The following is a 72089-nucleotide window of genomic DNA, read 5'->3' on the forward strand; positions in this document are numbered from 1 at the left end:
AAAAATTTCCATTGCACGTTTGAATTAAGCTGCACTAGCCATAGGAGGAGCTTACTTGACCGAGGCTCCTGGTTCTCCCTGCTTTTCACCTGTTGAACAGAACGCCCATCCGTCCTGCTTCCAATGCTGTGCAGAAAGCAGCTTTCTTTGCCTCTTCCCCTGAGGCTGGGCAGAACACCTCTTCACAGTATTCTCGTATCTGGGAGTATAAGTATATGCAAGAAGCTCTACTTTTCACAGCAGTGTTTGGCTGCCTTTCTGAATATGGCTGAGTAACAAATCACATGGTCTGAGACACTCCCAGAGCCTTCTCTGCAGGACAAGAGCTCTGAGGTCTGGGGCCTCATCACAACCACGCTTTGGAGAAGCTTTCACACACCTGTTGCTTACATGATGCTTGGGGACTGAAAAATGGGCACTCAGGTTTCAAAGCTCAGACTGTGGAATGGGAGACCGGCTTCCATACCACCCAGACTACCTGGGCCTCTCTGAAGCATCCAGGAAGAAGCAGAAAAACACAACTTTTGAGAATTACAAGGTAAATTCTTTGTATGCGGGATTTTTTCTGATAGCCAGCCTTCCTCAGCAAGACTTCACTAAAATGGCAAAACAAGCGAGCTCCCGTCGCCGCTCAGCAAAAGCGAGCACTACACAGGATTAATCGCCCAGTCGCTAAGAGTGCAGACACACAAGACAGACTCTGAAAGCACACTGCAAGAAAAATTCGTTGTACGCGGGAATTTTTCTCACAGAAAGTCTTCCACAGCAAGGCTGAATATGACTGGCCCCACCAGCGAGCATCTGCTGCTCAGCCTAAGACTGCTCCACCCAGCAGACTTCACTCAGGTGCTTAGAGTGCACGCACACAGGAAAGACACGGAAAGCACATTGAAAGCTGTTTCAGCATCTAGTGCAATGATGTCAATGATTCCTTGAATGGGGCGTTCTGCACTGCTTCCTTTCACCCACATAAGCTGAATCCAAAGCTGACTTGCCTCCACTGCGATTATTTGAAAGCATCTTCTCTAACTTCCCATGTGGCTAGTGGAAATGCCTATTCCGGGCCCACTTACGTCTTTGAGATAGAGGCCGTATAGAGAATACAGCCTTCCACTACAACGTTTACTGGTTTCCATACCACATAGGAGCAAATTGCATGCAAGGCGAAAGCAACCTTGTGTTCTCTCAGGGAGGGTCTCCTCAGTGCACGGTGTACTGTTTCCTATTTCAAAGTCTGGCATAAGGCTCTCCTGCAGTAGTTTCGGACACTTTACAGCTAAGGCGTCATCATGGCATTGCTAGTAAGTGATGAGGTGGCCTTTTGCATCCTCTTCTAGCACCTACAGGAAACCAGGACCACCCGCATGATTCCAAGTGTTTGGACGAAAGATCCAAGCATGAAAGGCCTTCTTCAGTGTGCTTGAATGCAGAGGTCTTAGGGCTGCCCTTAAGCATTTAGCTTTAGAGAGACAGCAAAGGATGGTTTCTCCATGTAGATCACGAGAGTGCTGTGCTGCACGTGGTCAGTTCAGGCTGATAGAGTTGTGGCCCAGAGAAATGCTTTGTTCTGATGAAAGGATGATCAGATGAAGGACTCCAACTGCCTCTTCCCTAAAACTTGTTGCAAGTCCTACTCTCAGCACACGTATGTTTCGGACTTAAGCTGGATTCAGAGAGGACACAATGCACACGTACGTTTGGGCATTCCACGGTGTATGAATTTGGAGAAAGCAACTGAAAGTGTTAGATAGTGAAGATTGATCTCAGTGACCCCAGAAAAATTTCCATTGCACGTTTGAATTAAGCTGCACTAGCCATAGGAGGAGCTTACTTGACCGAGGCTCTTGGTCCTCCCTGCTTTTCACCTGCTGAACAGAACGCCCATCCGTCCTGCTTAAAATGCTGTGCAGGAAGCAGCTTTCTTTGCCTCTTCCCCTGAGGCTGGGCAGAAGACCTCTTCACAGTATTCTCGTATCTGGGAGTGTAAGTATATGAAAGAAGCTCTAGTTTTCACAGCAGTGTTTGGCTGCCTTTCTGAATATGGCTGAGTAGCAAATCACATGGTCTGAGACAGTCCCGTACCTTCTCTGCAGGACAAGAGCTCTGAGGTCTGGGGCCTCATCACAACCACGCTTTGGAGAATCTTTCACACACCTGTTGCTTACATGATGCTTGGGGACTGAAAAATGTTCACTCAGGTTTCACAGCTCAGACTGTGGAATGGGAGACCGGCTTCCATACCACCCAGACTACCTGGGCCTCTCTGAAGCATCCAGGAAGAAGCAGAAAAACACAACTTTTGAGAATTACAAGGTAAATTCTTTGTATGCGGGATTTTTTCTGATAGCCAGCCTTCCTCAGCAAGACTTCACTAAAATGGCAAAACAAGCGAGCTCCCGTCGCCGCTCAGCAAAAGCGAGCACTACACAGGATTAATCGCCCAGTCGCTAAGAGTGCAGGCACACAAGACAGACTCTGAAAGCACACTGCAAGAAAAGTTCGTTGTACGCGGGAATTTTTCTCACAGAAAGTCTTCCACAGCAAGGCTGAATATGACTGGCCCCACCAGCGAGCATCTGCTGCTCAGCCTAAGACTGCTCCACCCAGCAGACTTCACTCAGGTGCTTAGAGTGCACGCACACAGGAAAGACACGGAAAGCACATTGAAAGCTGTTTCAGCATCTAGTGCAATGATGTCAATGATTCCTTGAATGGGGCGTTCTACACTGCTTCCTTTCACCCACATAAGCTGAATCCAAAGCTGACTTGCCTCCACTGCGATTATTTGAAAGCATCTTCTCTAACTTCCCATGTGGCTAGTGGAAATGCCTATTCCGGGCCCACTTACGTCTTTGAGATAGAGGCCGTATAGAGAATACAGCCTTCCACTACAACGTTTACTGGTTTCCATACCACATAGGAGCAAATTGCATGCAAGGCGAAAGCAACCTTGTGTTCTCTCAGGGAGGGTCTCCTCAGTGCACGGTGTACTGTTTCCTATTTCAAAGTCTGGCATAAGGCTCTCCTGCAGTAGTTTCGGACACTTTACAGCTAAGGCGTCATCATGGCATTGCTAGTAAGTGATGAGGTGGCCTTTTGCATCCTCTTCTAGCACCTACAGGTAACCAGGACCACCCGCATGATTCCAAGTGTTTGGACGAAAGATCCAAGCATGAAAGGCCTTATTCAGTGTGCTTGAAAGCAGAGGTCTTAGGGCTGCCCTTAAGCATTTAGCTTTAGAGAGACAGCAAAGGATGGTTTCTCCATGTAGATCACGAGAGTGCTGTGCTGCACGTGGTCAGTTCAGGCTGATAGAGTTGTGGCCCAGAGAAATGCTTTGTTCTGATGAAAGGATGATCAGATGAAGGACTCCAACTGCCTCTTCCCTAAAACTTGTTGCAAGTCCTACTCTCAGCACACGTATGTTTCGGACTTAAGCTGGATTCAGAGAGGACACAATGCACACGTACGTTTGGGCATTCCACGGGTGTATGAATTTGGAGAAAGCAACTGAAAGTGTTAGATAGTGAAGATTGATCTCAGTGACCCCAGAAAAATTTCCATTGCACGTTTGAATTAAGCTGCACTAGCCATAGGAGGAGCTTACTTGACCGAGGCTCTTGGTCCTCCCTGCTTTTCACCTGCTGAACAGAACGCCCATCCGTCCTGCTTAAAATGCTGTGCAGGAAGCAGCTTTCTTTGCCTCTTCCCCTGAGGCTGGGCAGAAGACCTCTTCACAGTATTCTCGTATCTGGGAGTGTAAGTATATGAAAGAAGCTCTAGTTTTCACAGCAGTGTTTGGCTGCCTTTCTGAATATGGCTGAGTAGCAAATCACATGGTCTGAGACAGTCCCGTACCTTCTCTGCAGGACAAGAGCTCTGAGGTCTGGGGCCTCATCACAACCACGCTTTGGAGAATCTTTCACACACCTGTTGCTTACATGATGCTTGGGGACTGAAAAATGTTCACTCAGGTTTCACAGCTCAGACTGTGGAATGGGAGACCGGCTTCCATACCACCCAGACTACCTGGGCCTCTCTGAAGCATCCAGGAAGTAGCAGAAAAACGCAACTTTTGAGAATTACAAGGTAAATTCGTTGTATGCGGGAATTTTTCTGACAGCCAGCCTTCCTCAGCAAGACTTCACTAAAATGGCAAAGCAAGCGAGCACCCCGTTGATACTCAGCAAAAGCGAGCACTACACAGGATTAATAGCCAGAACTCATAGTGCAGGCACACAAGATAGACACTGAAATCACAATGCAAGAAAAATTCGTTGTACGCGGGAATATTTATCACAGAAAGTCTTGCAAAGCATGGCCGCATATGACTGGCCCTACAAGCGAGCATCTGTTGCTCAGCCGAAAACAGCTCCACACAGCAGACTTCACTCAGGTGCTTAGAGTGCACGCACACAGGACAGACATGGAAAGCACATTGAAAGCTGTTCTAGCATCTAGTGCAATGATGTCAATGAGTCCTTGAATGGGGCATTCTGCACTGCTTCCTTTCACCCACACAAGCTGAATCCAAAGCTGACTTGCCTCCACTGGGGTTATTTCAAAGCATCTTCTGTAACTTCCCATGTGGCTAGTGGGAATGCCTATTCCAGGCCCAATTACGTCTTGAGATAGAGGCCTTATAGGGAATACAGCCTTCCACTACAACGTTTACTGGATTCCAAACCACATAGGAGCAAATTGCATGCAAGGCGAAAGCAACCTTGTGTTCTCAGGGAGGGTTTCCTCAGTGCACGGTGGACTATTTCCTATTTCAAAGTCTTGCATAAGGCACTCCTGATGGAGTTTCGGGCAATTTACAGCTAAGGCATCATCATGGCATTTCTAGTAACGGGATGAGTTGGCCTTTTGCATCCTCTTCTAGCACGTACAGGAAACCAGGACCTCCCGCATGATTCCAAGTCTTTGGACGAAAAATCCAAGCATGAAAGGCCTTCTCCAGTGTGCTTGAATGCAGAGGTCTTAGGGCTGCCCTTAAGCATTTAGCTTTAGAAACACAGCAAAGGATGGTTTCTCCATGTAGATCACGAGAGTGCTGTGCTGCATGTGGTCAGTTCAGGCTGATAGAGTTGTAGCCAGAGAAAAGCGTCGTTCTGATGAAAGGATGATCAGATGAAGGACTCCAACAGCCTCTTCCCTAAAACTTGTTGCAAGTCCTACTTCAGCACATGCATGTTTCAGACATAATATGAATTCACAGAGGACGTCATGCACACGTACGTTAGGGCATTCCACAGTGTATGAATTTGGAGAAAGCAACTGAAAGTGTTAGATAGTGTAGATTGATCTCAGTGACCCCAGAAAAATTTCCATTGCACGTTTGAATTAAGCTGCACTAGCCATAGGAGGAGCTTACTTGACCGAGGCTCCTGGTTCTCCCTGCTTTTCACCTGTTGAACAGAACGCCCATCCGTCCTGCTTCCAATGCTGTGCAGAAAGCAGCTTTCTTTGCCTCTTCCCCTGAGGCTGGGCAGAACACCTCTTCACAGTATTCTCGTATCTGGGAGTATAAGTATATTCAAGAAGCTCTACTTTTCACAGCAGTGTTTGGCTGCCTTTCTGAATATGGCTGAGTAGCAAATCACATGGTCTGAGACACTCCCAGAGCCTTCTCTGCAGGACAAGAGCTCTGAGGTCTGGGGCCTCATCACAACCACGCTTTGGAGAAGCTTTCACACACCTGTTGCTTACATGATGCTTGGGGACTGAAAAATGGGCACTCAGGTTTCAAAGCTCAGACTGTGGAATGGGAGACCGGCTTCCATACCACCCAGACTACCTGGGCCTCTCTGAAGCATCCAGGAAGAAGCAGAAAAACACAACTTTTGAGAATTACAAGGTAAATTCTTTGTATGCGGGATTTTTTCTGATAGCCAGCCTTCCTCAGCAAGACTTCACTAAAATGGCAAAACAAGCGAGCTCCCGTCGCCGCTCAGCAAAAGCGAGCACTACACAGGATTAATCGCCCAGTCGCTAAGAGTGCAGGTACACAAGACAGACTCTGAAAGCACACTGCAAGAAAAGTTCGTTGTACGCGGGAATTTTTCTCACAGAAAGTCTTCCACAGCAAGGCTGAATATGACTGGCCCCACCAGCGAGCATCTGCTGCTCAGCCTAAGACTGCTCCACCCAGCAGACTTCACTCAGGTGCTTAGAGTGCACGCACACAGGAAAGACACGGAAAGCACATTGAAAGCTGTTTCAGCATCTAGTGCAATGATGTCAATGATTCCTTGAATGGGGCGTTCTACACTGCTTCCTTTCACCCACATAAGCTGAATCCAAAGCTGACTTGCCTCCACTGCGATTATTTGAAAGCATCTTCTCTAACTTCCCATGTGGCTAGTGGAAATGCCTATTCCAGGCCCACTTACGTCTTTGAGATAGAGGCCGTATAGAGAATACAGCCTTCCACTACAACGTTTACTGGTTTCCATACCACATAGGAGCAAATTGCATGCAAGGCGAAAGCAACCTTGTGTTCTCTCAGGGAGGGTCTCCTCAGTGCACGGTGTACTGTTTCCTATTTCAAAGTCTGGCATAAGGCTCTCCTGCAGTAGTTTCGGACACTTTACAGCTAAGGCGTCATCATGGCATTGCTAGTAAGTGATGAGGTGGCCTTTTGCATCCTCTTCTAGCACCTACAGGTAACCAGGACCACCCGCATGATTCCAAGTGTTTGGACGAAAGATCCAAGCATGAAAGGCCTTCTTCAGTGTGCTTGAAAGCAGAGGTCTTAGGGCTGCCCTTAAGCATTTAGCTTTAGAGAGACAGCAAAGGATGGTTTCTCCATGTAGATCACGAGAGTGCTGTGCTGCACGTGGTCAGTTCAGGCTGATAGAGTTGTGGCCCAGAGAAATGCTTTGTTCTGATGAAAGGATGATCAGATGAAGGACTCCAACTGCCTCTTCCCTAAAACTTGTTGCAAGTCCTACTCTCAGCACACGTATGTTTCGGACTTAAGCTGGATTCAGAGAGGACACAATGCACACGTACGTTTGGGCATTCCACGGGTGTATGAATTTGGAGAAAGCAACTGAAAGTGTTAGATAGTGAAGATTGATCTCAGTGACCCCAGAAAAATTTCCATTGCACGTTTGAATTAAGCTGCACTAGCCATAGGAGGAGCTTACTTGACCGAGGCTCTTGGTCCTCCCTGCTTTTCACCTGCTGAACAGAACGCCCATCCGTCCTGCTTAAAATGCTGTGCAGGAAGCAGCTTTCTTTGCCTCTTCCCCTGAGGCTGGGCAGAAGACCTCTTCACAGTATTCTCGTATCTGGGAGTGTAAGTATATGAAAGAAGCTCTAGTTTTCACAGCAGTGTTTGGCTGCCTTTCTGAATATGGCTGAGTAGCAAATCACATGGTCTGAGACAGTCCCGTACCTTCTCTGCAGGACAAGAGCTCTGAGGTCTGGGGCCTCATCACAACCACGCTTTGGAGAATCTTTCACACACCTGTTGCTTACATGATGCTTGGGGACTGAAAAATGTTCACTCAGGTTTCACAGCTCAGACTGTGGAATGGGAGACCGGCTTCCATACCACCCAGACTACCTGGGCCTCTCTGAAGCATCCAGGAAGTAGCAGAAAAACGCAACTTTTGAGAATTACAAGGTAAATTCGTTGTATGCGGGAATTTTTCTGACAGCCAGCCTTCCTCAGCAAGACTTCACTAAAATGGCAAAGCAAGCGAGCACCCCGTTGATACTCAGCAAAAGCGAGCACTACACAGGATTAATAGCCAGAACTCATAGTGCAGGCACACAAGATAGACACTGAAATCACAATGCAAGAAAAATTCGTTGTACGCGGGAATATTTATCACAGAAAGTCTTGCAAAGCATGGCCGCATATGACTGGCCCTACAAGCGAGCATCTGTTGCTCAGCCGAAAACAGCTCCACACAGCGGACTTCACTCAGGTGCTTAGAGTGCACACACACAGGACAGACATGGAAAGCACATTGAAAGCTGTTCCAGCATCTAGTGCAATGATGTCAATGAGTCCTTGAATGGGGCATTCTGCACTGCTTCCTTTCACCCACACAAGCTGAATCCAAAGCTGACTTGCCTCCACTGGGGTTATTTCAAAGCATCTTCTGTAACTTCCCATGTGGCTAGTGGGAATGCCTATTCCAGGCCCAATTACGTCTTGAGATAGAGGCCTTATAGGGAATACAGCCTTCCACTACAACGTTTACTGGATTCCAAACCACATAGGAGCAAATTGCATGCAAGGCGAAAGCAACCTTGTGTTCTCAGGGAGGGTTTCCTCAGTGCACGGTGGACTATTTCCTATTTCAAAGTCTTGCATAAGGCACTCCTGATGGAGTTTCGGGCAATTTACAGCTAAGGCATCATCATGGCATTTCTAGTAACGGGATGAGTTGGCCTTTTGCATCCTCTTCTAGCACGTACAGGAAACCAGGACCTCCCGCATGATTCCAAGTCTTTGGACGAAAAATCCAAGCATGAAAGGCCTTCTCCAGTGTGCTTGAATGCAGAGGTCTTAGGGCTGCCCTTAAGCATTTAGCTTTAGAAACACAGCAAAGGATGGTTTCTCCATGTAGATCACGAGAGTGCTGTGCTGCATGTGGTCAGTTCAGGCTGATAGAGTTGTAGCCAGAGAAAAGCGTCGTTCTGATGAAAGGATGATCAGATGAAGGACTCCAACAGCCTCTTCCCTAAAACTTGTTGCAAGTCCTACTTCAGCACATGCATGTTTCAGACATAATATGAATTCACAGAGGACGTCATGCACACGTACGTTAGGGCATTCCACAGTGTATGAATTTGGAGAAAGCAACTGAAAGTGTTAGATAGTGTAGATTGATCTCAGTGACCCCAGAAAAATTTCCATTGCACGTTTGAATTAAGCTGCACTAGCCATAGGAGGAGCTTACTTGACCGAGGCTCCTGGTTCTCCCTGCTTTTCACCTGTTGAACAGAACGCCCATCCGTCCTGCTTCCAATGCTGTGCAGAAAGCAGCTTTCTTTGCCTCTTCCCCTGAGGCTGGGCAGAAGACCTCTTCACAGTATTCTCGTATCTGGGAGTATAAGTATATTCAAGAAGCTCTACTTTTCACAGCAGTGTTTGGCTGCCTTTCTGAATATGGCTGAGTAGCAAATCACATGGTCTGAGACACTCCCAGAGCCTTCTCTGCAGGACAAGAGCTCTGAGGTCTGGGGCCTCATCACAACCACGCTTTGGAGAAGCTTTCACACACCTGTTGCTTACATGATGCTTGGGGACTGAAAAATGGGCACTCAGGTTTCAAAGCTCAGACTGTGGAATGGGAGACCGGCTTCCATACCACCCAGACTACCTGGGCCTCTCTGAAGCATCCAGGAAGAAGCAGAAAAACACAACTTTTGAGAATTACAAGGTAAATTCTTTGTATGCGGGATTTTTTCTGATAGCCAGCCTTCCTCAGCAAGACTTCACTAAAATGGCAAAACAAGCGAGCTCCCGTCGCCGCTCAGCAAAAGCGAGCACTACACAGGATTAATCGCCCAGTCGCTAAGAGTGCAGGCACACAAGACAGACTCTGAAAGCACACTGCAAGAAAAGTTCGTTGTACGCGGGAATTTTTCTCACAGAAAGTCTTCCACAGCAAGGCTGAATATGACTGGCCCCACCAGCGAGCATCTGCTGCTCAGCCTAAGACTGCTCCACCCAGCAGACTTCACTCAGGTGCTTAGAGTGCACGCACACAGGAAAGACACGGAAAGCACATTGAAAGCTGTTTCAGCATCTAGTGCAATGATGTCAATGATTCCTTGAATGGGGCGTTCTACACTGCTTCCTTTCACCCACATAAGCTGAATCCAAAGCTGACTTGCCTCCACTGCGATTATTTGAAAGCATCTTCTCTAACTTCCCATGTGGCTAGTGGAAATGCCTATTCCGGGCCCACTTACGTCTTTGAGATAGAGGCCGTATAGAGAATACAGCCTTCCACTACAACGTTTACTGGTTTCCATACCACATAGGAGCAAATTGCATGCAAGGCGAAAGCAACCTTGTGTTCTCTCAGGGAGGGTCTCCTCAGTGCACGGTGTACTGTTTCCTATTTCAAAGTCTGGCATAAGGCTCTCCTGCAGTAGTTTCGGACACTTTACAGCTAAGGCGTCATCATGGCATTGCTAGTAAGTGATGAGGTGGCCTTTTGCATCCTCTTCTAGCACCTACAGGAAACCAGGACCACCCGCATGATTCCAAGTGTTTGGACGAAAGATCCAAGCATGGAAGGCCTTCTTCAGTGTGCTTGAAAGCAGAGGTCTTAGGGCTGCCCTTAAGCATTTAGCTTTAGAGAGACAGCAAAGGATGGTTTCTCCATGTAGATCACGAGAGTGCTGTGCTGCACGTGGTCAGTTCAGGCTGATAGAGTTGTGGCCCAGAGAAATGCTTTGTTCTGATGAAAGGATGATCAGATGAAGGACTCCAACTGCCTCTTCCCTAAAACTTGTTGCAAGTCCTACTCTCAGCACACGTATGTTTCGGACTTAAGCTGGATTCAGAGAGGACACAATGCACACGTACGTTTGGGCATTCCACGGTGTATGAATTTGGAGAAAGCAACTGAAAGTGTTAGATAGTGAAGATTGATCTCAGTGACCCCAGAAAAATTTCCATTGCACGTTTGAATTAAGCTGCACTAGCCATAGGAGGAGCTTACTTGACCGAGGCTCTTGGTCCTCCCTGCTTTTCACCTGCTGAACAGAACGCCCATCCGTCCTGCTTAAAATGCTGTGCAGGAAGCAGCTTTCTTTGCCTCTTCCCCTGAGGCTGGGCAGAAGACCTCTTCACAGTATTCTCGTATCTGGGAGTGTAAGTATATGAAAGAAGCTCTAGTTTTCACAGCAGTGTTTGGCTGCCTTTCTGAATATGGCTGAGTAGCAAATCACATGGTCTGAGACAGTCCCGTACCTTCTCTGCAGGACAAGAGCTCTGAGGTCTGGGGCCTCATCACAACCACGCTTTGGAGGATCTTTCACACACCTGTTGCTTACATGATGCTTGGGGACTGAAAAATGTTCACTCAGGTTTCACAGCTCAGACTGTGGAATGGGAGACCGGCTTCCATACCACCCAGACTACCTGGGCCTCTCTGAAGCATCCAGGAAGTAGCAGAAAAACGCAACTTTTGAGAATTACAAGGTAAATTCGTTGTATGCGGGAATTTTTCTGACAGCCAGCCTTCCTCAGCAAGACTTCACTAAAATGGCAAAGCAAGCGAGCACCCCGTTGCCGCTCAGCAAAAGCGAGCACTACACAGGATTAATAGCCAGAAGCTCATAGTGCAGGCACACAAGATAGACACTGAAATCACAATGCAAGAAAAATTCGTTGTACGCGGGAATATTTATCACAGAAAGTCTTGCAAAGCATGGCCGCATATGACTGGCCCTACAAGCGAGCATCTGTTGCTCAGCCGAAAACAGCTCCACACAGCAGACTTCACTCAGGTGCTTAGAGTGCACGCACACAGGACAGACATGGAAAGCACATTGAAAGCTGTTCCAGCATCTAGTGCAATGATGTCAATGAGTCCTTGAATGGGGCATTCTGCACTGCTTCCTTTCACCCACATAAGCTGAATCCAAAGCTGACTTGCCTCCACTGGGGTTATTTCAAAGCATCTTCTGTAACTTCCCATGTGGCTAGTGGGAATGCCTATTCCAGGCCCAATTACGTCTTGAGATAGAGGCCTTATAGGGAATACAGCCTTCCACTACAACGTTTACTGGATTCCAAACCACATAGGAGCAAATTGCATGCAAGGCGAAAGCAACCTTGTGTTCTCAGGGAGGGTTTCCTCAGTGCACGGTGGACTATTTCCTATTTCAAAGTCTTGCATAAGGCACTCCTGATGGAGTTTCGGGCAATTTACAGCTAAGGCATCATCATGGCATTTCTAGTAACGGGATGAGTTGGCCTTTTGCATCCTCTTCTAGCACGTACAGGAAACCAGGACCTCCCGCATGATTCCAAGTCTTTGGACGAAAAATCCAAGCATGAAAGGCCTTCTTCAGTGTGCTTGAATGCAGAGGTCTTAGGGCTGCCCTTAAGCATTTAGCTTTAGAAACACAGCAAAGGATGGTTTCTCCATGTAGATCACGAGAGTGCTGTGCTGCATGTGGTCAGTTCAGGCTGATAGAGTTGTAGCCAGAGAAAAGCGTCGTTCTGATGAAAGGATGATCAGATGAAGGACTCCAACAGCCTCTTCCCTAAAACTTGTTGCAAGTCCTACTTCAGCACATGCATGTTTCAGACATAATATGAATTCACAGAGGACGTCATGCACACGTACGTTAGGGCATTCCACAGTGTATGAATTTGGAGAAAGCAACTGAAAGTGTTAGATAGTGTAGATTGATCTCAGTGACCCCAGAAAAATTTCCATTGCACGTTTGAATTAAGCTGCACTAGCCATAGGAGGAGCTTACTTGACCGAGGCTCCTGGTTCTCCCTGCTTTTCACCTGTTGAACAGAACGCCCATCCGTCCTGCTTCCAATGCTGTGCAGAAAGCAGCTTTCTTTGCCTCTTCCCCTGAGGCTGGGCAGAACACCTCTTCACAGTATTCTCGTATCTGGGAGTATAAGTATATTCAAGAAGCTCTACTTTTCATAGCAGTGTTTGGCTGCCTTTCTGAATATGGCTGAGTAGCAAATCACATGGTCTGAGACACTCCCAGAGCCTTCTCTGCAGGACAAGAGCTCTGAGGTCTGGGGCCTCATCACAACCACGCTTTGGAGAAGCTTTCACACACCTGTTGCTTACATGATGCTTGGGGACTGAAAAATGGGCACTCAGGTTTCAAAGCTCAGACTGTGGAATGGGAGACCGGCTTCCATACCACCCAGACTACCTGGGCCTCTCTGAAGCATCCAGGAAGAAGCAGAAAAACACAACTTTTGAGAATTACAAGGTAAATTCTTTGTATGCGGGATTTTTTCTGATAGCCAGCCTTCCTCAGCAAGACTTCACTAAAATGGCAAAACAAGCGAGCTCCCGTCGCCGCTCAGCAAAAGCGAGCACTACACAGGATTAATCGCCCAGTCGCTAAGAGTGCAGGCACACAAGACAGACTCTGAAAGCACACTGCAAGAAAAATTCGTTGTACGCGGGAATTTTTCTCACAGAAAGTCTTCCACAGCAAGGCTGAATATGACTGGCCCCACCAGCGAGCATCTGCTGCTCAGCCTAAGACTGCTCCACCCAGCAGACTTCACTCAGGTGCTTAGAGTGCACGCACACAGGAAAGACACGGAAAGCACATTGAAAGCTGTTTCAGCATCTAGTGCAATGATGTCAATGATTCCTTGAATGGGGCGTTCTGCACTGCTTCCTTTCACCCACATAAGCTGAATCCAAAGCTGACTTGCCTCCACTGCGATTATTTGAAAGCATCTTCTCTAACTTCCCATGTGGCTAGTGGAAATGCCTATTCCGGGCCCACTTACGTCTTTGAGATAGAGGCCGTATAGAGAATACAGCCTTCCACTACAACGTTTACTGGTTTCCATACCACATAGGAGCAAATTGCATGCAAGGCGAAAGCAACCTTGTGTTCTCTCAGGGAGGGTCTCCTCAGTGCACGGTGTACTGTTTCCTATTTCAAAGTCTGGCATAAGGCTCTCCTGCAGTAGTTTCGGACACTTTACAGCTAAGGCGTCATCATGGCATTGCTAGTAAGTGATGAGGTGGCCTTTTGCATCCTCTTCTAGCACCTACAGGAAACCAGGACCACCCGCATGATTCCAAGTGTTTGGACGAAAGATCCAAGCATGAAAGGCCTTCTTCAGTGTGCTTGAATGCAGAGGTCTTAGGGCTGCCCTTAAGCATTTAGCTTTAGAGAGACAGCAAAGGATGGTTTCTCCATGTAGATCACGAGAGTGCTGTGCTGCACGTGGTCAGTTCAGGCTGATAGAGTTGTGGCCCAGAGAAATGCTTTGTTCTGATGAAAGGATGATCAGATGAAGGACTCCAACTGCCTCTTCCCTAAAACTTGTTGCAAGTCCTACTCTCAGCACACGTATGTTTCGGACTTAAGCTGGATTCAGAGAGGACACAATGCACACGTACGTTTGGGCATTCCACGGTGTATGAATTTGGAGAAAGCAACTGAAAGTGTTAGATAGTGAAGATTGATCTCAGTGACCCCAGAAAAATTTCCATTGCACGTTTGAATTAAGCTGCACTAGCCATAGGAGGAGCTTACTTGACCGAGGCTCTTGGTCCTCCCTGCTTTTCACCTGCTGAACAGAACGCCCATCCGTCCTGCTTAAAATGCTGTGCAGGAAGCAGCTTTCTTTGCCTCTTCCCCTGAGGCTGGGCAGAAGACCTCTTCACAGTATTCTCGTATCTGGGAGTGTAAGTATATGAAAGAAGCTCTAGTTTTCACAGCAGTGTTTGGCTGCCTTTCTGAATATGGCTGAGTAGCAAATCACATGGTCTGAGACAGTCCCGTACCTTCTCTGCAGGACAAGAGCTCTGAGGTCTGGGGCCTCATCACAACCACGCTTTGGAGGATCTTTCACACACCTGTTGCTTACATGATGCTTGGGGACTGAAAAATGTTCACTCAGGTTTCACAGCTCAGACTGTGGAATGGGAGACCGGCTTCCATACCACCCAGACTACCTGGGCCTCTCTGAAGCATCCAGGAAGTAGCAGAAAAACGCAACTTTTGAGAATTACAAGGTAAATTCGTTGTATGCGGGAATTTTTCTGACAGCCAGCCTTCCTCAGCAAGACTTCACTAAAATGGCAAAGCAAGCGAGCACCCCGTTGCCGCTCAGCAAAAGCGAGCACTACACAGGATTAATAGCCAGAAGCTCATAGTGCAGGCACACAAGATAGACACTGAAATCACAATGCAAGAAAAATTCGTTGTACGCGGGAATATTTATCACAGAAAGTCTTGCAAAGCATGGCCGCATATGACTGGCCCTACAAGCGAGCATCTGTTGCTCAGCCGAAAACAGCTCCACACAGCAGACTTCACTCAGGTGCTTAGAGTGCACGCACACAGGACAGACATGGAAAGCACATTGAAAGCTGTTCCAGCATCTAGTGCAATGATGTCAATGAGTCCTTGAATGGGGCATTCTGCACTGCTTCCTTTCACCCACATAAGCTGAATCCAAAGCTGACTTGCCTCCACTGGGGTTATTTCAAAGCATCTTCTGTAACTTCCCATGTGGCTAGTGGGAATGCCTATTCCAGGCCCAATTACGTCTTGAGATAGAGGCCTTATAGGGAATACAGCCTTCCACTACAACGTTTACTGGATTCCAAACCACATAGGAGCAAATTGCATGCAAGGCGAAAGCAACCTTGTGTTCTCAGGGAGGGTTTCCTCAGTGCACGGTGGACTATTTCCTATTTCAAAGTCTTGCATAAGGCACTCCTGATGGAGTTTCGGGCAATTTACAGCTAAGGCATCATCATGGCATTTCTAGTAACGGGATGAGTTGGCCTTTTGCATCCTCTTCTAGCACGTACAGGAAACCAGGACCTCCCGCATGATTCCAAGTCTTTGGACGAAAAATCCAAGCATGAAAGGCCTTCTTCAGTGTGCTTGAATGCAGAGGTCTTAGGGCTGCCCTTAAGCATTTAGCTTTAGAAACACAGCAAAGGATGGTTTCTCCATGTAGATCACGAGAGTGCTGTGCTGCATGTGGTCAGTTCAGGCTGATAGAGTTGTAGCCAGAGAAAAGCGTCGTTCTGATGAAAGGATGATCAGATGAAGGACTCCAACAGCCTCTTCCCTAAAACTTGTTGCAAGTCCTACTTCAGCACATGCATGTTTCAGACATAATATGAATTCACAGAGGACGTCATGCACACGTACGTTAGGGCATTCCACAGTGTATGAATTTGGAGAAAGCAACTGAAAGTGTTAGATAGTGTAGATTGATCTCAGTGACCCCAGAAAAATTTCCATTGCATGTTTGAATTAAGCTGCACTAGCCATAGGAGGAGCTTACTTGACCGAGGCTCCTGGTTCTCCCTGCTTTTCACCTGTTGAACAGAACGCCCATCCGTCCTGCTTCCAATGCTGTGCAGAAAGCAGCTTTCTTTGCCTCTTCCCCTGAGGCTGGGCAGAACACCTCTTCACAGTATTCTCGTATCTGGGAGTATAAGTATATTCAAGAAGCTCTACTTTTCATAGCAGTGTTTGGCTGCCTTTCTGAATATGGCTGAGTAGCAAATCACATGGTCTGAGACACTCCCAGAGCCTTCTCTGCAGGACAAGAGCTCTGAGGTCTGGGGCCTCATCACAACCACGCTTTGGAGAAGCTTTCACACACCTGTTGCTTACATGATGCTTGGGGACTGAAAAATGGGCACTCAGGTTTCAAAGCTCAGACTGTGGAATGGGAGACCGGCTTCCATACCACCCAGACTACCTGGGCCTCTCTGAAGCATCCAGGAAGAAGCAGAAAAACACAACTTTTGAGAATTACAAGGTAAATTCTTTGTATGCGGGATTTTTTCTGATAGCCAGCCTTCCTCAGCAAGACTTCACTAAAATGGCAAAACAAGCGAGCTCCCGTCGCCGCTCAGCAAAAGCGAGCACTACACAGGATTAATCGCCCAGTCGCTAAGAGTGCAGGCACACAAGACAGACTCTGAAAGCACACTGCAAGAAAAATTCGTTGTACGCGGGAATTTTTCTCACAGAAAGTCTTCCACAGCAAGGCTGAATATGACTGGCCCCACCAGCGAGCATCTGCTGCTCAGCCTAAGACTGCTCCACCCAGCAGACTTCACTCAGGTGCTTAGAGTGCACGCACACAGGAAAGACACGGAAAGCACATTGAAAGCTGTTTCAGCATCTAGTGCAATGATGTCAATGATTCCTTGAATGGGGCGTTCTGCACTGCTTCCTTTCACCCACATAAGCTGAATCCAAAGCTGACTTGCCTCCACTGCGATTATTTCAAAGCATCTTCTCTAACTTCCCATGTGGCTAGTGGAAATGCCTATTCCGGGCCCACTTACGTCTTTGAGATAGAGGCCGTATAGAGAATACAGCCTTCCACTACAACGTTTACTGGTTTCCATACCACATAGGAGCAAATTGCATGCAAGGCGAAAGCAACCTTGTGTTCTCTCAGGGAGGGTCTCCTCAGTGCACGGTGTACTGTTTCCTATTTCAAAGTCTGGCATAAGGCTCTCCTGCAGTAGTTTCGGACACTTTACAGCTAAGGCGTCATCATGGCATTGCTAGTAAGTGATGAGGTGGCCTTTTGCATCCTCTTCTAGCACCTACAGGAAACCAGGACCACCCGCATGATTCCAAGTGTTTGGACGAAAGATCCAAGCATGAAAGGCCTTCTTCAGTGTGCTTGAATGCAGAGGTCTTAGGGCTGCCCTTAAGCATTTAGCTTTAGAGAGACAGCAAAGGATGGTTTCTCCATGTAGATCACGAGAGTGCTGTGCTGCACGTGGTCAGTTCAGGCTGATAGATTTGTGGCCCAGAGAAATGATTTGTTCTGATGAAAGGATGATCAGATGAAGGACTCCAACTGCCTCTTCCCTAAAACTTGTTGCAAGTCCTACTCTCAGCACACGTATGTTTCGGACTTAAGCTGGATTCAGAGAGGACACAATGCACACGTACGTTTGGGCATTCCACGGTGTATGAATTTGGAGAAAGCAACTGAAAGTGTTAGATAGTGAAGATTGATCTCAGTGACCCCAGAAAAATTTCCATTGCACGTTTGAATTAAGCTGCACTAGCCATAGGAGGAGCTTACTTGACCGAGGCTCTTGGTCCTCCCTGCTTTTCACCTGCTGAACAGAACGCCCATCCGTCCTGCTTAAAATGCTGTGCAGGAAGCAGCTTTCTTTGCCTCTTCCCCTGAGGCTGGGCAGAAGACCTCTTCACAGTATTCTCGTATCTGGGAGTGTAAGTATATGAAAGAAGCTCTAGTTTTCACAGCAGTGTTTGGCTGCCTTTCTGAATATGGCTGAGTAGCAAATCACATGGTCTGAGACAGTCCCGTACCTTCTCTGCAGTACAACAGCTCTGAGGTCTGGGGCCTCATCACAACCACGCTTTGGAGGATCTTTCACACACCTGTTGCTTACATGATGCTTGGGGACTGAAAAATGTTCACTCAGGTTTCACAGCTCAGACTGTGGAATGGGAGACCGGCTTCCATACCACCCAGACTACCTGGGCCTCTCTGAAGCATCCAGGAAGTAGCAGAAAAACGCAACTTTTGAGAATTACAAGGTAAATTCGTTGTATGCGGGAATTTTTCTGACAGCCAGCCTTCCTCAGCAAGACTTCACTAAAATGGCAAAGCAAGCGAGCACCCCGTTGCCGCTCAGCAAAAGCGAGCACTACACAGGATTAATAGCCAGAAGCTCATAGTGCAGGCACACAAGATAGACACTGAAATCACAATGCAAGAAAAATTCGTTGTACGCGGGAATATTTATCACAGAAAGTCTTGCAAAGCATGGCCGCATATGACTGGCCCTACAAGCGAGCATCTGTTGCTCAGCCGAAAACAGCTCCACACAGCAGACTTCACTCAGGTGCTTAGAGTGCACGCACACAGGACAGACATGGAAAGCACATTGAAAGCTGTTCCAGCATCTAGTGCAATGATGTCAATGAGTCCTTGAATGGGGCATTCTGCACTGCTTCCTTTCACCCACATAAGCTGAATCCAAAGCTGACTTGCCTCCACTGGGGTTATTTCAAAGCATCTTCTGTAACTTCCCATGTGGCTAGTGGGAATGCCTATTCCAGGCCCAATTACGTCTTGAGATAGAGGCCTTATAGGGAATACAGCCTTCCACTACAACGTTTACTGGATTCCAAACCACATAGGAGCAAATTGCATGCAAGGCGAAAGCAACCTTGTGTTCTCAGGGAGGGTTTCCTCAGTGCACGGTGGACTATTTCCTATTTCAAAGTCTTGCATAAGGCACTCCTGATGGAGTTTCGGGCAATTTACAGCTAAGGCATCATCATGGCATTTCTAGTAACGGGATGAGTTGGCCTTTTGCATCCTCTTCTAGCACGTACAGGAAACCAGGACCTCCCGCATGATTCCAAGTCTTTGGACGAAAAATCCAAGCATGAAAGGCCTTCTTCAGTGTGCTTGAATGCAGAGGTCTTAGGGCTGCCCTTAAGCATTTAGCTTTAGAAACACAGCAAAGGATGGTTTCTCCATGTAGATCACGAGAGTGCTGTGCTGCATGTGGTCAGTTCAGGCTGATAGAGTTGTAGCCAGAGAAAAGCGTCGTTCTGATGAAAGGATGATCAGATGAAGGACTCCAACAGCCTCTTCCCTAAAACTTGTTGCAAGTCCTACTTCAGCACATGCATGTTTCAGACATAATATGAATTCACAGAGGACGTCATGCACACGTACGTTAGGGCATTCCACAGTGTATGAATTTGGAGAAAGCAACTGAAAGTGTTAGATAGTGTAGATTGATCTCAGTGACCCCAGAAAAATTTCCATTGCACGTTTGAATTAAGCTGCACTAGCCATAGGAGGAGCTTACTTGACCGAGGCTCCTGGTTCTCCCTGCTTTTCACCTGTTGAACAGAACGCCCATCCGTCCTGCTTCCAATGCTGTGCAGAAAGCAGCTTTCTTTGCCTCTTCCCCTGAGGCTGGGCAGAACACCTCTTCACAGTATTCTCGTATCTGGGAGTATAAGTATATTCAAGAAGCTCTACTTTTCATAGCAGTGTTTGGCTGCCTTTCTGAATATGGCTGAGTAGCAAATCACATGGTCTGAGACACTCCCAGAGCCTTCTCTGCAGGACAAGAGCTCTGAGGTCTGGGGCCTCATCACAACCACGCTTTGGAGAAGCTTTCACACACCTGTTGCTTACATGATGCTTGGGGACTGAAAAATGGGCACTCAGGTTTCAAAGCTCAGACTGTGGAATGGGAGACCGGCTTCCATACCACCCAGACTACCTGGGCCTCTCTGAAGCATCCAGGAAGAAGCAGAAAAACACAACTTTTGAGAATTACAAGGTAAATTCTTTGTATGCGGGATTTTTTCTGATAGCCAGCCTTCCTCAGCAAGACTTCACTAAAATGGCAAAACAAGCGAGCTCCCGTCGCCGCTCAGCAAAAGCGAGCACTACACAGGATAAATCGCCCAGTCGCTAAGAGTGCAGGCACACAAGACAGACTCTGAAAGCACACTGCAAGAAAAATTCGTTGTACGCGGGAATTTTTCTCACAGAAAGTCTTCCACAGCAAGGCTGAATATGACTGGCCCCACCAGCGAGCATCTGCTGCTCAGCCTAAGACTGCTCCACCCAGCAGACTTCACTCAGGTGCTTAGAGTGCACGCACACAGGAAAGACACGGAAAGCACATTGAAAGCTGTTTCAGCATCTAGTGCAATGATGTCAATGATTCCTTGAATGGGGCGTTCTGCACTGCTTCCTTTCACCCACATAAGCTGAATCCAAAGCTGACTTGCCTCCACTGCGATTATTTCAAAGCATCTTCTCTAACTTCCCATGTGGCTAGTGGAAATGCCTATTCCGGGCCCACTTACGTCTTTGAGATAGAGGCCGTATAGAGAATACAGCCTTCCACTACAACGTTTACTGGTTTCCATACCACATAGGAGCAAATTGCATGCAAGGCGAAAGCAACCTTGTGTTCTCTCAGGGAGGGTCTCCTCAGTGCACGGTGTACTGTTTCCTATTTCAAAGTCTGGCATAAGGCTCTCCTGCAGTAGTTTCGGACACTTTACAGCTAAGGCGTCATCATGGCATTGCTAGTAAGTGATGAGGTGGCCTTTTGCATCCTCTTCTAGCACCTACAGGAAACCAGGACCACCCGCATGATTCCAAGTGTTTGGACGAAAGATCCAAGCATGAAAGGCCTTCTTCAGTGTGCTTGAATGCAGAGGTCTTAGGGCTGCCCTTAAGCATTTAGCTTTAGAGAGACAGCAAAGGATGGTTTCTCCATGTAGATCACGAGAGTGCTGTGCTGCACGTGGTCAGTTCAGGCTGATAGATTTGTGGCCCAGAGAAATGATTTGTTCTGATGAAAGGATGATCAGATGAAGGACTCCAACTGCCTCTTCCCTAAAACTTGTTGCAAGTCCTACTCTCAGCACACGTATGTTTCGGACTTAAGCTGGATTCAGAGAGGACACAATGCACACGTACGTTTGGGCATTCCACGGTGTATGAATTTGGAGAAAGCAACTGAAAGTGTTAGATAGTGAAGATTGATCTCAGTGACCCCAGAAAAATTTCCATTGCACGTTTGAATTAAGCTGCACTAGCCATAGGAGGAGCTTACTTGACCGAGGCTCTTGGTCCTCCCTGCTTTTCACCTGCTGAACAGAACGCCCATCCGTCCTGCTTAAAATGCTGTGCAGGAAGCAGCTTTCTTTGCCTCTTCCCCTGAGGCTGGGCAGAAGACCTCTTCACAGTATTCTCGTATCTGGGAGTGTAAGTATATGAAAGAAGCTCTAGTTTTCACAGCAGTGTTTGGCTGCCTTTCTGAATATGGCTGAGTAGCAAATCACATGGTCTGAGACAGTCCCGTACCTTCTCTGCAGTACAACAGCTCTGAGGTCTGGGGCCTCATCACAACCACGCTTTGGAGGATCTTTCACACACCTGTTGCTTACATGATGCTTGGGGACTGAAAAATGTTCACTCAGGTTTCACAGCTCAGACTGTGGAATGGGAGACCGGCTTCCATACCACCCAGACTACCTGGGCCTCTCTGAAGCATCCAGGAAGTAGCAGAAAAACGCAACTTTTGAGAATTACAAGGTAAATTCGTTGTATGCGGGAATTTTTCTGACAGCCAGCCTTCCTCAGCAAGACTTCACTAAAATGGCAAAGCAAGCGAGCACCCCGTTGCCGCTCAGCAAAAGCGAGCACTACACAGGATTAATAGCCAGAAGCTCATAGTGCAGGCACACAAGATAGACACTGAAATCACAATGCAAGAAAAATTCGTTGTACGCGGGAATATTTATCACAGAAAGTCTTGCAAAGCATGGCCGCATATGACTGGCCCTACAAGCGAGCATCTGTTGCTCAGCCGAAAACAGCTCCACACAGCAGACTTCACTCAGGTGCTTAGAGTGCACGCACACAGGACAGACATGGAAAGCACATTGAAAGCTGTTCCAGCATCTAGTGCAATGATGTCAATGAGTCCTTGAATGGGGCATTCTGCACTGCTTCCTTTCACCCACATAAGCTGAATCCAAAGCTGACTTGCCTCCACTGGGGTTATTTCAAAGCATCTTCTGTAACTTCCCATGTGGCTAGTGGGAATGCCTATTCCAGGCCCAATTACGTCTTGAGATAGAGGCCTTATAGGGAATACAGCCTTCCACTACAACGTTTACTGGATTCCAAACCACATAGGAGCAAATTGCATGCAAGGCGAAAGCAACCTTGTGTTCTCAGGGAGGGTTTCCTCAGTGCACGGTGGACTATTTCCTATTTCAAAGTCTTGCATAAGGCACTCCTGATGGAGTTTCGGGCAATTTACAGCTAAGGCATCATCATGGCATTTCTAGTAACGGGATGAGTTGGCCTTTTGCATCCTCTTCTAGCACGTACAGGAAACCAGGACCTCCCGCATGATTCCAAGTCTTTGGACGAAAAATCCAAGCATGAAAGGCCTTCTTCAGTGTGCTTGAATGCAGAGGTCTTAGGGCTGCCCTTAAGCATTTAGCTTTAGAAACACAGCAAAGGATGGTTTCTCCATGTAGATCACGAGAGTGCTGTGCTGCATGTGGTCAGTTCAGGCTGATAGAGTTGTAGCCAGAGAAAAGCGTCGTTCTGATGAAAGGATGATCAGATGAAGGACTCCAACAGCCTCTTCCCTAAAACTTGTTGCAAGTCCTACTTCAGCACATGCATGTTTCAGACATAATATGAATTCACAGAGGACGTCATGCACACGTACGTTAGGGCATTCCACAGTGTATGAATTTGGAGAAAGCAACTGAAAGTGTTAGATAGTGTAGATTGATCTCAGTGACCCCAGAAAAATTTCCATTGCACGTTTGAATTAAGCTGCACTAGCCATAGGAGGAGCTTACTTGACCGAGGCTCCTGGTTCTCCCTGCTTTTCACCTGTTGAACAGAACGCCCATCCGTCCTGCTTCCAATGCTGTGCAGAAAGCAGCTTTCTTTGCCTCTTCCCCTGAGGCTGGGCAGAACACCTCTTCACAGTATTCTCGTATCTGGGAGTATAAGTATATTCAAGAAGCTCTACTTTTCATAGCAGTGTTTGGCTGCCTTTCTGAATATGGCTGAGTAGCAAATCACATGGTCTGAGACACTCCCAGAGCCTTCTCTGCAGGACAAGAGCTCTGAGGTCTGGGGCCTCATCACAACCACGCTTTGGAGAAGCTTTCACACACCTGTTGCTTACATGATGCTTGGGGACTGAAAAATGGGCACTCAGGTTTCAAAGCTCAGACTGTGGAATGGGAGACCGGCTTCCATACCACCCAGACTACCTGGGCCTCTCTGAAGCATCCAGGAAGAAGCAGAAAAACACAACTTTTGAGAATTACAAGGTAAATTCTTTGTATGCGGGATTTTTTCTGATAGCCAGCCTTCCTCAGCAAGACTTCACTAAAATGGCAAAACAAGCGAGCTCCCGTCGCCGCTCAGCAAAAGCGAGCACTACACAGGATAAATCGCCCAGTCGCTAAGAGTGCAGGCACACAAGACAGACTCTGAAAGCACACTGCAAGAAAAATTCGTTGTACGCGGGAATTTTTCTCACAGAAAGTCTTCCACAGCAAGGCTGAATATGACTGGCCCCACCAGCGAGCATCTGCTGCTCAGCCTAAGACTGCTCCACCCAGCAGACTTCACTCAGGTGCTTAGAGTGCACGCACACAGGAAAGACACGGAAAGCACATTGAAAGCTGTTTCAGCATCTAGTGCAATGATGTCAATGATTCCTTGAATGGGGCGTTCTGCACTGCTTCCTTTCACCCACATAAGCTGAATCCAAAGCTGACTTGCCTCCACTGCGATTATTTGAAAGCATCTTCTCTAACTTCCCATGTGGCTAGTGGAAATGCCTATTCCGGGCCCACTTACGTCTTTGAGATAGAGGCCGTATAGAGAATACAGCCTTCCACTACAACGTTTACTGGTTTCCATACCACATAGGAGCAAATTGCATGCAAGGCGAAAGCAACCTTGTGTTCTCTCAGGGAGGGTCTCCTCAGTGCACGGTGTACTGTTTCCTATTTCAAAGTCTGGCATAAGGCTCTCCTGCAGTAGTTTCGGACACTTTACAGCTAAGGCGTCATCATGGCATTGCTAGTAAGTGATGAGGTGGCCTTTTGCATCCTCTTCTAGCACCTACAGGAAACCAGGACCACCCGCATGATTCCAAGTGTTTGGACGAAAGATCCAAGCATGAAAGGCCTTCTTCAGTGTGCTTGAATGCAGAGGTCTTAGGGCTGCCCTTAAGCATTTAGCTTTAGAGAGACAGCAAAGGATGGTTTCTCCATGTAGATCACGAGAGTGCTGTGCTGCACGTGGTCAGTTCAGGCTGATAGAGTTGTGGCCCAGAGAAATGCTTTGTTCTGATGAAAGGATGATCAGATGAAGGACTCCAACTGCCTCTTCCCTAAAACTTGTTGCAAGTCCTACTCTCAGCACACGTATGTTTCGGACTTAAGCTGGATTCAGAGAGGACACAATGCACACGTACGTTTGGGCATTCCACGGTGTATGAATTTGGAGAAAGCAACTGAAAGTGTTAGATAGTGAAGATTGATCTCAGTGACCCCAGAAAAATTTCCATTGCACGTTTGAATTAAGCTGCACTAGCCATAGGAGGAGCTTACTTGACCGAGGCTCTTGGTCCTCCCTGCTTTTCACCTGCTGAACAGAACGCCCATCCGTCCTGCTTAAAATGCTGTGCAGGAAGCAGCTTTCTTTGCCTCTTCCCCTGAGGCTGGGCAGAAGACCTCTTCACAGTATTCTCGTATCTGGGAGTGTAAGTATATGAAAGAAGCTCTAGTTTTCACAGCAGTGTTTGGCTGCCTTTCTGAATATGGCTGAGTAGCAAATCACATGGTCTGAGACAGTCCCGTACCTTCTCTGCAGGACAAGAGCTCTGAGGTCTGGGGCCTCATCACAACCACGCTTTGGAGGATCTTTCACACACCTGTTGCTTACATGATGCTTGGGGACTGAAAAATGTTCACTCAGGTTTCACAGCTCAGACTGTGGAATGGGAGACCGGCTTCCATACCACCCAGACTACCTGGGCCTCTCTGAAGCATCCAGGAAGTAGCAGAAAAACGCAACTTTTGAGAATTACAAGGTAAATTCGTTGTATGCGGGAATTTTTCTGACAGCCAGCCTTCCTCAGCAAGACTTCACTAAAATGGCAAAGCAAGCGAGCACCCCGTTGCCGCTCAGCAAAAGCGAGCACTACACAGGATTAATAGCCAGAAGCTCATAGTGCAGGCACACAAGATAGACACTGAAATCACAATGCAAGAAAAATTCGTTGTACGCGGGAATATTTATCACAGAAAGTCTTGCAAAGCATGGCCGCATATGACTGGCCCTACAAGCGAGCATCTGTTGCTCAGCCGAAAACAGCTCCACACAGCAGACTTCACTCAGGTGCTTAGAGTGCACGCACACAGGACAGACATGGAAAGCACATTGAAAGCTGTTCCAGCATCTAGTGCAATGATGTCAATGAGTCCTTGAATGGGGCATTCTGCACTGCTTCCTTTCACCCACATAAGCTGAATCCAAAGCTGACTTGCCTCCACTGGGGTTATTTCAAAGCATCTTCTGTAACTTCCCATGTGGCTAGTGGGAATGCCTATTCCAGGCCCAATTACGTCTTGAGATAGAGGCCTTATAGGGAATACAGCCTTCCACTACAACGTTTACTGGATTCCAAACCACATAGGAGCAAATTGCATGCAAGGCGAAAGCAACCTTGTGTTCTCAGGGAGGGTTTCCTCAGTGCACGGTGGACTATTTCCTATTTCAAAGTCTTGCATAAGGCACTCCTGATGGAGTTTCGGGCAATTTACAGCTAAGGCATCATCATGGCATTTCTAGTAACGGGATGAGTTGGCCTTTTGCATCCTCTTCTAGCACGTACAGGAAACCAGGACCTCCCGCATGATTCCAAGTCTTTGGACGAAAAATCCAAGCATGAAAGGCCTTCTTCAGTGTGCTTGAATGCAGAGGTCTTAGGGCTGCCCTTAAGCATTTAGCTTTAGAAACACAGCAAAGGATGGTTTCTCCATGTAGATCACGAGAGTGCTGTGCTGCATGTGGTCAGTTCAGGCTGATAGAGTTGTAGCCAGAGAAAAGCGTCGTTCTGATGAAAGGATGATCAGATGAAGGACTCCAACAGCCTCTTCCCTAAAACTTGTTGCAAGTCCTACTTCAGCACATGCATGTTTCAGACATAATATGAATTCACAGAGGACGTCATGCACACGTACGTTAGGGCATTCCACAGTGTATGAATTTGGAGAAAGCAACTGAAAGTGTTAGATAGTGTAGATTGATCTCAGTGACCCCAGAAAAATTTCCATTGCACGTTTGAATTAAGCTGCACTAGCCATAGGAGGAGCTTACTTGACCGAGGCTCCTGGTTCTCCCTGCTTTTCACCTGTTGAACAGAACGCCCATCCGTCCTGCTTCCAATGCTGTGCAGAAAGCAGCTTTCTTTGCCTCTTCCCCTGAGGCTGGGCAGAACACCTCTTCACAGTATTCTCGTATCTGGGAGTATAAGTATATTCAAGAAGCTCTACTTTTCATAGCAGTGTTTGGCTGCCTTTCTGAATATGGCTGAGTAGCAAATCACATGGTCTGAGACACTCCCAGAGCCTTCTCTGCAGGACAAGAGCTCTGAGGTCTGGGGCCTCATCACAACCACGCTTTGGAGAAGCTTTCACACACCTGTTGCTTACATGATGCTTGGGGACTGAAAAATGGGCACTCAGGTTTCAAAGCTCAGACTGTGGAATGGGAGACCGGCTTCCATACCACCCAGACAACCTGGGCCTCTCTGAAGCATCCAGGAAGAAGCAGAAAAACACAACTTTTGAGAATTACAAGGTAAATTCTTTGTATGCGGGATTTTTTCTGATAGCCAGCCTTCCTCAGCAAGACTTCACTAAAATGGCAAAACAAGCGAGCTCCCGTCGCCGCTCAGCAAAAGCGAGCACTACACAGGATTAATCGCCCAGTCGCTAAGAGTGCAGGCACACAAGACAGACTCTGAAAGCACACTGCAAGAAAAATTCGTTGTACGCGGGAATTTTTCTCACAGAAAGTCTTCCACAGCAAGGCTGAATATGACTGGCCCCACCAGCGAGCATCTGCTGCTCAGCCTAAGACTGCTCCACCCAGCAGACTTCACTCAGGTGCTTAGAGTGCACGCACACAGGAAAGACACGGAAAGCACATTGAAAGCTGTTTCAGCATCTAGTGCAATGATGTCAATGATTCCTTGAATGGGGCGTTCTGCACTGCTTCCTTTCACCCACATAAGCTGAATCCAAAGCTGACTTGCCTCCACTGCGATTATTTGAAAGCATCTTCTCTAACTTCCCATGTGGCTAGTGGAAATGCCTATTCCGGGCCCACTTACGTCTTTGAGATAGAGGCCGTATAGAGAATACAGCCTTCCACTACAACGTTTACTGGTTTCCATACCACATAGGAGCAAATTGCATGCAAGGCGAAAGCAACCTTGTGTTCTCTCAGGGAGGGTCTCCTCAGTGCACGGTGTACTGTTTCCTATTTCAAAGTCTGGCATAAGGCTCTCCTGCAGTAGTTTCGGACACTTTACAGCTAAGGCGTCATCATGGCATTGCTAGTAAGTGATGAGGTGGCCTTTTGCATCCTCTTCTAGCACCTACAGGAAACCAGGACCACCCGCATGATTCCAAGTGTTTGGACGAAAGATCCAAGCATGAAAGGCCTTCTTCAGTGTGCTTGAATGCAGAGGTCTTAGGGCTGCCCTTAAGCATTTAGCTTTAGAGAGACAGCAAAGGATGGTTTCTCCATGTAGATCACGAGAGTGCTGTGCTGCACGTGGTCAGTTCAGGCTGATAGAGTTGTGGCCCAGAGAAATGCTTTGTTCTGATGAAAGGATGATCAGATGAAGGACTCCAACTGCCTCTTCCCTAAAACTTGTTGCAAGTCCTACTCTCAGCACACGTATGTTTCGGACTTAAGCTGGATTCAGAGAGGACACAATGCACACGTACGTTTGGGCATTCCACGGTGTATGAATTTGGAGAAAGCAACTGAAAGTGTTAGATAGTGAAGATTGATCTCAGTGACCCCAGAAAAATTTCCATTGCACGTTTGAATTAAGCTGCACTAGCCATAGGAGGAGCTTACTTGACCGAGGCTCTTGGTCCTCCCTGCTTTTCACCTGCTGAACAGAACGCCCATCCGTCCTGCTTAAAATGCTGTGCAGGAAGCAGCTTTCTTTGCCTCTTCCCCTGAGGCTGGGCAGAAGACCTCTTCACAGTATTCTCGTATCTGGGAGTGTAAGTATATGAAAGAAGCTCTAGTTTTCACAGCAGTGTTTGGCTGCCTTTCTGAATATGGCTGAGTAGCAAATCACATGGTCTGAGACAGTCCCGTACCTTCTCTGCAGGACAAGAGCTCTGAGGTCTGGGGCCTCATCACAACCACGCTTTGGAGGATCTTTCACACACCTGTTGCTTACATGATGCTTGGGGACTGAAAAATGTTCACTCAGGTTTCACAGCTCAGACTGTGGAATGGGAGACCGGCTTCCATACCACCCAGACTACCTGGGCCTCTCTGAAGCATCCAGGAAGTAGCAGAAAAACGCAACTTTTGAGAATTACAAGGTAAATTCGTTGTATGCGGGAATTTTTCTGACAGCCAGCCTTCCTCAGCAAGACTTCACTAAAATGGCAAAGCAAGCGAGCACCCCGTTGCCGCTCAGCAAAAGCGAGCACTACACAGGATTAATAGCCAGAAGCTCATAGTGCAGGCACACAAGATAGACACTGAAATCACAATGCAAGAAAAATTCGTTGTACGCGGGAATATTTATCACAGAAAGTCTTGCAAAGCATGGCCGCATATGACTGGCCCTACAAGCGAGCATCTGTTGCTCAGCCGAAAACAGCTCCACACAGCAGACTTCACTCAGGTGCTTAGAGTGCACGCACACAGGACAGACATGGAAAGCACATTGAAAGCTGTTCCAGCATCTAGTGCAATGATGTCAATGAGTCCTTGAATGGGGCATTCTGCACTGCTTCCTTTCACCCACATAAGCTGAATCCAAAGCTGACTTGCCTCCACTGGGGTTATTTCAAAGCATCTTCTGTAACTTCCCATGTGGCTAGTGGGAATGCCTATTCCAGGCCCAATTACGTCTTGAGATAGAGGCCTTATAGGGAATACAGCCTTCCACTACAACGTTTACTGGATTCCAAACCACATAGGAGCAAATTGCATGCAAGGCGAAAGCAACCTTGTGTTCTCAGGGAGGGTTTCCTCAGTGCACGGTGGACTATTTCCTATTTCAAAGTCTTGCATAAGGCACTCCTGATGGAGTTTCGGGCAATTTACAGCTAAGGCATCATCATGGCATTTCTAGTAACGGGATGAGTTGGCCTTTTGCATCCTCTTCTAGCACGTACAGGAAACCAGGACCTCCCGCATGATTCCAAGTCTTTGGACGAAAAATCCAAGCATGAAAGGCCTTCTTCAGTGTGCTTGAATGCAGAGGTCTTAGGGCTGCCCTTAAGCATTTAGCTTTAGAAACACAGCAAAGGATGGTTTCTCCATGTAGATCACGAGAGTGCTGTGCTGCATGTGGTCAGTTCAGGCTGATAGAGTTGTAGCCAGAGAAAAGCGTCGTTCTGATGAAAGGATGATCAGATGAAGGACTCCAACAGCCTCTTCCCTAAAACTTGTTGCAAGTCCTACTTCAGCACATGCATGTTTCAGACATAATATGAATTCACAGAGGACGTCATGCACACGTACGTTAGGGCATTCCACAGTGTATGAATTTGGAGAAAGCAACTGAAAGTGTTAGATAGTGTAGATTGATCTCAGTGACCCCAGAAAAATTTCCATTGCACGTTTGAATTAAGCTGCACTAGCCATAGGAGGAGCTTACTTGACCGAGGCTCCTGGTTCTCCCTGCTTTTCACCTGTTGAACAGAACGCCCATCCGTCCTGCTTCCAATGCTGTGCAGAAAGCAGCTTTCTTTGCCTCTTCCCCTGAGGCTGGGCAGAACACCTCTTCACAGTATTCTCGTATCTGGGAGTATAAGTATATTCAAGAAGCTCTACTTTTCATAGCAGTGTTTGGCTGCCTTTCTGAATATGGCTGAGTAGCAAATCACATGGTCTGAGACACTCCCAGAGCCTTCTCTGCAGGACAAGAGCTCTGAGGTCTGGGGCCTCATCACAACCACGCTTTGGAGAAGCTTTCACACACCTGTTGCTTACATGATGCTTGGGGACTGAAAAATGGGCACTCAGGTTTCAAAGCTCAGACTGTGGAATGGGAGACCGGCTTCCATACCACCCAGACTACCTGGGCCTCTCTGAAGCATCCAGGAAGAAGCAGAAAAACACAACTTTTGAGAATTACAAGGTAAATTCTTTGTATGCGGGATTTTTTCTGATAGCCAGCCTTCCTCAGCAAGACTTCCCTAAAATGGCAAAACAAGCGAGCTCCCGTCGCCGCTCAGCAAAAGCGAGCACTACACAGGATTAATCGCCCAGTCGCTAAGAGTGCAGGCACACAAGACAGACTCTGAAAGCACACTGCAAGAAAAATTCGTTGTACGCGGGAATTTTTCTCACAGAAAGTCTTCCACAGCAAGGCTGAATATGACTGGCCCCACCAGCGAGCATCTGCTGCTCAGCCTAAGACTGCTCCACCCAGCAGACTTCACTCAGGTGCTTAGAGTGCACGCACACAGGAAAGACACGGAAAGCACATTGAAAGCTGTTTCAGCATCTAGTGCAATGATGTCAATGATTCCTTGAATGGGGCGTTCTGCACTGCTTCCTTTCACCCACATAAGCTGAATCCAAAGCTGACTTGCCTCCACTGCGATTATTTGAAAGCATCTTCTCTAACTTCCCATGTGGCTAGTGGAAATGCCTATTCCGGGCCCACTTACGTCTTTGAGATAGAGGCCGTATAGAGAATACAGCCTTCCACTACAACGTTTACTGGTTTCCATACCACATAGGAGCAAATTGCATGCAAGGCGAAAGCAACCTTGTGTTCTCTCAGGGAGGGTCTCCTCAGTGCACGGTGTACTGTTTCCTATTTCAAAGTCTGGCATAAGGCTCTCCTGCAGTAGTTTCGGACACTTTACAGCTAAGGCGTCATCATGGCATTGCTAGTAAGTGATGAGGTGGCCTTTTGCATCCTCTTCTAGCACCTACAGGAAACCAGGACCACCCGCATGATTCCAAGTGTTTGGACGAAAGATCCAAGCATGAAAGGCCTTCTTCAGTGTGCTTGAATGCAGAGGTCTTAGGGCTGCCCTTAAGCATTTAGCTTTAGAGAGACAGCAAAGGATGGTTTCTCCATGTAGATCACGAGAGTGCTGTGCTGCACGTGGTCAGTTCAGGCTGATAGAGTTGTGGCCCAGAGAAATGCTTTGTTCTGATGAAAGGATGATCAGATGAAGGACTCCAACTGCCTCTTCCCTAAAACTTGTTGCAAGTCCTACTCTCAGCACACGTATGTTTCGGACTTAAGCTGGATTCAGAGAGGACACAATGCACACGTACGTTTGGGCATTCCACGGTGTATGAATTTGGAGAAAGCAACTGAAAGTGTTAGATAGTGAAGATTGATCTCAGTGACCCCAGAAAAATTTCCATTGCACGTTTGAATTAAGCTGCACTAGCCATAGGAGGAGCTTACTTGACCGAGGCTCTTGGTCCTCCCTGCTTTTCACCTGCTGAACAGAACGCCCATCCGTCCTGCTTAAAATGCTGTGCAGGAAGCAGCTTTCTTTGCCTCTTCCCCTGAGGCTGGGCAGAAGACCTCTTCACAGTATTCTCGTATCTGGGAGTGTAAGTATATGAAAGAAGCTCTAGTTTTCACAGCAGTGTTTGGCTGCCTTTCTGAATATGGCTGAGTAGCAAATCACATGGTCTGAGACAGTCCCGTACCTTCTCTGCAGGACAAGAGCTCTGAGGTCTGGGGCCTCATCACAACCACGCTTTGGAGGATCTTTCACACACCTGTTGCTTACATGATGCTTGGGGACTGAAAAATGTTCACTCAGGTTTCACAGCTCAGACTGTGGAATGGGAGACCGGCTTCCATACCACCCAGACTACCTGGGCCTCTCTGAAGCATCCAGGAAGTAGCAGAAAAACGCAACTTTTGAGAATTACAAGGTAAATTCGTTGTATGCGGGAATTTTTCTGACAGCCAGCCTTCCTCAGCAAGACTTCACTAAAATGGCAAAGCAAGCGAGCACCCCGTTGCCGCTCAGCAAAAGCGAGCACTACACAGGATTAATAGCCAGAAGCTCATAGTGCAGGCACACAAGATAGACACTGAAATCACAATGCAAGAAAAGTTCGTTGTACGCGGGAATATTTATCACAGAAAGTCTTGCAAAGCATGGCCGCATATGACTGGCCCTACAAGCGAGCATCTGTTGCTCAGCCGAAAACAGCTCCACACAGCAGACTTCACTCAGGTGCTTAGAGTGCACGCACACAGGACAGACATGGAAAGCACATTGAAAGCTGTTCCAGCATCTAGTGCAATGATGTCAATGAGTCCTTGAATGGGGCATTCTGCACTGCTTCCTTTCACCCACATAAGCTGAATCCAAAGCTGACTTGCCTCCACTGGGGTTATTTCAAAGCATCTTCTGTAACTTCCCATGTGGCTGGTGGGAATGCCTCTTCCAGGCCCAATTACGTCTTGAGATAGAGGCCTTATAGGGAATACAGCCTTCCACTACAACGTTTACTGGATTCCAAACCACATAGGAGCAAATTGCATGCAAGGCGAAAGCAACCTTGTGTTCTCAGGGAGGGTTTCCTCAGTGCACGGTGGACTATTTCCTATTTCAAAGTCTTGCATAAGGCACTCCTGATGGAGTTTCGGGCAATTTACAGCTAAGGCATCATCATGGCATTTCTAGTAACGGGATGAGTTGGCCTTTTGCATCCTCTTCTAGCACGTACAGGAAACCAGGACCTCCCGCATGATTCCAAGTCTTTGGACGAAAAATCCAAGCATGAAAGGCCTTCTTCAGTGTGCTTGAATGCAGAGGTCTTAGGGCTGCCCTTAAGCATTTAGCTTTAGAAACACAGCAAAGGATGGTTTCTCCATGTAGATCACGAGAGTGCTGTGCTGCATGTGGTCAGTTCAGGCTGATAGAGTTGTAGCCAGAGAAAAGCGTCGTTCTGATGAAAGGATGATCAGATGAAGGACTCCAACAGCCTCTTCCCTAAAACTTGTTGCAAGTCCTACTTCAGCACATGCAGGTTTCAGACATAATATGAATTCACAGAGGACGTCATGCACACGTACGTTAGGGCATTCCACAGTGTATGAATTTGGAGAAAGCAACTGAAAGTGTTAGATAGTGTAGATTGATCTCAGTGACCCCAGAAAAATTTCCATTGCACGTTTGAATTAAGCTGCACTAGCCATAGGAGGAGCTTACTTGACCGAGGCTCCTGGTTCTCCCTGCTTTTCACCTGTTGAACAGAACGCCCATCCGTCCTGCTTCCAATGCTGTGCAGAAAGCAGCTTTCTTTGCCTCTTCCCCTGAGGCTGGGCAGAACACCTCTTCACAGTATTCTCGTATCTGGGAGTATAAGTATATTCAAGAAGCTCTACTTTTCACAGCAGTGTTTGGCTGCCTTTCTGAATATGGCTGAGTAGCAAATCACATGGTCTGAGACACTCCCAGAGCCTTCTCTGCAGGACAAGAGCTCTGAGGTCTGGGGCCTCATCACAACCACGCTTTGGAGAAGCTTTCACACACCTGTTGCTTACATGATGCTTGGGGACTGAAAAATGGGCACTCAGGTTTCAAAGCTCAGACTGTGGAATGGGAGACCGGCTTCCATACCACCCAGACTACCTGGGCCTCTCTGAAGCATCCAGGAAGTAGCAGGAAAACGCAACTTTTGAGAATTACAAGGTAAATTCTTTGTATGCGGGATTTTTTCTGATAGCCAGCCTTCCTCAGCAAGACTTCACTAAAATGGCAAAACAAGCGAGCTCCCGTCGCCGCTCAGCAAAAGCGAGCACTACACAGGATTAATCGCCCAGTCGCTAAGAGTGCAGGCACACAAGACAGACTCTGAAAGCACACTGCAAGAAAAATTCGTTGTACGCGGGAATTTTTCTCACAGAAAGTCTTCCACAGCAAGGCTGAATATGACTGGCCCCACCAGCGAGCATCTGCTGCTCAGCCTAAGACTGCTCCACCCAGCAGACTTCACTCAGGTGCTAAGAGTGCACGCACACAGGAAAGACACGGAAAGCACATTGAAAGCTGTTTCAGCATCTAGTGCAATGATGTCAATGATTCCTTGAATGGGGCGTTCTGCACTGCTTCCTTTCACCCACATAAGCTGAATCCAAAGCTGACTTGCCTCCACTGCGATTATTTGAAAGCATCTTCTCTAACTTCCCATGTGGCTAGTGGAAATGCCTATTCCGGGCCCACTTACGTCTTTGAGATAGAGGCCGTATAGAGAATACAGCCTTCCACTACAACGTTTACTGGTTTCCATACCACATAGGAGCAAATTGCATGCAAGGCGAAAGCAACCTTGTGTTCTCTCAGGGAGGGTCTCCTCAGTGCACGGTGTACTGTTTCCTATTTCAAAGTCTGGCATAAGGCTCTCCTGCAGTAGTTTCGGACACTTTACAGCTAAGGCGTCATCATGGCATTGCTAGTAAGTGATGAGGTGGCCTTTTGCATCCTCTTCTAGCACCTACAGGAAACCAGGACCACCCGCATGATTCCAAGTGTTTGGACGAAAGATCCAAGCATGAAAGGCCTTCTTCAGTGTGCTTGAATGCAGAGGTCTTAGGGCTGCCCTTAAGCATTTAGCTTTAGAGAGACAGCAAAGGATGGTTTCTCCATGTAGATCACGAGAGTGCTGTGCTGCACGTGGTCAGTTCAGGCTGATAGAGTTGTGGCCCAGAGAAATGCTTTGTTCTGATGAAAGGATGATCAGATGAAGGACTCCAACTGCCTCTTCCCTAAAACTTGTTGCAAGTCCTACTCTCAGCACACGTATGTTTCGGACTTAAGCTGGATTCAGAGAGGACACAATGCACACGTACGTTTGGGCATTCCACGGTGTATGAATTTGGAGAAAGCAACTGAAAGTGTTAGATAGTGAAGATTGATCTCAGTGACCCCAGAAAAATTTCCATTGCACGTTTGAATTAAGCTGCACTAGCCATAGGAGGAGCTTACTTGACCGAGGCTCTTGGTCCTCCCTGCTTTTCACCTGCTGAACAGAACGCCCATCCGTCCTGCTTAAAATGCTGTGCAGGAAGCAGCTTTCTTTGCCTCTTCCCCTGAGGCTGGGCAGAAGACCTCTTCACAGTATTCTCGTATCTGGGAGTGTAAGTATATGAAAGAAGCTCTAGTTTTCACAGCAGTGTTTGGCTGCCTTTCTGAATATGGCTGAGTAGCAAATCACATGGTCTGAGACAGTCCCGTACCTTCTCTGCAGGACAAGAGCTCTGAGGTCTGGGGCCTCATCACAACCACGCTTTGGAGAATCTTTCACACACCTGTTGCTTACATGATGCTTGGGGACTGAAAAATGTTCACTCAGGTTTCACAGCTCAGACTGTGGAATGGGAGACCGGCTTCCATACCACCCAGACTACCTGGGCCTCTCTGAAGCATCCAGGAAGTAGCAGAAAAACGCAACTTTTGAGAATTACAAGGTAAATTCGTTGTATGCGGGAATTTTTCTGACAGCCAGCCTTCCTCAGCAAGACTTCACTAAAATGGCAAAGCAAGCGAGCACCCCGTTGCCGCTCAGCAAATGCGAGCACTACACAGGATTAATAGCCAGAACTCATAGTGCAGGCACACAAGATAGACACTGAAATCACAATGCAAGAAAAATTCGTTGTACGCGGGAATATTTATCACAGAAAGTCTTGCAAAGCATGGCCGCATATGACTGGCCCTACAAGCGAGCATCTGTTGCTCAGCCGAAAACAGCTCCACACAGCAGACTTCACTCAGGTGCTTAGAGTGCACACACACAGGACAGACATGGAAAGCACATTGAAAGCTGTTCCAGCATCTAGTGCAATGATGTCAATGAGTCCTTGAATGGGGCATTCTGCACTGCTTCCTTTCACCCACATAAGCTGAATCCAAAGCTGACTTGCCTCCACTGGGGTTATTTCAAAGCATCTTCTGTAACTTCCCATGTGGCTAGTGGGAATGCCTATTCCAGGCCCAATTACGTCTTGAGATAGAGGCCTTATAGGGAATACAGCCTTCCACTACAACGTTTACTGGATTCCAAACCACATAGGAGCAAATTGCATGCAAGGCGAAAGCAACCTTGTGTTCTCAGGGAGGGTTTCCTCAGTGCACGGTGGACTATTTCCTATTTCAAAGTCTTGCATAAGGCACTCCTGATGGAGTTTCGGGCAATTTACAGCTAAGGCATCATCATGGCATTTCTAATAACGGGATGAGTTGGCCTTTTGCATCCTCTTCTAGCACGTACAGGAAACCAGGACCTCCCGCATGATTCCAAGTCTTTGGACGAAAAATCCAAGCATGAAAGGCCTTCTTCAGTGTGCTTGAATGCAGAGGTCTTAGGGCTGCCCTTAAGCATTTAGCTTTAGAAACACAGCAAAGGATGGTTTCTCCATGTAGATCACGAGAGTGCTGTGCTGCATGTGGTCAGTTCAGGCTGATAGAGTTGTAGCCAGAGAAAAGCGTCGTTCTGATGAAAGGATGATCAGATGAAGGACTCCAACAGCCTCTTCCCTAAAACTTGTTGCAAGTCCTACTTCAGCACATGCATGTTTCAGACATAATATGAATTCACAGAGGACGTCATGCACACGTACGTTAGGGCATTCCACAGTGTATGAATTTGGAGAAAGCAACTGAAAGTGTTAGATAGTGTAGATTGATCTCAGTGACCCCAGAAAAATTTCCATTGCACGTTTGAATTAAGCTGCACTAGCCATAGGAGGAGCTTACTTGACCGAGGCTCCTGGTTCTCCCTGCTTTTCACCTGTTGAACAGAACGCCCATCCGTCCTGCTTCCAATGCTGTGCAGAAAGCAGCTTTCTTTGCCTCTTCCCCTGAGGCTGGGCAGAACACCTCTTCACAGTATTCTCGTATCTGGGAGTATAAGTATATTCAAGAAGCTCTACTTTTCACAGCAGTGTTTGGCTGCCTTTCTGAATATGGCTGAGTAGCAAATCACATGGTCTGAGACACTCCCAGAGCCTTCTCTGCAGGACAAGAGCTCTGAGGTCTGGGGCCTCATCACAACCACGCTTTGGAGAAGCTTTCACACACCTGTTGCTTACATGATGCTTGGGGACTGAAAAATGGGCACTCAGGTTTCAAAGCTCAGACTGTGGAATGGGAGACCGGCTTCCATACCACCCAGACTACCTGGGCCTCTCTGAAGCATCCAGGAAGAAGCAGAAAAACACAACTTTTGAGAATTACAAGGTAAATTCCTTGTATGCGGGATTTTTTCTGATAGCCAGCCTTCCTCAGCAAGACTTCACTAAAATGGCAAAACAAGCGAGCTCCCGTCGCCGCTCAGCAAAAGCGAGCACTACACAGGATTAATCGCCCAGTCGCTAAGAGTGCAGGCACACAAGACAGACTCTGAAAGCACACTGCAAGAAAAATTCGTTGTACGCGGGAATTTTTCTCACAGAAAGTCTTCCACAGCAAGGCTGAATATGACTGGCCCCACCAGCGAGCATCTGCTGCTCAGCCTAAGACTGCTCCACCCAGCAGACTTCACTCAGGTGCTAAGAGTGCACGCACACAGGAAAGACACGGAAAGCACATTGAAAGCTGTTTCAGCATCTAGTGCAATGATGTCAATGATTCCTTGAATGGGGCGTTCTGCACTGCTTCCTTTCACCCACATAAGCTGAATCCAAAGCTGACTTGCCTCCACTGCGATTATTTGAAAGCATCTTCTCTAACTTCCCATGTGGCTAGTGGAAATGCCTATTCCGGGCCCACTTACGTCTTTGAGATAGAGGCCGTATAGAGAATACAGCCTTCCACTACAACGTTTACTGGTTTCCATACCACATAGGAGCAAATTGCATGCAAGGCGAAAGCAACCTTGTGTTCTCTCAGGGAGGGTCTCCTCAGTGCACGGTGTACTGTTTCCTATTTCAAAGTCTGGCATAAGGCTCTCCTGCAGTAGTTTCGGACACTTTACAGCTAAGGCGTCATCATGGCATTGCTAGTAAGTGATGAGGTGGCCTTTTGCATCCTCTTCTAGCACCTACAGGAAACCAGGACCACCCGCATGATTCCAAGTGTTTGGACGAAAGATCCAAGCATGAAAGGCCTTCTTCAGTGTGCTTGAATGCAGAGGTCTTAGGGCTGCCCTTAAGCATTTAGCTTTAGAGAGACAGCAAAGGATGGTTTCTCCATGTAGATCACGAGAGTGCTGTGCTGCACGTGGTCAGTTCAGGCTGATAGAGTTGTGGCCCAGAGAAATGCTTTGTTCTGATGAAAGGATGATCAGATGAAGGACTCCAACTGCCTCTTCCCTAAAACTTGTTGCAAGTCCTACTCTCAGCACACGTATGTTTCGGACTTAAGCTGGATTCAGAGAGGACACAATGCACACGTACGTTTGGGCATTCCACGGTGTATGAATTTGGAGAAAGCAACTGAAAGTGTTAGATAGTGAAGATTGATCTCAGTGACCCCAGAAAAATTTCCATTGCACGTTTGAATTAAGCTGCACTAGCCATAGGAGGAGCTTACTTGACCGAGGCTCTTGGTCCTCCCTGCTTTTCACCTGCTGAACAGAACGCCCATCCGTCCTGCTTAAAATGCTGTGCAGGAAGCAGCTTTCTTTGCCTCTTCCCCTGAGGCTGGGCAGAAGACCTCTTCACAGTATTCTCGTATCTGGGAGTGTAAGTATATGAAAGAAGCTCTAGTTTTCACAGCAGTGTTTGGCTGCCTTTCTGAATATGGCTGAGTAGCAAATCACATGGTCTGAGACAGTCCCGTACCTTCTCTGCAGGACAAGAGCTCTGAGGTCTGGGGCCTCATCACAACCACGCTTTGGAGAATCTTTCACACACCTGTTGCTTACATGATGCTTGGGGACTGAAAAATGTTCACTCAGGTTTCACAGCTCAGACTGTGGAATGGGAGACCGGCTTCCATACCACCCAGACTACCTGGGCCTCTCTGAAGCATCCAGGAAGTAGCAGAAAAACGCAACTTTTGAGAATTACAAGGTAAATTCGTTGTATGCGGGAATTTTTCTGACAGCCAGCCTTCCTCAGCAAGACTTCACTAAAATGGCAAAGCAAGCGAGCACCCCGTTGCCGCTCAGCAAATGCGAGCACTACACAGGATTAATAGCCAGAACTCATAGTGCAGGCACACAAGATAGACACTGAAATCACAATGCAAGAAAAATTCGTTGTACGCGGGAATATTTATCACAGAAAGTCTTGCAAAGCATGGCCGCATATGACTGGCCCTACAAGCGAGCATCTGTTGCTCAGCCGAAAACAGCTCCACACAGCAGACTTCACTCAGGTGCTTAGAGTGCACACACACAGGACAGACATGGAAAGCACATTGAAAGCTGTTCCAGCATCTAGTGCAATGATGTCAATGAGTCCTTGAATGGGGCATTCTGCACTGCTTCCTTTCACCCACATAAGCTGAATCCAAAGCTGACTTGCCTCCACTGGGGTTATTTCAAAGCATCTTCTGTAACTTCCCATGTGGCTAGTGGGAATGCCTATTCCAGGCCCAATTACGTCTTGAGATAGAGGCCTTATAGGGAATACAGCCTTCCACTACAACGTTTACTGGATTCCAAACCACATAGGAGCAAATTGCATGCAAGGCGAAAGCAACCTTGTGTTCTCAGGGAGGGTTTCCTCAGTGCACGGTGGACTATTTCCTATTTCAAAGTCTTGCATAAGGCACTCCTGATGGAGTTTCGGGCAATTTACAGCTAAGGCATCATCATGGCATTTCTAATAACGGGATGAGTTGGCCTTTTGCATCCTCTTCTAGCACGTACAGGAAACCAGGACCTCCCGCATGATTCCAAGTCTTTGGACGAAAAATCCAAGCATGAAAGGCCTTCTTCAGTGTGCTTGAATGCAGAGGTCTTAGGGCTGCCCTTAAGCATTTAGCTTTAGAAACACAGCAAAGGATGGTTTCTCCATGTAGATCACGAGAGTGCTGTGCTGCATGTGGTCAGTTCAGGCTGATAGAGTTGTAGCCAGAGAAAAGCGTCGTTCTGATGAAAGGATGATCAGATGAAGGACTCCAACAGCCTCTTCCCTAAAACTTGTTGCAAGTCCTACTTCAGCACATGCATGTTTCAGACATAATATGAATTCACAGAGGACGTCATGCACACGTACGTTAGGGCATTCCACAGTGTATGAATTTGGAGAAAGCAACTGAAAGTGTTAGATAGTGTAGATTGATCTCAGTGACCCCAGAAAAATTTCCATTGCACGTTTGAATTAAGCTGCACTAGCCATAGGAGGAGCTTACTTGACTGAGGCTCCTGGTTCTCCCTGCTTTTCACCTGTTGAACAGAACGCCCATCCGTCCTGCTTCCAATGCTGTGCAGAAAGCAGCTTTCTTTGCCTCTTCCCCTGAGGCTGGGCAGAACACCTCTTCACAGTATTCTCGTATCTGGGAGTATAAGTATATTCAAGAAGCTCTACTTTTCACAGCAGTGTTTGGCTGCCTTTCTGAATATGGCTGAGTAGCAAATCACATGGTCTGAGACACTCCCAGAGCCTTCTCTGCAGGACAAGAGCTCTGAGGTCTGGGGCCTCATCACAACCACGCTTTGGAGAAGCTTTCACACACCTGTTGCTTACATGATGCTTGGGGACTGAAAAATGGGCACTCAGGTTTCAAAGCTCAGACTGTGGAATGGGAGACCGGCTTCCATACCACCCAGACTACCTGGGCCTCTCTGAAGCATCCAGGAAGAAGCAGAAAAACACAACTTTTGAGAATTACAAGGTAAATTCCTTGTATGCGGGATTTTTTCTGATAGCCAGCCTTCCTCAGCAAGACTTCACTAAAATGGCAAAACAAGCGAGCTCCCGTCGCCGCTCAGCAAAAGCGAGCACTACACAGGATTAATCGCCCAGTCGCTAAGAGTGCAGGCACACAAGACAGACTCTGAAAGCACACTGCAAGAAAAATTCGTTGTACGCGGGAATTTTTCTCACAGAAAGTCTTCCACAGCAAGGCTGAATATGACTGGCCCCACCAGCGAGCATCTGCTGCTCAGCCTAAGACTGCTCCACCCAGCAGACTTCACTCAGGTGCTTAGAGTGCACGCACACAGGAAAGACACGGAAAGCACATTGAAAGCTGTTTCAGCATCTAGTGCAATGATGTCAATGATTCCTTGAATGGGGCGTTCTGCACTGCTTCCTTTCACCCACATAAGCTGAATCCAAAGCTGACTTGCCTCCACTGCGATTATTTGAAAGCATCTTCTCTAACTTCCCATGTGGCTAGTGGAAATGCCTATTCCAGGCCCAATTACGTCTTGAGATAGAGGCCTTATAGGGAATACAGCCTTCCACTACAACGTTTACTGGATTCCAAACCACATAGGAGCAAATTGCATGCAAGGCGAAAGCAACCTTGTGTTCTCAGGGAGGGTTTCCTCAGTGCACGGTGGACTATTTCCTATTTCAAAGTCTTGCATAAGGCACTCCTGATGGAGTTTCGGGCAATTTACAGCTAAGGCATCATCATGGCATTTCTAGTAACGGGATGAGTTGGCCTTTTGCATCCTCTTCTAGCACGTACAGGAAACCAGGACCTCCCGCATGATTCCAAGTCTTTGGACGAAAAATCCAAGCATGAAAGGATTTCTTCAGTGTGCTTGAATGCAGAGGTCTTAGGGCTGCCCTTAAGCATTTAGCTTTAGAAACACAGCAAAGGATGGTTTCTCCATGTAGATCACGAGAGTGCTGTGCTGCATGTGGTCAGTTCAGGCTGATAGAGTTGTAGCCAGAGAAAAGCGTCGTTCTGATGAAAGGATGATCAGATGAAGGACTCCAACAGCCTCTTCCCTAAAACTTGTTGCAAGTCCTACTTCAGCACATGCATGTTTCAGACATAATATGAATTCACAGAGGACGTCATGCACACGTACGTTAGGGCATTCCACAGTGTATGAATTTGGAGAAAGCAACTGAAAGTGTTAGATAGTGTAGATTGATCTCAGTGACCCCAGAAAAATTTCCATTGCACGTTTGAATTAAGCTGCACTAGCCATAGGAGGAGCTTACTTGACCGAGGCTCCTGGTTCTCCCTGCTTTTCACCTGTTGAACAGAACGCCCATCCGTCCTGCTTCCAATGCTGTGCAGAAAGCAGCTTTCTTTGCCTCTTCCCCTGAGGCTGGGCCGAACACCTCTTCACAGTATTCTCGTATCTGGGAGTATAAGTATATTCAAGAAGCTCTACTTTTCACAGCAGTGTTTGGCTGCCTTTCTGAATATGGCTGAGTAGCAAATCACATGGTCTGAGACACTCCCAGAGCCTTCTCTGCAGGACAAGAGCTCTGAGGTCTGGGGCCTCATCACAACCACGCTTTGGAGAAGCTTTCACACACCTGTTGCTTACATGATGCTTGGGGACTGAAAAATGGGCACTCAGGTTTCAAAGCTCAGACTGTGGAATGGGAGACCGGCTTCCATACCACCCAGACTACCTGGGCCTCTCTGAAGCATCCAGGAAGAAGCAGAAAAACACAACTTTTGAGAATTACAAGGTAAATTCTTTGTATGCGGGATTTTTTCTGATAGCCAGCCTTCCTCAGCAAGACTTCACTAAAATGGCAAAACAAGCGAGCTCCCGTCGCCGCTCAGCAAAAGCGAGCACTACACAGGATTAATCGCCCAGTCGCTAAGAGTGCAGGCACACAAGACAGACTCTGAAAGCACACTGCAAGAAAAATTCGTTGTACGCGGGAATTTTTCTCACAGAAAGTCTTCCACAGCAAGGCTGAATATGACTGGCCCCACCAGCGAGCATCTGCTGCTCAGCCTAAGACTGCTCCACCCAGCAGACTTCACTCAGGTGCTTAGAGTGCACGCACACAGGAAAGACACGGAAAGCACATTGAAAGCTGTTTCAGCATCTAGTGCAATGATGTCAATGATTCCTTGAATGGGGCGTTCTGCACTGCTTCCTTTCACCCACATAAGCTGAATCCAAAGCTGACTTGCCTCCACTGCGATTATTTGAAAGCATCTTCTCTAACTTCCCATGTGGCTAGTGGAAATGCCTATTCCGGGCCCACTTACGTCTTTGAGATAGAGGCCGTATAGAGAATACAGCCTTCCACTACAACGTTTACTGGTTTCCATACCACATAGGAGCAAATTGCATGCAAGGCGAAAGCAACCTTGTGTTCTCTCAGGGAGGGTCTCCTCAGTGCACGGTGTACTGTTTCCTATTTCAAAGTCTGGCATAAGGCTCTCCTGCAGTAGTTTCGGACACTTTACAGCTAAGGCGTCATCATGGCATTGCTAGTAAGTGATGAGGTGGCCTTTTGCATCCTCTTCTAGCACCTACAGGAAACCAGGACCACCCGCATGATTCCAAGTGTTTGGACGAAAGATCCAAGCATGAAAGGCCTTCTTCAGTGTGCTTGAATGCAGAGGTCTTAGGGCTGCCCTTAAGCATTTAGCTTTAGAGAGACAGCAAAGGATGGTTTCTCCATGTAGATCACGAGAGTGCTGTGCTGCACGTGGTCAGTTCAGGCTGATAGAGTTGTGGCCCAGAGAAATGCTTTGTACTGATGAAAGGATGATCAGATGAAGGACTCCAACTGCCTCTTCCCTAAAACTTGTTGCAAGTCCTACTCTCAGCACACGTATGTTTCGGACTTAAGCTGGATTCAGAGAGGACACAATGCACACGTACGTTTGGGCATTCCACGGTGTATGAATTTGGAGAAAGCAACTGAAAGTGTTAGATAGTGAAGATTGATCTCAGTGACCCCAGAAAAATTTCCATTGCACGTTTGAATTAAGCTGCACTAGCCATAGGAGGAGCTTACTTGACCGAGGCTCTTGGTCCTCCCTGCTTTTCACCTGCTGAACAGAACGCCCATCCGTCCTGCTTAAAATGCTGTGCAGGAAGCAGCTTTCTTTGCCTCTTCCCCTGAGGCTGGGCAGAAGACCTCTTCACAGTATTCTCGTATCTGGGAGTGTAAGTATATGAAAGAAGCTCTAGTTTTCACAGCAGTGTTTGGCTGCCTTTCTGAATATGGCTGAGTAGCAAATCACATGGTCTGAGACAGTCCCATACCTTCTCTGCAGGACAAGAGCTCTGAGGTCTGGGGCCTCATCACAACCACGCTTTGGAGAAGCTTTCACACACCTGTTGCTTACATGATGCTGGGGGACTGAAAAATGTTCACTCAGGTTTCACAGCTCAGACTGTGGAATGGGAGACCGGCTTCCATACCACCCAGACTACCTGGGCCTCTCTGAAGCATCCAGGAAGTAGCAGAAAAACGCAACTTTTGAGAATTACAAGGTAAATTCGTTGTATGCGGGAATTTTTCTGACAGCCAGCCTTCCTCAGCAAGACTTCACTAAAATGGCAAAGCAAGCGAGCACCCCGTTGCCGCTCAGCAAAAGCGAGCACTTCACAGGATTAATAGCCTGAAGCTCATAGTGCAGGCACACAAGATAGACACTGAAATCACAATGCAAGAAAAATTCGTTGTACGCGGGAATATTTATCACAGAAAGTCTTGCAAAGCATGGCCGCATATGACTGGCCCCACCAGCGAGCATCTGCTGCTCAGCCTAAGACTGCTCCACCCAGCAGACTTCACTCAGGTGCTTAGAGTGCACGCACACAGGACAGACATGGAAAGCACATTGAAAGCTGTTCCAGCATCTAGTGCAATGATGTCAATGAGTCCTTGAATGGGGCATTCTGCACTGCTTCCTTTCACCCACATAAGCTGAATCCAAAGCTGACTTGCCTCCACTGGGGTTATTTCAAAGCATCTTCTGTAACTTCCCATGTGGCTAGTGGGAATGCCTATTCCAGGCCCAATTACGTCTTGAGATAGAGGCCTTATAGAGAATACAGCCTTCCACTACAACGTTTACTGGATTCCAAACCACATAGGAGCAAATTGCATGAAAGGCGAAAGCAACCTTGTGTTCTCAGGGAGGGTTTCCTCAGTGCACGGTGGACTATTTCCTATTTCAAAGTCTTGCATAAGGCACTCCTGATGGAGTTTCGGGCAATTTACAGCTAAGGCATCATCATGGCATTTCTAGTAACGGGATGAGTTGGCCTTTTGCATCCTCTTCTAGCACGTACAGGAAACCAGGACCTCCCGCATGATTCCAAGTCTTTGGACGAAAAATCCAAGCATGAAAGGCCTTCTCCAGTGTGCTTGAATGCAGAGGTCTTAGGGCTGCCCTTAAGCATTTAGCTTTAGAAACACAGCAAAGGATGGTTTCTCCATGTAGATCACGAGAGTGCTGTGCTGCATGTGGTCAGTTCAGGCTGATAGAGTTGTAGCCAGAGAAAAGCGTCGTTCTGATGAAAGGATGATCAGATGAAGGACTCCAACAGCCTCTTCCCTAAAACTTGTTGCAAGTCCTACTTCAGCACATGCATGTTTCAGACATAATATGAATTCACAGAGGACGTCATGCACACGTACGTTAGGGCATTCCACAGTGTATGAATTTGGAGAAAGCAACTGAAAGTGTTAGATAGTGTAGATTGATCTCAGTGACCCCAGAAAAATTTCCATTGCACGTTTGAATTAAGCTGCACTAGCCATAGGAGGAGCTTACTTGACCGAGGCTCCTGGTTCTCCCTGCTTTTCACCTGTTGAACAGAACGCCCATCCGTCCTGCTTCCAATGCTGTGCAGAAAGCAGCTTTCTTTGCCTCTTCCCCTGAGGCTGGGCAGAACACCTCTTCACAGTATTCTCGTATCTGGGAGTATAAGTATATTCAAGAAGCTCTACTTTTCACAGCAGTGTTTGGCTGCCTTTCTGAATATGGCTGAGTAGCAAATCACATGGTCTGAGACACTCCCAGAGCCTTCTCTGCAGGACAAGAGCTCTGAGGTCTGGGGCCTCATCACAACCACGCTTTGGAGAAGCTTTCACACACCTGTTGCTTACATGATGCTTGGGGACTGAAAAATGGGCACTCAGGTTTCAAAGCTCAGACTGTGGAATGGGAGACCGGCTTCCATACCACCCAGACTACCTGGGCCTCTCTGAAGCATCCAGGAAGAAGCAGAAAAACACAACTTTTGAGAATTACAAGGTAAATTCTTTGTATGCGGGATTTTTTCTGATAGCCAGCCTTCCTCAGCAAGACTTCACTAAAATGGCAAAACAAGCGAGCTCCCGTCGCCGCTCAGCAAAAGCGAGCACTACACAGGATTAATCGCCCAGTCGCTAAGAGTGCAGGCACACAAGACAGACTCTGAAAGCACACTGCAAGAAAAATTCGTTGTACGCGGGAATTTTTCTCACAGAAAGTCTTCCACAGCAAGGCTGAATATGACTGGCCCCACCAGCGAGCATCTGCTGCTCAGCCTAAGACTGCTCCACCCAGCAGACTTCACTCAGGTGCTTAGAGTGCACGCACACAGGAAAGACACGGAAAGCACATTGAAAGCTGTTTCAGCATCTAGTGCAATGATGTCAATGATTCCTTGAATGGGGCGTTCTGCACTGCTTCCTTTCACCCACATAAGCTGAATCCAAAGCTGACTTGCCTCCACTGCGATTATTTGAAAGCATCTTCTCTAACTTCCCATGTGGCTAGTGGAAATGCCTATTCTGGGCCCACTTACGTCTTTGAGATAGAGGCCGTATAGAGAATACAGCCTTCCACTACAACGTTTACTGGTTTCCATACCACATAGGAGCAAATTGCATGCAAGGCGAAAGCAACCTTGTGTTCTCTCAGGGAGGGTCTCCTCAGTGCACGGTGTACTGTTTCCTATTTCAAAGTCTGGCATAAGGCTTTCCTGCAGTAGTTTCGGACACTTTACAGCTAAGGCGTCATCATGGCATTGCTAGTAAGTGATGAGGTGGCCTTTTGCATCCTCTTCTAGCACCTACAGGAAACCAGGACCACCCGCATGATTCCAAGTGTTTGGACGAAAGATCCAAGCATGAAAGGCCTTCTTCAGTGTGCTTGAATGCAGAGGTCTTAGGGCTGCCCTTAAGCATTTAGCTTTAGAGAGACAGCAAAGGATGGTTTCTCCATGTAGATCACGAGAGTGCTGTGCTGCACGTGGTCAGTTCAGGCTGATAGAGTTGTGGCCCAGAGAAATGCTTTGTTCTGATGAAAGGATGATCAGATGAAGGACTCCAACTGCCTCTTCCCTAAAACTTGTTGCAAGTCCTACTCTCAGCACACGTATGTTTCGGACTTAAGCTGGATTCAGAGAGGACACAATGCACACGTACGTTTGGGCATTCCACGGTGTATGAATTTGGAGAAAGCAACTGAAAGTGTTAGATAGTGAAGATTGATCTCAGTGACCCCAGAAAAATTTCCATTGCACGTTTGAATTAAGCTGCACTAGCCATAGGAGGAGCTTACTTGACCGAGGCTCTTGGTCCTCCCTGCTTTTCACCTGCTGAACAGAACGCCCATCCGTCCTGCTTAAAATGCTGTGCAGGAAGCAGCTTTCTTTGCCTCTTCCCTGAGGCTGGGCAGAAGACCTCTTCACAGTATTCTCGTATCTGGGAGTGTAAGTATATGAAAGAAGCTCTAGTTTTCACAGCAGTGTTTGGCTGCCTTTCTGAATATGGCTGAGTAGCAAATCACATGGTCTGAGACAGTCCCGTACCTTCTCTGCAGGACAAGAGCTCTGAGGTCTGGGGCCTCATCACAACCACGCTTTGGAGAATCGTTCACACACCTGTTGCTTACATGATGCTTGGGGACTGAAAAATGTTCACTCAGGTTTCACAGCTCAGACTGTGGAATGGGAGACCGGCTTCCATACCACCCAGACTACCTGGGCCTCTCTGAAGCATCCAGGAAGTAGCAGAAAAACGCAACTTTTGAGAATTACAAGGTAAATTCGTTGTATGCGGGAATTTTTCTGACAGCCAGCCTTCCTCAGCAAGACTTCACTAAAATGGCAAAGCAAGCGAGCACCCCGTTGCCGCTCAGCAAAAGCGAGCACTACACAGGATTAATAGCCAGAACTCATAGTGCAGGCACACAAGATAGACACTGAAATCACAATGCAAGAAAAATTCGTTGTACGCGGGAATATTTATCACAGAAAGTCTTGCAAAGCATGGCCGCATATGACTGGCCCTACAAGCGAGCATCTGTTGCTCAGCCGAAAACAGCTCCACACAGCAGACTTCACTCAGGTGCTTAGAGTGCACACACACAGGACAGACATGGAAAGCACATTGAAAGCTGTTCCAGCATCTAGTGCAATGATGTCAATGAGTCCTTGAATGGGGCATTCTGCACTGCTTCCTTTCACCCACATAAGCTGAATCCAAAGCTGACTTGCCTCCACTGGGGTTATTTCAAAGCATCTTCTGTAACTTCCCATGTGGCTAGTGGGAATGCCTATTCCAGGCCCAATTACGTCTTGAGATAGAGGCCTTGTAGGGAATACAGCCTTCCACTACAACGTTTACTGGATTCCAAACCACATAGGAGCAAATTGCATGCAAGGCGAAAGCAACCTTGTGTTCTCAGGGAGGGTTTCCTCAGTGCACGGTGGACTATTTCCTATTTCAAAGTCTTGCATAAGGCACTCCTGATGGAGTTTCGGGCAATTTACAGCTAAGGCATCATCATGGCATTTCTAGTAACGGGATGAGTTGGCCTTTTGCATCCTCTTCTAGCACGTACAGGACACCAGGACCTCCCGCATGATTCCAAGTCTTTGGACGAAAAATCCAAGCATGAAAGGCCTTCTTCAGTGTGCTTGAATGCAGAGGTCTTAGGGCTGCCCTTAAGCATTTAGCTTTAGAAACACAGCAAAGGATGGTTTCTCCATGTAGATCACGAGAGTGCTGTGCTGCATGTGGTCAGTTCAGGCTGATAGAGTTGTAGCCAGAGAAAAGCGTCGTTCTGATGAAAGGATGATCAGATGAAGGACTCCAACAGCCTCTTCCCTAAAACTTGTTGCAAGTCCTACTTCAGCACATGCATGTTTCAGACATAATATGAATTCACAGAGGACGTCATGCACACGTACGTTAGGGCATTCCACAGTGTATGAATTTGGAGAAAGCAACTGAAAGTGTTAGATAGTGTAGATTGATCTCAGTGACCCCAGAAAAATTTCCATTGCACGTTTGAATTAAGCTGCACTAGCCATAGGAGGAGCTTACTTGACCGAGGCTCCTGGTTCTCCCTGCTTTTCACCTGTTGAACAGAACGCCCATCCGTCCTGCTTCCAATGCTGTGCAGAAAGCAGCTTTCTTTGCCTCTTCCCCTGAGGCTGGGCCGAACACCTCTTCACAGTATTCTCGTATCTGGGAGTATAAGTATATTCAAGAAGCTCTACTTTTCACAGCAGTGTTTGGCTGCCTTTCTGAATATGGCTGAGTAGCAAATCACATGGTCTGAGACACTCCCAGAGCCTTCTCTGCAGGACAAGAGCTCTGAGGTCTGGGGCCTCATCACAACCACGCTTTGGAGAAGCTTTCACACACCTGTTGCTTACATGATGCTTGGGGACTGAAAAATGGGCACTCAGGTTTCAAAGCTCAGACTGTGGAATGGGAGACCGGCTTCCATACCACCCAGACTACCTGGGCCTCTCTGAAGCATCCAGGAAGAAGCAGAAAAACACAACTTTTGAGAATTACAAGGTAAATTCTTTGTATGCGGGATTTTTTCTGATAGCCAGCCTTCCTCAGCAAGACTTCACTAAAATGGCAAAACAAGCGAGCTCCCGTCGCCGCTCAGCAAAAGCGAGCACTACACAGGATTAATCGCCCAGTCGCTAAGAGTGCAGGCACACAAGACAGACTCTGAAAGCACACTGCAAGAAAAATTCGTTGTACGCGGGAATTTTTCTCACAGAAAGTCTTCCACAGCAAGGCTGAATATGACTGGCCCCACCAGCGAGCATCTGCTGCTCAGCCTAAGACTGCTCCACCCAGCAGACTTCACTCAGGTGCTTAGAGTGCACGCACACAGGAAAGACACGGAAAGCACATTGAAAGCTGTTTCAGCATCTAGTGCAATGATGTCAATGATTCCTTGAATGGGGCGTTCTGCACTGCTTCCTTTCACCCACATAAGCTGAATCCAAAGCTGACTTGCCTCCACTGCGATTATTTGAAAGCATCTTCTCTAACTTCCCATGTGGCTAGTGGAAATGCCTATTCTGGGCCCACTTACGTCTTTGAGATAGAGGCCGTATAGAGAATACAGCCTTCCACTACAACGTTTACTGGTTTCCATACCACATAGGAGCAAATTGCATGCAAGGCGAAAGCAACCTTGTGTTCTCTCAGGGAGGGTCTCCTCAGTGCACGGTGTACTGTTTCCTATTTCAAAGTCTGGCATAAGGCTTTCCTGCAGTAGTTTCGGACACTTTACAGCTAAGGCGTCATCATGGCATTGCTAGTAAGTGATGAGGTGGCCTTTTGCATCCTCTTCTAGCACCTACAGGAAACCAGGACCACCCGCATGATTCCAAGTGTTTGGACGAAAGATCCAAGCATGAAAGGCCTTCTTCAGTGTGCTTGAATGCAGAGGTCTTAGGGCTGCCCTTAAGCATTTAGCTTTAGAGAGACAGCAAAGGATGGTTTCTCCATGTAGATCACGAGAGTGCTGTGCTGCACGTGGTCAGTTCAGGCTGATAGAGTTGTGGCCCAGAGAAATGCTTTGTTCTGATGAAAGGATGATCAGATGAAGGACTCCAACTGCCTCTTCCCTAAAACTTGTTGCAAGTCCTACTCTCAGCACACGTATGTTTCGGACTTAAGCTGGATTCAGAGAGGACACAATGCACACGTACGTTTGGGCATTCCACGGTGTATGAATTTGGAGAAAGCAACTGAAAGTGTTAGATAGTGAAGATTGATCTCAGTGACCCCAGAAAAATTTCCATTGCACGTTTGAATTAAGCTGCACTAGCCATAGGAGGAGCTTACTTGACCGAGGCTCTTGGTCCTCCCTGCTTTTCACCTGCTGAACAGAACGCCCATCCGTCCTGCTTAAAATGCTGTGCAGGAAGCAGCTTTCTTTGCCTCTTCCCTGAGGCTGGGCAGAAGACCTCTTCACAGTATTCTCGTATCTGGGAGTGTAAGTATATGAAAGAAGCTCTAGTTTTCACAGCAGTGTTTGGCTGCCTTTCTGAATATGGCTGAGTAGCAAATCACATGGTCTGAGACAGTCCCGTACCTTCTCTGCAGGACAAGAGCTCTGAGGTCTGGGGCCTCATCACAACCACGCTTTGGAGAATCGTTCACACACCTGTTGCTTACATGATGCTTGGGGACTGAAAAATGTTCACTCAGGTTTCACAGCTCAGACTGTGGAATGGGAGACCGGCTTCCATACCACCCAGACTACCTGGGCCTCTCTGAAGCATCCAGGAAGTAGCAGAAAAACGCAACTTTTGAGAATTACAAGGTAAATTCGTTGTATGCGGGAATTTTTCTGACAGCCAGCCTTCCTCAGCAAGACTTCACTAAAATGGCAAAGCAAGCGAGCACCCCGTTGCCGCTCAGCAAAAGCGAGCACTACACAGGATTAATAGCCAGAACTCATAGTGCAGGCACACAAGATAGACACTGAAATCACAATGCAAGAAAAATTCGTTGTACGCGGGAATATTTATCACAGAAAGTCTTGCAAAGCATGGCCGCATATGACTGGCCCTACAAGCGAGCATCTGTTGCTCAGCCGAAAACAGCTCCACACAGCAGACTTCACTCAGGTGCTTAGAGTGCACACACACAGGACAGACATGGAAAGCACATTGAAAGCTGTTCCAGCATCTAGTGCAATGATGTCAATGAGTCCTTGAATGGGGCATTCTGCACTGCTTCCTTTCACCCACATAAGCTGAATCCAAAGCTGACTTGCCTCCACTGGGGTTATTTCAAAGCATCTTCTGTAACTTCCCATGTGGCTAGTGGGAATGCCTATTCCAGGCCCAATTACGTCTTGAGATAGAGGCCTTGTAGGGAATACAGCCTTCCACTACAACGTTTACTGGATTCCAAACCACATAGGAGCAAATTGCATGCAAGGCGAAAGCAACCTTGTGTTCTCAGGGAGGGTTTCCTCAGTGCACGGTGGACTATTTCCTATTTCAAAGTCTTGCATAAGGCACTCCTGATGGAGTTTCGGGCAATTTACAGCTAAGGCATCATCATGGCATTTCTAGTAACGGGATGAGTTGGCCTTTTGCATCCTCTTCTAGCACGTACAGGACACCAGGACCTCCCGCATGATTCCAAGTCTTTGGACGAAAAATCCAAGCATGAAAGGCCTTCTTCAGTGTGCTTGAATGCAGAGGTCTTAGGGCTGCCCTTAAGCATTTAGCTTTAGAAACACAGCAAAGGATGGTTTCTCCATGTAGATCACGAGAGTGCTGTGCTGCATGTGGTCAGTTCAGGCTGATAGAGTTGTAGCCAGAGAAAAGCGTCGTTCTGATGAAAGGATGATCAGATGAAGGACTCCAACAGCCTCTTCCCTAAAACTTGTTGCAAGTCCTACTTCAGCACATGCATGTTTCAGACATAATATGAATTCACAGAGGACGTCATGCACACGTACGTTAGGGCATTCCACAGTGTATGAATTTGGAGAAAGCAACTGAAAGTGTTAGATAGTGTAGATTGATCTCAGTGACCCCAGAAAAATTTCCATTGCACGTTTGAATTAAGCTGCACTAGCCATAGGAGGAGCTTACTTGACCGAGGCTCCTGGTTCTCCCTGCTTTTCACCTGTTGAACAGAACGCCCATCCGTCCTGCTTCCAATGCTGTGCAGAAAGCAGCTTTCTTTGCCTCTTCCCCTGAGGCTGGGCAGAACACCTCTTCACAGTATTCTCGTATCTGGGAGTATAAGTATATTCAAGAAGCTCTACTTTTCACAGCAGTGTTTGGCTGCCTTTCTGAATATGGCTGAGTAGCAAATCACATGGTCTGAGACACTCCCAGAGCCTTCTCTGCAGGACAAGAGCTCTGAGGTCTGGGGCCTCATCACAACCACGCTTTGGAGAAGCTTTCACACACCTGTTGCTTACATGATGCTTGGGGACTGAAAAATGGGCACTCAGGTTTCAAAGCTCAGACTGTGGAATGGGAGACCGGCTTCCATACCACCCAGACTACCTGGGCCTCTCTGAAGCATCCAGGAAGAAGCAGAAAAACACAACTTTTGAGAATTACAAGGTAAATTCTTTGTATGCGGGATTTTTTCTGATAGCCAGCCTTCCTCAGCAAGACTTCACTAAAATGGCAAAACAAGCGAGCTCCCGTCGCCGCTCAGCAAAAGCGAGCACTACACAGGATTAATCGCCCAGTCGCTAAGAGTGCAGGCACACAAGACAGACTCTGAAAGCACACTGCAAGAAAAATTCGTTGTACGCGGGAATTTTTCTCACAGAAAGTCTTCCACAGCAAGGCTGAATATGACTGGCCCCACCAGCGAGCATCTGCTGCTCAGCCTAAGACTGCTCCACCCAGCAGACTTCACTCAGGTGCTTAGAGTGCACGCACACAGGAAAGACACGGAAAGCACATTGAAAGCTGTTTCAGCATCTAGTGCAATGATGTCAATGATTCCTTGAATGGGGCGTTCTGCACTGCTTCCTTTCACCCACATAAGCTGAATCCAAAGCTGACTTGCCTCCACTGCGATTATTTGAAAGCATCTTCTCTAACTTCCCATGTGGCTAGTGGAAATGCCTATTCCGGGCCCACTTACGTCTTTGAGATAGAGGCCGTATAGAGAATACAGCCTTCCACTACAACGTTTACTGGTTTCCATACCACATAGGAGCAAATTGCATGCAAGGCGAAAGCAACCTTGTGTTCTCTCAGGGAGGGTCTCCTCAGTGCACGGTGTACTGTTTCCTATTTCAAAGTCTGGCATAAGGCTCTCCTGCAGTAGTTTCGGACACTTTACAGCTAAGGCGTCATCATGGCATTGCTAGTAAGTGATGAGGTGGCCTTTTGCATCCTCTTCTAGCACCTACAGGAAACCAGGACCACCCGCATGATTCCAAGTGTTTGGACGAAAGATCCAAGCATGAAAGGCCTTCTTCAGTGTGCTTGAATGCAGAGGTCTTAGGGCTGCCCTTAAGCATTTAGCTTTAGAGAGACAGCAAAGGATGGTTTCTCCATGTAGATCACGAGAGTGCTGTGCTGCACGTGGTCAGTTCAGGCTGATAGAGTTGTGGCCCAGAGAAATGCTTTGTTCTGATGAAAGGATGATCAGATGAAGGACTCCAACTGCCTCTTCCCTAAAACTTGTTGCAAGTCCTACTCTCAGCACACGTATGTTTCGGACTTAAGCTGGATTCAGAGAGGACACAATGCACACGTACGTTTGGGCATTCCATGGTGTATGAATTTGGAGAAAGCAACTGAAAGTGTTAGATAGTGAAGATTGATCTCAGTGACCCCAGAAAAATTTCCATTGCACGTTTGAATTAAGCTGCACTAGCCATAGGAGGAGCTTACTTGACCGAGGCTCTTGGTCCTCCCTGCTTTTCACCTGCTGAACAGAACGCCCATCCGTCCTGCTTAAAATGCTGTGCAGGAAGCAGCTTTCTTTGCCTCTTCCCCTGAGGCTGGGCAGAAGACCTCTTCACAGTATTCTCGTATCTGGGAGTGTAAGTATATGAAAGAAGCTCTAGTTTTCACAGCAGTGTTTGGCTGCCTTTCTGAATATGGCTGAGTAGCAAATCACATGGTCTGAGACAGTCCCGTACCTTCTCTGCAGGACAAGAGCTCTGAGGTCTGGGGCCTCATCACAACCACGCTTTGGAGAATCGTTCACACACCTGTTGCTTACATGATGCTTGGGGACTGAAAAATGTTCACTCAGGTTTCACAGCTCAGACTGTGGAATGGGAGACCGGCTTCCATACCACCCAGACTACCTGGGCCTCTCTGAAGCATCCAGGAAGTAGCAGAAAAACGCAACTTTTGAGAATTACAAGGTAAATTCGTTGTATGCGGGAATTTTTCTGACAGCCAGCCTTCCTCAGCAAGACTTCACTAAAATGGCAAAGCAAGCGAGCACCCCGTTGCCGCTCAGCAAAAGCGAGCACTACACAGGATTAATAGCCAGAACTCATAGTGCAGGCACACAAGATAGACACTGAAATCACAATGCAAGAAAAATTCGTTGTACGCGGGAATATTTATCACAGAAAGTCTTGCAAAGCATGGCCGCATATGACTGGCCCTACAAGCGAGCATCTGTTGCTCAGCCGAAAACAGCTCCACACAGCAGACTTCACTCAGGTGCTTAGAGTGCACACACACAGGACAGACATGGAAAGCACATTGAAAGCTGTTCCAGCATCTAGTGCAATGATGTCAATGAGTCCTTGAATGGGGCATTCTGCACTGCTTCCTTTCACCCACATAAGCTGAATCCAAAGCTGACTTGCCTCCACTGGGGTTATTTCAAAGCATCTTCTGTAACTTCCCATGTGGCTAGTGGGAATGCCTATTCCAGGCCCAATTACGTCTTGAGATAGAGGCCTTATAGGGAATACAGCCTTCCACTACAACGTTTACTGGATTCCAAACCACATAGGAGCAAATTGCATGCAAGGCGAAAGCAACCTTGTGTTCTCAGGGAGGGTTTCCTCAGTGCACGGTGGACTATTTCCTATTTCAAAGTCTTGCATAAGGCACTCCTGATGGAGTTTCGGGCAATTTACAGCTAAGGCATCATCATGGCATTTCTAGTAACGGGATGAGTTGGCCTTTTGCATCCTCTTCTAGCACGTACAGGAAACCAGGACCTCCCGCATGATTCCAAGTCTTTGGACGAAAAATCCAAGCATGAAAGGCCTTCTTCAGTGTGCTTGAATGCAGAGGTCTTAGGGCTGCCCTTAAGCATTTAGCTTTAGAAACACAGCAAAGGATGGTTTCTCCATGTAGATCACGGGAGTGTTGTGCTGCACGTGGTCAGTTCAGGCTGATAGAGTTGTAGCAAGAGAAAAGCGTCGTTCTGATGAAAGGATGATCAGATGAAGGACTCCAACAGCCTCTTCCCTAAAACTTGTTGCAAGTCCTACTCTCAGCACACGTATGTTTCGGACTTAAGCTGGATTCAGAGAGGACACCATGCACACGTACGTTTGGGCATTCCACGGTGTATGAATTTGGAGAAAGCAACTGAAAGTGTTACATAGTGAAGATTGATCTCAGTGACCCCAGAAAAATTTCCATTGCACGTTTGAATTAAGCTGCACTAGCCATAGGAGGAGCTTACTTGACCGAGGCTCCTGGTCCTCCCTGCTTTTCACCTGTTGAACAGAACGCCCATCCGTCCTGCTTCCAATGCTGTGCAGAAAGCAGCTTTCTTTGCCTCTTCCCCTGAGGCTGGGCAGAACACCTCTTCACAGTATTCTCGTATCTGGGAGTATAAGTATATTCAAGAAGCTCTACTTTTCACAGCAGTGTTTGGCTGCCTTTCTGAATATGGCTGAGTAGCAAATCACATGGTCTGAGACACTCCCAGAGCCTTCTCTGCAGGACAAGAGCTCTGAGGTCTGGGGCCTCATCACAACCACGCTTTGGAGAAGCTTTCACACACCTGTTGCTTACATGATGCTTGGGGACTGAAAAATGGGCACTCAGGTTTCAAAGCTCAGACTGTGGAATGGGAGACCGGCTTCCATACCACCCAGACTACCTGGGCCTCTCTGAAGCATCCAGGAAGAAGCAGAAAAACACAACTTTTGAGAATTACAAGGTAAATTCTTTGTATGCGGGATTTTTTCTGATAGCCAGCCTTCCTCAGCAAGACTTCACTAAAATGGCAAAACAAGCGAGCTCCCGTCGCCGCTCAGCAAAAGCGAGCACTACACAGGATTAATCGCCCAGTCGCTAAGAGTGCAGGCACACAAGACAGACTCTGAAAGCACACTGCAAGAAAAATTCGTTGTACGCGGGAATTTTTCTCACAGAAAGTCTTCCACAGCAAGGCTGAATATGACTGGCCCCACCAGCGAGCATCTGCTGCTCAGCCTAAGACTGCTCCACCCAGCAGACTTCACTCAGGTGCTTAGAGTGCACGCACACAGGAAAGACACGGAAAGCACATTGAAAGCTGTTTCAGCATCTAGTGCAATGATGTCAATGATTCCTTGAATGGGGCGTTCTGCACTGCTTCCTTTCACCCACATAAGCTGAATCCAAAGCTGACTTGCCTCCACTGCGATTATTTGAAAGCATCTTCTCTAACTTCCCATGTGGCTAGTGGAAATGCCTATTCTGGGCCCACTTACGTCTTTGAGATAGAGGCCGTATAGAGAATACAGCCTTCCACTACAACGTTTACTGGTTTCCATACCACATAGGAGCAAATTGCATGCAAGGCGAAAGCAACCTTGTGTTCTCTCAGGGAGGGTCTCCTCAGTGCACGGTGTACTGTTTCCTATTTCAAAGTCTGGCATAAGGCTTTCCTGCAGTAGTTTCGGACACTTTACAGCTAAGGCGTCATCATGGCATTGCTAGTAAGTGATGAGGTGGCCTTTTGCATCCTCTTCTAGCACCTACAGGAAACCAGGACCACCCGCATGATTCCAAGTGTTTGGACGAAAGATCCAAGCATGAAAGGCCTTCTTCAGTGTGCTTGAATGCAGAGGTCTTAGGGCTACCCTTAAGCATTTAGCTTTAGAGAGACAGCAAAGGATGGTTTCTCCATGTAGATCACGAGAGTGCTGTGCTGCACGTGGTCAGTTCAGGCTGATAGAGTTGTGGCCCAGAGAAATGCTTTGTTCTGATGAAAGGATGATCAGATGAAGGACTCCAACTGCCTCTTCCCTAAAACTTGTTGCAAGTCCTACTCTCAGCACACGTATGTTTCAGACTTAAGCTGGATTCAGAGAGGACACAATGCACACGTACGTTTGGGCATTCCACGGTGTATGAATTTGGAGAAAGCAACTGAAAGTGTTAGATAGTGAAGATTGATCTCAGTGACCCCAGAAAAATTTCCATTGCACGTTTGAATTAAGCTGCACTAGCCATAGGAGGAGCTTACTTGACCGAGGCTCTTGGTCCTCCCTGCTTTTCACCTGCTGAACAGAACGCCCATCCGTCCTGCTTAAAATGCTGTGCAGGAAGCAGCTTTCTTTGCCTCTTCCCCTGAGGCTGGGCAGAAGACCTCTTCACAGTATTCTCGTATCTGGGAGTGTAAGTATATGAAAGAAGCTCTAGTTTTCACAGCAGTGTTTGGCTGCCTTTCTGAATATGGCTGAGTAGCAAATCACATGGTCTGAGACAGTCCCGTACCTTCTCTGCAGGACAAGAGCTCTGAGGTCTGGGGCCTCATCACAACCACGCTTTGGAGAATCGTTCACACACCTGTTGCTTACATGATGCTTGGGGACTGAAAAATGTTCACTCAGGTTTCACAGCTCAGACTGTGGAATGGGAGACCGGCTTCCATACCACCCAGACTACCTGGGCCTCTCTGAAGCATCCAGGAAGTAGCAGAAAAACGCAACTTTTGAGAATTACAAGGTAAATTCGTTGTATGCGGGAATTTTTCTGACAGCCAGCCTTCCTCAGCAAGACTTCACTAAAATGGCAAAGCAAGCGAGCACCCCGTTGCCGCTCAGCAAAAGCGAGCACTACACAGGATTAATAGCCAGAACTCATAGTGCAGGCACACAAGATAGACACTGAAATCACAATGCAAGAAAAATTCGTTGTACGCGGGAATATTTATCACAGAAAGTCTTGCAAAGCATGGCCGCATATGACTGGCCCTACAAGCGAGCATCTGTTGCTCAGCCGAAAACAGCTCCACACAGCAGACTTCACTCAGGTGCTTAGAGTGCACGCACACAGGACAGACATGGAAAGCACATTGAAAGCTGTTCCAGCATCTAGTGCAATGATGTCAATGAGTCCTTGAATGGGGCATTCTGCACTGCTTCCTTTCACCCACATAAGCTGAATCCAAAGCTGACTTGCCTCCACTGGGGTTATTTCAAAGCATCTTCTGTAACTTCCCATGTGGCTAGTGGGAATGCCTATTCCAGGCCCAATTACGTCTTGAGATAGAGGCCTTATAGGGAATACAGCCTTCCACTACAACGTTTACTGGATTCCAAACCACATAGGAGCAAATTGCATGCAAGGCGAAAGCAACCTTGTGTTCTCAGGGAGGGTTTCCTCAGTGCACGGTGGACTATTTCCTATTTCAAAGTCTTGCATAAGGCACTCCTGATGGAGTTTCGGGCAATTTACAGCTAAGGCATCATCATGGCATTTCTAGTAACGGGATGAGTTGGCCTTTTGCATCCTCTTCTAGCACGTACAGGAAACCAGGACCTCCCGCATGATTCCAAGTCTTTGGACGAAAAATCCAAGCATGAAAGGCCTTCTTCAGTGTGCTTGAATGCAGAGGTCTTAGGGCTGCCCTTAAGCATTTAGCTTTAGAAACACAGCAAAGGATGGTTTCTCCATGTAGATCACGGGAGTGTTGTGCTGCACGTGGTCAGTTCAGGCTGATAGAGTTGTAGCAAGAGAAAAGCGTCGTTCTGATGAAAGGATGATCAGATGAAGGACTCCAACAGCCTCTTCCCTAAAACTTGTTGCAAGTCCTACTCTCAGCACACGTATGTTTCGGACTTAAGCTGGATACAGAGAGGACACCATGCACACGTACGTTTGGGCATTCCACGGTGTATGAATTTGGAGAAAGCAACTGAAAGTGTTACATAGTGAAGATTGATCTCAGTGACCCCAGAAAAATTTCCATTGCACGTTTGAATTAAGCTGCACTAGCCATAGGAGGAGCTTACTTGACCGAGGCTCCTGGTCCTCCCTGCTTTTCACCTGTTGAACAGAACGCCCATCCGTCCTGCTTCCAATGCTGTGCAGAAAGCAGCTTTCTTTGCCTCTTCCCCTGAGGCTGGGCAGAACACCTCTTCACAGTATTCTCGTATCTGGGAGTATAAGTATATTCAAGAAGCTCTACTTTTCACAGCAGTGTTTGGCTGCCTTTCTGAATATGGCTGAGTAGCAAATCACATGGTCTGAGACACTCCCAGAGTCTTCTCTGCAGGACAAGAGCTCTGAGGTCTGGGGCCTCATCACAACCACGCTTTGGAGAAGCTTTCACACACCTGTTGCTTACATGATGCTTGGGGACTGAAAAATGGGCACTCAGGTTTCAAAGCTCAGACTGTGGAATGGGAGACCGGCTTCCATACCACCCAGACTACCTGGGCCTCTCTGAAGCATCCAGGAAGAAGCAGAAAAACACAACTTTTGAGAATTACAAGGTAAATTCTTTGTATGCGGGATTTTTTCTGATAGCCAGCCTTCCTCAGCAAGACTTCACTAAAATGGCAAAACAAGCGAGCTCCCGTCGCCGCTCAGCAAAAGCGAGCACTACACAGGAATAATCGCCCAGTCGCTAAGAGTGCAGGCACACAAGACAGACTCTGAAAGCACACTGCAAGAAAAATTCGTTGTACGCGGGAATTTTTCTCACAGAAAGTCTTCCACAGCAAGGCTGAATATGACTGGCCCCACCAGCGAGCATCTGCTGCTCAGCCTAAGACTGCTCCACCCAGCAGACTTCACTCAGGTGCTTAGAGTGCACGCACACAGGACAGACACGGAACGCACATTGAAAGCTATTTCAGCATCTAGTGCAATGATGTCAATGATTCCTTGAATGGGGCGTTCTGCACTGCTTCCTTTCACCCACATAAGCTGAATCCAAAGCTGACTTGCCTCCACTGCGATTATTTGAAAGCATCTTCTCTAACTTCCCATGTGGCTAGTGGAAATGCCTATTCCGGGCCCACTTACGTCTTTGAGATAGAGGCCGTATAGAGAATACAGCCTTCCACTACAACGTTTACTGGTTTCCATACCACATAGGAGCAAATTGCATGCAAGGCGAAAGCAACCTTGTGTTCTCTCAGGGAGGGTCTCCTCAGTGCACGGTGTACTGTTTCCTATTTCAAAGTCTGGCATAAGGCTCTCCTGCAGTAGTTTCGGACACTTTACAGCTAAGGCGTCATCATGGCATTGCTAGTAAGTGATGAGGTGGCCTTTTGCATCCTCTTCTAGCACCTACAGGAAACCAGGACCACCCGCATGATTCCAAGTGTTTGGACGAAAGATCCAAGCATGAAAGGCCTTCTTCAGTGTGCTTGAATGCAGAGGTCTTAGGGCTGCCCTTAAGCATTTAGCTTTAGAGAGACAGCAAAGGATGGTTTCTCCATGTAGATCACGAGAGTGCTGTGCTGCACGTGGTCAGTTCAGGCTGATAGAGTTGTGGCCCAGAGAAATGCTTTGTTCTGATGAAAGGATGATCAGATGAAGGACTCCAACTGCCTCTTCCCTAAAACTTGTTGCAAGTCCTACTCTCAGCACACGTATGTTTCGGACTTAAGCTGGATTCAGAGAGGACACAATGCACACGTACGTTTGGGCATTCCACGGTGTATGAATTTGGAGAAAGCAACTGAAAGTGTTAGATAGTGAAGATTGATCTCAGTGACCCCAGAAAAATTTCCATTGCACGTTTGAATTAAGCTGCACTAGCCATAGGAGGAGCTTACTTGACCGAGGCTCTTGGTCCTCCCTGCTTTTCACCTGCTGAACAGAACGCCCATCCGTCCTGCTTAAAATGCTGTGCAGGAAGCAGCTTTCTTTGCCTCTTCCCCTGAGGCTGGGCAGAAGACCTCTTCACAGTATTCTCGTATCTGGGAGTGTAAGTATATGAAAGAAGCTCTAGTTTTCACAGCAGTGTTTGGCTGCCTTTCTGAATATGGCTGAGTAGCAAATCACATGGTCTGAGACAGTCCCGTACCTTCTCTGCAGGACAAGAGCTCTGAGGTCTGGGGCTTCATCACAACCACGCTTTGGAGAATCTTTCACACTCCTGTTGCTTACATGATGCTTGGGGACTGAAAAATGTTCACTCAGGTTTCACAGCTCAGACTGTGGAATGGGAGACCGGCTTCCATACCACTCAGACTACCTGGGCCTCTCTGAAGCATCCAGGAAGTAGCAGAAAAACGCAACTTTTGAGAATTACAAGGTAAATTCGTTGTATGCGGGAATTTTTCTGACAGCCAGCCTTCCTCAGCAAGACTTCACTAAAATGGCAAAGCAAGCGAGCACCCCGTTGCCGCTCAGCAAAAGCGAGCACTACACAGGATTAATAGCCAGAAGCTCATAGTGCAGGCACACAAGATAGACACTGAAATCACAATGCAAGAAAAATTCGTTGTACGCGGGAATATTTATCACAGAAAGTCTTGCAAAGCATGGCCGCATATGACTGGCCCTACAAGCGAGCATCTGTTGCTCAGCCGAAAACAGCTCCACACAGCAGACTTCACTCAGGTGCTTAGAGTGCACGCACACAGGACAGACATGGAAAGCACATTGAAAGCTGTTCCAGCATCTAGTGCAATGATGTCAATGAGTCCTTGAATGGGGCATTCTGCACTGCTTCCTTTCACCCACATAAGCTGAATCCAAAGCTGACTTGCCTCCACTGGGGTTATTTCAAAGCATCTTCTGTAACTTCCCATGTGGCTAGTGGGAATGCCTATTCCAGGCCCAATTACGTCTTGAGATAGAGGCCTTATAGAGAATACAGCCTTCCACTACAACGTTTACTGGATTCCAAACCACATAGGAGCAAATTGCATGCAAGGCGAAAGCAACCTTGTGTTCTCAGGGAGGGTTTCCTCAGTGCACGGTGGACTATTTCCTATTTCAAAGTCTTGCATAAGGCACTCCTGATGGAGTTTCGGGCAATTTACAGCTAAGGCATCATCATGGCATTTCTAGTAACGGGATGAGTTGGCCTTTTGCATCCTCTTCTAGCACGTACAGGAAACCAGGACCTCCCGCATGATTCCAAGTCTTTGGACGAAAAATCCAAGCATGAAAGGCCTTCTTCAGTGTGCTTGAATGCAGAGGTCTTAGGGCTGCCCTTAAGCATTTAGCTTTAGAAACACAGCAAAGGATGGTTTCTCCATGTAGATCACGAGAGTGCTGTGCTGCATGTGGTCAGTTCAGGCTGATAGAGTTGTAGCAAGAGAAAAGCGTCGTTCTGATGAAAGGATGATCAGATGAAGGACTCCAACAGCCTCTTCCCTAAAACTTGTTGCAAGTCCTACTTCAGCACATGCATGTTTCAGACATAATTTGAATTCACAGAGGACATCATGCACACGTACGTTAGGGCATTCCACAGTGTATGAATTTGGAGAAAGCAACTGAAAGTGTTAGATAGTGTAGATTGATCTCAGTGACCCCAGAAAAATTTCCATTGCACGTTTGAATTAAGCTGCACTAGCCATAGGAGGAGCTTACTTGACCGAGGCTCCTGGTCCTCCCTGCTTTTCACCTGTTGAACAGAACGCCCATCCGTCCTGCTTCCAATGCTGTGCAGAAAGCAGCTTTCTTTGCCTCTTCCCCTGAGGCTGGGCAGAACACCTCTTCACAGTATTCTCGTATCTGGGAGTATAAGTATATTCAAGAAGCTCTACTTTTCACAGCAGTGTTTAGCTGCCTTTCTGAATATGGCTGAGTAGCAAATCACATGGTCTGAGACACTCCCAGAGCCTTCTCTGCAGGACAAGAGCTCTGAGGTCTGGGGCCTCATCACAACCACGCTTTGGAGAAGCTTTCACACACCTGTTGCTTACATGATGCTTGGGGACTGAAAAATGGGCACTCAGGTTTCAAAGCTCAGACTGTGGAATGGGAGACCGGCTTCCATACCACCCAGACTACCTGGGCCTCTCTGAAGCATCCAGGAAGAAGCAGAAAAACACAACTTTTGAGAATTACAAGGTAAATTCTTTGTATGCGGGATTTTTTCTGATAGCCAGCCTTCCTCAGCAAGACTTCACTAAAATGGCAAAACAAGCGAGCTCCCGTCGCCGCTCAGCAAAAGCGAGCACTACACAGGATTAATCGCCCAGTCGCTAAGAGTGCAGGCACACAAGACAGACTCTGAAAGCACACTGCAAGAAAAATTCGTTGTACGCGGGAATTTTTCTCACAGAAAGTCTTCCACAGCAAGGCTGAATATGACTGGCCCCACCAGCGAGCATCTGCTGCTCAGCCTAAGACTGCTCCACCCAGCAGACTTCACTCAGGTGCTTAGAGTGCACGCACACAGGAAAGACACGGAAAGCACATTGAAAGCTGTTTCAGCATCTAGTGCAATGATGTCAATGATTCCTTGAATGGGGCGTTCTGCACTGCTTCCTTTCACCCACATAAGCTGAATCCAAAGCTGACTTGCCTCCACTGCGATTATTTGAAAGCATCTTCTCTAACTTCCCATGTGGCTAGTGGAAATGCCTATTCCGGGCCCACTTACGTCTTTGAGATAGAGGCCGTATAGAGAATACAGCCTTCCACTACAACGTTTACTGGTTTCCATACCACATAGGAGCAAATTGCATGCAAGGCGAAAGCAACCTTGTGTTCTCTCAGGGAGGGTCTCCTCAGTGCACGGTGTACTGTTTCCTATTTCAAAGTCTGGCATAAGGCTCTCCTGCAGTAGTTTCGGACACTTTACAGCTAAGGCGTCATCATGGCATTGCTAGTAAGTGATGAGGTGGCCTTTTGCATCCTCTTCTAGCACCTACAGGAAACCAGGACCACCCGCATGATTCCAAGTGTTTGGACGAAAGATCCAAGCATGAAAGGCCTTCTTCAGTGTGCTTGAATGCAGAGGTCTTAGGGCTGCCCTTAAGCATTTAGCTTTAGAGAGACAGCAAAGGATGGTTTCTCCATGTAGATCACGAGAGTGCTGTGCTGCACGTGGTCAGTTCAGGCTGATAGAGTTGTGGCCCAGAGAAATGCTTTGTTCTGATGAAAGGATGATCAGATGAAGGACTCCAACTGCCTCTTCCCTAAAACTTGTTGCAAGTCCTACTCTCAGCACACGTATGTTTCGGACTTAAGCTGGATTCAGAGAGGACACAATGCACACGTACGTTTGGGCATTCCACGGTGTATGAATTTGGAGAAAGCAACTGAAAGTGTTAGATAGTGAAGATTGATCTCAGTGACCCCAGAAAAATTTCCATTGCACGTTTGAATTAAGCTGCACTAGCCATAGGAGGAGCTTACTTGACCGAGGCTCTTGGTCCTCCCTGCTTTTCACCTGCTGAACAGAACGCCCATCCGTCCTGCTTAAAATGCTGTGCAGGAAGCAGCTTTCTTTGCCTCTTCCCCTGAGGCTGGGCAGAAGACCTCTTCACAGTATTCTCGTATCTGGGAGTGTAAGTATATGAAAGAAGCTCTAGTTTTCACAGCAGTGTTTGGCTGCCTTTCTGAATATGGCTGAGTAGCAAATCACATGGTCTGAGACAGTCCCGTACCTTCTCTGCAGGACAAGAGCTCTGAGGTCTGGGGCCTCATCACAACCACGCTTTGGAGGATCTTTCACACACCTGTTGCTTACATGATGCTTGGGGACTGAAAAATGTTCACTCAGGTTTCACAGCTCAGACTGTGGAATGGGAGACCGGCTTCCATACCACCCAGACTACCTGGGCCTCTCTGAAGCATCCAGGAAGTAGCAGAAAAACGCAACTTTTGAGAATTACAAGGTAAATTCGTTGTATGCGGGAATTTTTCTGACAGCCAGCCTTCCTCAGCAAGACTTCACTAAAATGGCAAAGCAAGCGAGCACCCCGTTGCCGCTCAGCAAAAGCGAGCACTACACAGGATTAATAGCCAGAAGCTCATAGTGCAGGCACACAAGATAGACACTGAAATCACAATGCAAGAAAAATTCGTTGTACGCGGGAATATTTATCACAGAAAGTCTTGCAAAGCATGGCCGCATATGACTGGCCCTACAAGCGAGCATCTGTTGCTCAGCCGAAAACAGCTCCACACAGCAGACTTCACTCAGGTGCTTAGAGTGCACGCACACAGGACAGACATGGAAAGCACATTGAAAGCTGTTCCAGCATCTAGTGCAATGATGTCAATGAGTCCTTGAATGGGGCATTCTGCACTGCTTCCTTTCACCCACATAAGCTGAATCCAAAGCTGACTTGCCTCCACTGGGGTTATTTCAAAGCATCTTCTGTAACTTCCCATGTGGCTAGTGGGAATGCCTATTCCAGGCCCAATTACGTCTTGAGATAGAGGCCTTATAGAGAATACAGCCTTCCACTACAACGTTTACTGGATTCCAAACCACATAGGAGCAAATTGCATGCAAGGCGAAAGCAACCTTGTGTTCTCAGGGAGGGTTTCCTCAGTGCACGGTGGACTATTTCCTATTTCAAAGTCTTGCATAAGGCACTCCTGATGGAGTTTCGGGCAATTTACAGCTAAGGCATCATCATGGCATTTCTAGTAACGGGATGAGTTGGCCTTTTGCATCCTCTTCTAGCACGTACAGGAAACCAGGACCTCCCGCATGATTCCAAGTCTTTGGACGAAAAATCCAAGCATGAAAGGCCTTCTTCAGTGTGCTTGAATGCAGAGGTCTTAGGGCTGCCCTTAAGCATTTAGCTTTAGAAACACAGCAAAGGATGGTTTCTCCATGTAGATCACGAGAGTGCTGTGCTGCATGTGGTCAGTTCAGGCTGATAGAGTTGTAGCAAGAGAAAAGCGTCGTTCTGATGAAAGGATGATCAGATGAAGGACTCCAACAGCCTCTTCCCTAAAACTTGTTGCAAGTCCTACTTCAGCACATGCATGTTTCAGACATAATTTGAATTCACAGAGGACATCATGCACACGTACGTTAGGGCATTCCACAGTGTATGAATTTGGAGAAAGCAACTGAAAGTGTTAGATAGTGTAGATTGATCTCAGTGACCCCAGAAAAATTTCCATTGCACGTTTGAATTAAGCTGCACTAGCCATAGGAGGAGCTTACTTGACCGAGGCTCCTGGTCCTCCCTGCTTTTCACCTGTTGAACAGAACGCCCATCCGTCCTGCTTCCAATGCTGTGCAGAAAGCAGCTTTCTTTGCCTCTTCCCCTGAGGCTGGGCAGAACACCTCTTCACAGTATTCTCGTATCTGGGAGTATAAGTATATTCAAGAAGCTCTACTTTTCACAGCAGTGTTTAGCTGCCTTTCTGAATATGGCTGAGTAGCAAATCACATGGTCTGAGACACTCCCAGAGCCTTCTCTGCAGGACAAGAGCTCTGAGGTCTGGGGCCTCATCACAACCACGCTTTGGAGAAGCTTTCACACACCTGTTGCTTACATGATGCTTGGGGACTGAAAAATGGGCACTCAGGTTTCAAAGCTCAGACTGTGGAATGGGAGACCGGCTTCCATACCACCCAGACTACCTGGGCCTCTCTGAAGCATCCAGGAAGAAGCAGAAAAACACAACTTTTGAGAATTACAAGGTAAATTCTTTGTATGCGGGATTTTTTCTGATAGCCAGCCTTCCTCAGCAAGACTTCACTAAAATGGCAAAACAAGCGAGCTCCCGTCGCCGCTCAGCAAAAGCGAGCACTACACAGGATTAATCGCCCAGTCGCTAAGAGTGCAGGCACACAAGACAGACTCTGAAAGCACACTGCAAGAAAAATTCGTTGTACGCGGGAATTTTTCTCACAGAAAGTCTTCCACAGCAAGGCTGAATATGACTGGCCCCACCAGCGAGCATCTGCTGCTCAGCCTAAGACTGCTCCACCCAGCAGACTTCACTCAGGTGCTTAGAGTGCACGCACACAGGAAAGACACGGAAAGCACATTGAAAGCTGTTTCAGCATCTAGTGCAATGATGTCAATGATTCCTTGAATGGGGCGTTCTGCACTGCTTCCTTTCACCCACATAAGCTGAATCCAAAGCTGACTTGCCTCCACTGCGATTATTTGAAAGCATCTTCTCTAACTTCCCATGTGGCTAGTGGAAATGCCTATTCCGGGCCCACTTACGTCTTTGAGATAGAGGCCGTATAGAGAATACAGCCTTCCACTACAACGTTTACTGGTTTCCATACCACATAGGAGCAAATTGCATGCAAGGCGAAAGCAACCTTGTGTTCTCTCAGGGAGGGTCTCCTCAGTGCACGGTGTACTGTTTCCTATTTCAAAGTCTGGCATAAGGCTCTCCTGCAGTAGTTTCGGACACTTTACAGCTAAGGCGTCATCATGGCATTGCTAGTAAGTGATGAGGTGGCCTTTTGCATCCTCTTCTAGCACCTACAGGAAACCAGGACCACCCGCATGATTCCAAGTGTTTGGACGAAAGATCCAAGCATGAAAGGCCTTCTTCAGTGTGCTTGAATGCAGAGGTCTTAGGGCTGCCCTTAAGCATTTAGCTTTAGAGAGACAGCAAAGGATGGTTTCTCCATGTAGATCACGAGAGTGCTGTGCTGCACGTGGTCAGTTCAGGCTGATAGAGTTGTGGCCCAGAGAAATGCTTTGTTCTGATGAAAGGATGATCAGATGAAGGACTCCAACTGCCTCTTCCCTAAAACTTGTTGCAAGTCCTACTCTCAGCACACGTATGTTTCGGACTTAAGCTGGATTCAGAGAGGACACAATGCACACGTACGTTTGGGCATTCCACGGTGTATGAATTTGGAGAAAGCAACTGAAAGTGTTAGATAGTGAAGATTGATCTCAGTGACCCCAGAAAAATTTCCATTGCACGTTTGAATTAAGCTGCACTAGCCATAGGAGGAGCTTACTTGACCGAGGCTCTTGGTCCTCCCTGCTTTTCACCTGCTGAACAGAACGCCCATCCGTCCTGCTTAAAATGCTGTGCAGGAAGCAGCTTTCTTTGCCTCTTCCCCTGAGGCTGGGCAGAAGACCTCTTCACAGTATTCTCGTATCTGGGAGTGTAAGTATATGAAAGAAGCTCTAGTTTTCACAGCAGTGTTTGGCTGCCTTTCTGAATATGGCTGAGTAGCAAACCACATTGTCTGAGACAGTCCCATACCTTCTCTGCAGGACAAGAGCTCTAAGGTCTGGGGCCTCATCACAACCACGCTTTGGAGAATCTTTCACACTCCTGTTGCTTACATGATGCTTGGGGACTGAAAAATGTTCACTCAGGTTTCACAGCTCAGACTGTGGAATGGGAGACCGGCTTCCATACCACCCAGACTACCTGGGCCTCTCTGAAGCATCCAGGAAGTAGCAGAAAAACGCAACTTTTGAGAATTACAAGGTAAATTCGTTGTATGCGGGAATTTTTCTGACAGCCAGCCTTCCTCAGCAAGACTTCACTAAAATGGCAAAGCAAGCGAGCACCCCGTTGCCGCTCAGCAAAAGCGAGCACTACACAGGATTAATAGCCAGAACTCATAGTGCAGGCACACAAGATAGACACTGAAATCACAATGCAAGAAAAATTCGTTGTACGCGGGAATATTTATCACAGAAAGTCTTGCAAAGCATGGCCGCATATGACTGGCCCTACAAGCGAGCATCTGTTGCTCAGCCGAAAACAGCTCCACACAGCAGACTTCACTCAGGTGCTTAGAGTGCACGCACACAGGACAGACATGGAAAGCACATTGAAAGCTGTTCCAGCATCTAGTGCAATGATGTCAATGAGTCCTTGAATGGGGCATTCTGCACTGCTTCCTTTCACCCACATAAGCTGAATCCAAAGCTGACTTGCCTCCACTGGGGTTATTTCAAAGCATCTTCTGTAACTTCCCATGTGGCTAGTGGGAATGCCTATTCCAGGCCCAATTACGTCTTGAGATAGAGGCCTTATAGAGAATACAGCCTTCCACTACAACGTTTACTGGATTCCAAACCACATAGGAGCAAATTGCATGCAAGGCGAAAGCAACCTTGTGTTCTCAGGGAGGGTTTCCTCAGTGCACGGTGGACTATTTCCTATTTCAAAGTCTTGCATAAGGCACTCCTGATGGAGTTTCGGGCAATTTACAGCTAAGGCATCATCATGGCATTTCTAGTAACGGGATGAGTTGGCCTTTTGCATCCTCTTCTAGCACGTACAGGAAACCAGGACCTCCCGCATGATTCCAAGTCTTTGGACGAAAAATCCAAGCATGAAAGGCCTTCTTCAGTGTGCTTGAATGCAGAGGTCTTAGGGCTGCCCTTAAGCATTTAGCTTTAGAAACACAGCAAAGGATGGTTTCTCCATGTAGATCACGAGAGTGCTGTGCTGCATGTGGTCAGTTCAGGCTGATAGAGTTGTAGCAAGAGAAAAGCGTCGTTCTGATGAAAGGATGATCAGATGAAGGACTCCAACAGCCTCTTCCCTAAAACTTGTTGCAAGTCCTACTTCAGCACATGCATGTTTCAGACATAATTTGAATTCACAGAGGACATCATGCACACGTACGTTAGGGCATTCCACAGTGTATGAATTTGGAGAAAGCAACTGAAAGTGTTAGATAGTGTAGATTGATCTCAGTGACCCCAGAAAAATTTCCATTGCACGTTTGAATTAAGCTGCACTAGCCATAGGAGGAGCTTACTTGACCGAGGCTCCTGGTCCTCCCTGCTTTTCACCTGTTGAACAGAACGCCCATCCGTCCTGCTTCCAATGCTGTGCAGAAAGCAGCTTTCTTTGCCTCTTCCCCTGAGGCTGGGCAGAACACCTCTTCACAGTATTCTCGTATCTGGGAGTATAAGTATATTCAAGAAGCTCTACTTTTCACAGCAGTGTTTAGCTGCCTTTCTGAATATGGCTGAGTGGCAAATCACATGGTCTGAGACACTCCCAGAGCCTTCTCTGCAGGACAAGAGCTCTGAGGTCTGGGGCCTCATCACAACCACGCTTTGGAGAAGCTTTCACACACCTGTTGCTTACATGATGCTTGGGGACTGAAAAATGGGCACTCAGGTTTCAAAGCTCAGACTGTGGAATGGGAGACCGGCTTCCATACCACCCAGACTACCTGGGCCTCTCTGAAGCATCCAGGAAGAAGCAGAAAAACACAACTTTTGAGAATTACAAGGTAAATTCTTTGTATGCGGGATTTTTTCTGATAGCCAGCCTTCCTCAGCAAGACTTCACTAAAATGGCAAAACAAGCGAGCTCCCGTCGCCGCTCAGCAAAAGCGAGCACTACACAGGATTAATCGCCCAGTCGCTAAGAGTGCAGGCACACAAGACAGACTCTGAAAGCACACTGCAAGAAAAATTCGTTGTACGCGGGAATTTTTCTCACAGAAAGTCTTCCACAGCAAGGCTGAATATGACTGGCCCCACCAGCGAGCATCTGCTGCTCAGCCTAAGACTGCTCCACCCAGCAGACTTCACTCAGGTGCTTAGAGTGCACGCACACAGGAAAGACACGGAAAGCACATTGAAAGCTGTTTCAGCATCTAGTGCAATGATGTCAATGATTCCTTGAATGGGGCGTTCTGCACTGCTTCCTTTCACCCACATAAGCTGAATCCAAAGCTGACTTGCCTCCACTGCGATTATTTGAAAGCATCTTCTCTAACTTCCCATGTGGCTAGTGGAAATGCCTATTCCGGGCCCACTTACGTCTTTGAGATAGAGGCCGTATAGAGAATACAGCCTTCCACTACAACGTTTACTGGTTTCCATACCACATAGGAGCAAATTGC

Source organism: Manis pentadactyla, chromosome 18 (genome assembly GCF_030020395.1).
Source record: "Manis pentadactyla isolate mManPen7 chromosome 18, mManPen7.hap1, whole genome shotgun sequence".
Lineage (NCBI taxonomy): Eukaryota > Metazoa > Chordata > Mammalia > Pholidota > Manidae > Manis > Manis pentadactyla.